This window comes from Tinamus guttatus, unplaced genomic scaffold (assembly GCF_059628265.1).
Source record: "Tinamus guttatus ecotype Peru unplaced genomic scaffold, ASM5962826v1 Tinamus_guttatus_pri_ptg000710l, whole genome shotgun sequence".
Taxonomy (NCBI): domain Eukaryota; kingdom Metazoa; phylum Chordata; class Aves; order Tinamiformes; family Tinamidae; genus Tinamus; species Tinamus guttatus.
In genome coordinates, this window is record NW_028289244.1 from 1,879,971 (window position 1) to 1,951,786 (window position 71,816).

At 44.5% G+C, this 71,816-nt stretch overlaps 2 protein-coding genes across 2 annotated transcripts; both read right to left on the reverse strand.

The window, feature by feature from the left end:
- Positions 1-13,264: 13,264 nt before the first annotated feature.
- CUNH5orf15 (chromosome unknown C5orf15 homolog) lies at positions 13,265-19,068 on the reverse strand. Its single transcript, XM_088536959.1, has 3 exons — positions 18,943-19,068; positions 16,025-16,608; positions 13,265-14,396 (listed from the first exon to the last, which is right to left on the reverse strand). Exons 1-3 carry the CDS (start codon positions 19,037-19,039, stop codon positions 14,265-14,267), a joined length of 813 nt encoding a protein of 270 aa, XP_088393085.1. The 5' UTR covers positions 19,040-19,068; the 3' UTR covers positions 13,265-14,264.
- Positions 19,069-20,337: 1,269 nt separating this feature from the next.
- Positions 20,338-29,127, reverse strand: VDAC1 (voltage dependent anion channel 1). The gene is made up of 8 exons (XM_088536934.1): positions 29,016-29,127; positions 28,442-28,491; positions 27,269-27,421; positions 27,120-27,172; positions 24,884-25,111; positions 21,816-21,966; positions 21,322-21,379; positions 20,338-20,583 (listed from the first exon to the last, which is right to left on the reverse strand). Exons 1-8 carry the CDS (start codon positions 29,080-29,082, stop codon positions 20,492-20,494), a joined length of 852 nt encoding a protein of 283 aa, XP_088393060.1. The 5' UTR covers positions 29,083-29,127; the 3' UTR covers positions 20,338-20,491.
- Between the last annotated feature and the right edge of the window lie 42,689 nt (positions 29,128-71,816).

Sequence of the window (71,816 nt, forward strand, 5' to 3'; positions counted from 1 at the left end):
CCAGAAAGAAGGCTGAGTTTTCTGCCGCATCCTGATGCCCCTGATGCCCCTTTTGGGGTGGCTTCCCCAAAGTGTGGCCTTCCTTCTGACCTCTCCATCCCAAGGATGCTCCACCATCTCCTAACACCTGACTAAGAGCAAGCAAAGCTTTCCTCAGTAAAGAAAAGCACAGGCACAACAGAGTGGCCTGTGGAAGTCAGCAGGGGCAAAGCATTTGCCAGCCATTATGGGCTAACACAGAATCATTCACTAAATGCAGCCACTTTCTCCCTGGAGCCTGGGCTGCATCCCTGCATTTGAGGATAGCCTCGAGGGAGCAGGGACGTGGCCATTCCAACTTCTCTTTTCCTTTCCCAAAAGGCCCAGGCCTGGACTGCAAACATGACCAGCTCTGCCCGCTCCTTCCCTAGCTGGGAGCAAGAAAACACAGCGTTTTTACAACCCTTGGGGAGCCCCTTACAGCTGGGATTTGTCCTGGGAGCGTTACTGGAGCAAAGATGTGTGTCACCAAGGGGAAACGAAATCACAATTTATTCTCCCTTTTCCTCAGGTTAAATCCTCCTTTCAGGTGCAAGGAGGGTGAGCGACCTAAACCCTCCCGAGACCACAGAGCAAGTAAAACTAGCTCAGCAGTATTTCCAGCAGACCCCACAGTGTCTGACACTTCTCCTTTCTTGATCACAGAACCAGTGATTTCACTTGGAGAAGAGGTGCCGGTGCTGAAAAAAAAGGGTCATCCCGGTGGACGGGGCATATTCAAACACATCCGTGGTACCTCTTGGCTCCCCAGGTGACTCCTGACACCTGGGAAACAGCTGTCCTCAAAGCAGGTTTCTGCAGGTGACGCACTCACAGTTTTCATTCACCCACCAAGTCCAGTCTAGCTCAGACTTAGACTGGAGAGGCACCTAGGGAGCCCTGCACCAAACCAATAAAACACTGCAGCCCTGAACTGCCATCAGCTGACAATGCAGCAGCCTCTGCTGGGCAAGGTCTTCCTGGGCTTGAAATTTCCAATTTTTGGAAAATTGAGGGGGTTTTTTTTCCTCCCTCTGCCCATGATTTAACTCTTGATCAACCCCCTGGAGTTATGTAGACATTTACATGTCAAATGCATGCAAGACAGATATGAAAACTTAATGCTGCGGCTGCAAAGCTCCATGACAAATTCAACCACTTAGAAGTTCCCTTAAGCACTTGCTAGTGCTTAAAAGTCCATCTAACACCAGGGCTTTGTTGGGTTTTCCTGATAGCGCGGCCTTCAGAACCCTATCGCTCCATGCCTGGCTGTGATTAAAGCGTTGGCCTTTCCGTGGTATCATTACCCATCCATAATCTTGTTCCTTAGCAAGATCTGAAGCCACCATGCTAGTAAGGTCCTTTGGTAATAAGTCTTCAGAAATAATTCTGCCCTTTAAGGCTGAAATCTGAGGCTGCAACCAACTGACAGACATCACACTTTCAGCTGGTTAAATAATCTGAATGCTCGGCCGAGGTTTTTGAAAGAAATAATTATAGATACCAGACCTCAGCGCTCCTCCATAACAACATCACTGACAAAAAAAATGGTTCCTCCTGCTGGAGCTGGGATGCCCCAGCGTGAGCAGCAGTCGACCCCGAGCACTCACTGTGCTCTGCCAGCCAGTGTCACCCAAGGGGGTGACCCCGCGTCGTTACCTCCAGCTCCAGCGTGGAAGCGGCTCCAGAAGGCAGCGCTGCAGCCAACGTGGCCACGTCCACCCGCCAGGAATTCCATCCAGCTGGAATTCCGAGTCTGCAGCAGCGCCGAGGATCCCGAAGGAGGCAGATTGAGACAAGTCCTTCCTCCCTTGAGTCTCCTCAGTCTTTCTCTGCTCTTGCGCTGCATGCCAAAGCAGATGGCCGCTGCTCACATATTTACTTAAATAACCAGAGATTCATTTCCCAGGTTGTTATAATCCTTGCTATACTTCCACTTTGGCAGTAGGACAAGCCAACTGACACACCCCCTTCCCAAAAAAAAAAAAAAAAAAAACAGATTTAACAGTATTGGAATTAAAGCCACTGAACACAACATGAAACCACCCTCTGCCTACACTTAAGAGACTCACCTACATCTCTCTTTCCTCTCTACCCAAATGGAGGTAAGTGGGACTCCACCTCAATTACACAAAGCAATTAGGCCTGCTGTGTTAATTAGTTACAGCTGTGATGATCTTCTAGACAAGGAGCATGCTATTCCGTGTAAGTGATGCTGCCAGGGAAGTGTTAATTTCCTTCTAAGATTAATCCAACTGGGTAAAAATCAACTGCTGCAGCCATCCCAAAAACCCAAACTGCCGTGTAAACATCGTACTCGAAGGCAGCTCCTTCTGTGCCCTGCACGGGCTGGAGAGGCAGCGTAGTGGTCATGAGAAAGGGAGAGAGCAGCACTGTGCTGTGTCAGCTGAGCTCTGCTTTTAATCTCTGCCAACACATCAGAGCTCCAAACTGGGTTCGGCCTGTGGACAGCACTGCAATAAAATTATTTGCAGGAATTTTGCTGCAAAGTAAAAGCACATTGCTGCTTTATTAATGTCATAGAGGAGGTGTCTGCTCTGCAGTTCGTCACAGGCTTCGCCCCACTGCTGTGACTGCTGCCATTCAGGAGACAGGAGTAGGGCATCGAAGGCACTTGGAAGCCTCTCCACAGGGGTGATTTGTTGTGATAAACTCCTAAAGAAATCTAGAGTTTTGCCAAATTAAGAGTTTCTTTCCTCCCTCTGCAACAGAGCCTAAGTCGGGAGTTAGGCACAGTTTTGCTGCCAAGCATCTCACCTGATCCTAGGGCCACGAGGTCAGCTGCAGCCAAGGGCTCTTGCAGGGCTCTGTAAATCCTTGCGCTGAGCTTTGAACAACAGCCTTGCAGGAAAGCAAAGCCCTAACAAAGAAAAATAAGAAATACAAAGAGCCAAAGTAAGTGCTGCGTTCTTGACAAAAGCTTTACAACACTTGCAAAACTCAACCCTTGCGGTTGGAAGCGGAGGAGGCTTCAGCCATCCTGCTTCATTTGCTGTCCCTCAGCCCCAGCAGGCACGCACGGATGTTCTTGAGATTGCAAACAGACCGGTGGCATCCTGCAGCTCTACAGTCCTTGCAAGGTGATCTAGGCACGTGTCAGCCCAGATGGGCACCGTTATGCTCGCTAGTTGGGGATAAACTGTCCCAGCCCACGCTTGGCCCAGCCCGAGCATCATTACTCGCAGGGCGAAGCTCTTAATGCTTAATTAGGATGTGTGATCAGCTACGGAGACAAGGAAAGGCTTGTCTTTCAGCTTGGCATCAAATGAAGTATCTGCCGCGCCGTGCTGTTAATGAACACACACATCACTGGCAGGGCTACTGCATAATTTATCACCACAAATACTGCCTTTCTCCAGAGTTTTCATAGGTCTCTTATCTTTATTTATAAAGTGTTAATCTACTTTAAAAAAGGCAAAGAGAAAAGTTCATGTGTAAGCCCTAAAATGTGGTAGAATAATGAAAATGTCACTGGAGAGGAAGGGATTCAATGGTACATTTTTCTGCTTTCAGATGCCACAGATTCCCAAAGCTTTGACTGCTCTGGCAATCACAAAGCACCAGATGAGCTCCTGGAAATCTCCCATCCACTGTTGGCCAAGAAATCCTCGGGCTCTGGGCACAGAGCAGGATGAGGGCCCTGCTCAAAATGTGTAGTGTGTTTTCAGTCCATGTCAAGGATGCACTAAATTTCAGTCAGAAAGGCTCTCAAATGTCCAATTACCAACCCAAAGAGGAGATGGGGAATGTGGGACAGGCCATTGCTGTGGGGCTGCAACCTCAACCCAGCTCTTATGGTCCCCACTTTTTGGGCCACTTCAGTAAAGTCTCAAAAATCTTCTTTGAATTACAAATTTGGTGTAGCAACTATGTAGACTTAGAAAATTTGCCCTTGCACTTTTGGGGAGTCAAAACTCTGCTGGGATACTGTGTGCCCACGGGGAGGAAAATATCAGAGGGTTTGTTTTGCTTTGTTTTTAAAGAGGTTTGATGTTAATAGGTAATAGCTGCATTGCACGCATCATTTTTGTAGCAAAGAGCTCTACCTGTCCGAAGAGGTTTCCCCCCAGAAACAGTAAATATTTGTGTAGAAGTCTGAAAATGGCCCCGCTCACCAAACCAAGCAACTGCAACACTCAGAGATTCAAAAGGAAGAAGAGAGTCTTCGGCAGGATGGATGTCAAAGAACCAGATGACGTCCCCAAAGATAGAAGTATTTGTCTGGAAGAGCTTTTAGATATCTTAGCGCTAACCAACACATCACTCAGACGTTTTGACAGGAACATACTGGTTCCATCAACACTCCATAGTAAATATTTCCAGACTGTATTTTTCTGATATATATAAGCAAGCTGATTAATTGAGCACCTTCACCACCGTTGGGCTCCTCAAAGCTAATTAAGGCTCAGCAATGCCAGTCAAGCTATATAATTCCAAGCCATAAAATTGCATAATTCCCCTTCCAAGGCTGGGGAATAAACTACGAGGGATTAGTAGGATTATGTGGGATCATTCCAGCGGGCCTGCCTGGATCCCAAATGCTGGAGGAATGGGAGAAGGCGGGAAGGGGTTGCTGGGAGGCTCCCCCAGCCCAAGGCCCCTTCGCTGCTCAGGTCTCCGGGTGTTTATGCACGGGCTGATCCTGAATCCTGATCCTGATCCCGGATGTGGCTGTGGCCACACAGAGACGTCCCCGGCCCTCCCCTTGCTGAGGAGCAGCCCCCTTCACCAGCCAGCCCGTCCTTCTGAGCCAGGCCTTGTGGCAAGCACCACGGAGAAGAAGTGATCGGCGACGGGGGGAAGATGTGACAACCTTCCCCCCTTGCACGATGGCACAACAGCAGCTCCCCGTCCGCACGGCTGATACGCGACTCCCCTCCCTGTTCCCAGACGGGGGAGGTATCATAAAAACCTCCAGACAACAAGTCTTGGAAGAAGGAGAAGAAGCCGCATTCTCACTGCATGCAAACCGGGAGCCAAGCAGCCAGAAACACCTCCCGGGTTCCTGCAACTTCTTTTATTTCCTCGGCCAGGCAGAACCTTTTCCTTCTGCTCCGCATCATCAGCGGATCCCCTGCAGTAACTGCTGACATTAATCCCAGTGGCTTTGCGGAGGGAAGGGTAAAGACACTGCGTGCCCAGAGAGGAATGAGGCCAACCAGCAAAAAGGCAAAAATGTCCATTCCAAGACTCGGAGCCCACTTTGTCCTTCCTGCAATTCCAGCACATACCGTCAAAGGCATTTCGGGAGGAACGTGTTTCATCCACAGTGCTTCAGACTGTGCTCGCTTTAATTTGAACCTTTATTGCCTTCAATACTCCTCAGTTTATTGCACTGAGGTTGGTGGGATTGCTGGTGAAGCAGGGGATCTGTTTTGAATACGAGCAGCGGAGCCTGGACACCATCTCCAAAGCCTCAGCCTCAGATGTCCTTGGACAAAAGGACCTGCATGGAATTCACTCTAGAGAGGGATACAGACACCAGTCAACATGCCAAGAATCCAGACAAAAAGATGTAGACTAATTTAATCTCGCTGTGTTCATTGCAGCAGTGCTGTCCTGCAATATTCACTTGTGTTTCAGTCCTCAGCCTCTCTTCGGTTATTTATTAGCACCCCAGCTAGCACCTTTGGTAGGACCATTAGTCATTGCTGTTATTAATCTCAGGAACTGCAAAGCTTTACAAGAGTTTACTATGAGAAAAAACAATAGATCACTCCTGCATGCACCACTGATATTTAATAGAAATCAGAGACCTAAGGGAGCCACAGAACTTTTAACAAGTGAACATCCAGTTCAGCCACAACTTCTAAAGGTAATTAGTTCACGTGAAGCACATTGAGATATTGAACTCATGCACAGGACTAATCACGAGTCGCCACCCCATGTCACAGCTGTGCCAGTGTCACACCAGCGCTCCCTACACAACATTAGCTCCAAACCGTCCCACAGTTCCTTCCTTCGGCACATCCAAACGGGAAGCCACCTCGCCTGCCCACACTGCCACCTCGCTAGAACCTGCACTCGAGGCCTGGCATGCTTTAAAATAAGAAAGTGGGAAGTCAACAGGAGGTGTGGTGGGTGCCATAACAGGCATTTTCCTTTTATTTTTATAGTTTTGCTTAACCTTTGTTAGGAAATCAATCGCTTCAATCTTGGAAAGATGTTAACAACTGCAGCAGTTTAGTGGGTGTTTTAAGTTCGTGGTTTTTTTTTTTTTTTTTTTCTTTTTTTCTCTCTTTTGCACCCACCCTGAACAGTATCAAGGACCTCAGAGATACAGCATGGTCCTCCATGCATTAACCAAGCTCTCCTTTAATACCCAGTATTTGGAATCACAGTCAGTGTTCAGGGAAGTTAATTGGGGCTGTAAGCATGAACAAGGAGAGCTCAGTATGAGGCTTGCTTTACGATGAGGATCAAAAGAAAACCCTCCAAAGCCAGTAAGATATGAGAGGCCCTTAACTGCCCTCATTTGTCATATATTGAATATATATATATGTATATATATATATATATATATATACACACACACAAAAGGTTCCTATGGCCTTTGAAGGCTCACCTGGCTACACAGCATGTCGAGGCTTGAACAAGAAAGAGTGACACATGAGTATTGCCAAAGATGTAAAGTTGCCACAGTGAGGGTTTCTAGTTTGTGGTCACTGTAGGCAAAGCAGAATTGAGCTGGAGATTACCTGAGAGCAAGGGGAAGTTCATCAAAGAACTCTTATGTCTCTGAAATGGAGGAAGGTTTCTCTCCTCCATCTTCCATGAGCATTTTGCCCATCAGTTCAGCTCCAAGGGCCTTACCAACCTCCATGCAGTGACTGCACATCTGTGTGGACTCGACAGGAGAGACAGCTAGGGAAATAATTAGACTCACAAATTATTTACAAATAGAACCACTCTTCAGACATGAAACCCAACAAAAATGGGTATTGGCTGCACGGATGTAGTTACTCTATTAACCAGTGTTTTGGTGACATCTTTCTAAATCTGTATTTGCTCAAGCACATAGCAATCATTTGTATATTGCTCTGGAAAAGGTTAGATGCTGTCAGGTAAAATTCATCATATGATAATCTCATAATTAGCTGCATTTTTCCTTTTATCTGTTTCTCTGTTACCGTGCAGAAGCACCTAGAAAGATTGGTATATTTGTTTTTCACTGTTTTCCTCTTGCACAATAATAGAAATGTTGGCTGGATTGTGGAAGCAAATTTGTTTTCCCCGGGGTTTTGAAGTTGGAGATTATTTTGTTGAGCTGCACAAGACTGAAGACAATTCTTATTCAAATAAATCTATTACAATAGCTCAGACAGATTAATCTATGGGCGCTCAGGATGATGGAGCCCCAGATTTTTCAGGAGAAAAAGGCAGGTCTGTGTAACTCAGTGCGGGAAGGGCAAACCCACCACGCCGAGGTGTGTGGAGACCACTGCAGCAAGCTGGCTGCTGTGCACACGCAGATCTGAGATACCATAGAATCACAGAATCCTTAAGGTTGGAAGGGACCTCTAGGGATCATCTAGTCCAATCTCCCTGCACACGCAGGGTCACCTAGAGCACGTGGCACAGGACTGCATCCAAACGGGTTTGGAAGATCTCCAGAGAAGGAGACTCCACAACCTCTCTGGGCAGTCTGTTCCAGTGCTCTCTCACCCTCACTGTTAAGAAAATTTTCCTTAAGTTCCTGGGGAACTTTTGGTGCTTCAGTTTCTGGCCATTACCTCTAGTTCTGTCGGTGGCCACCACTGAAGAGAGACCAGCACCATCCTCTTCACTCCCTCTCTTAAGGTACTTATAGACACTGATTAGATCCCCTCTCAGCCTTCTCTTCTCCAGGCTGAACATGGATCCCACAGCAGGAAGGCCTGGAAAACTTCCCCAATTCCCAATTTCATCTAACCAGAGTTTCCAAACTGGAAAAAAAAAAAAAGAGGAAAAAGCTAAAATGAAAGGCCCGAGAAGCCCCGTTGGTGGCAGCGAGCTGCTGGCGGCTCCCCGGCCCGCGTCAGGCCTGCACGCGCCATCAGGGCCCGTGGCTCCCGCTGAGCGGGATGGCAGCTTGGGATGCCGCCAGGGCTCCTCGGTTCCTAAGCAAACACGGGAAAATCAAAGGCAGGCGCTTCCCGGGGTCACAGAGCCCGTCTCCCGCGTCAGGGAACGCGGCGAGGGGATGGCAGGGCTGGCTGCGAGCGCGGCTGGCGCGGCACGGCGGGGCCAGACTACCCCCTGCTGGAGGCACTGCCGGAGAGCGCACGGAGCTGCCACCTCAGCCTCTCCGGCCGTGTTTGTCCGCTGCTTGTTACTCAGAGAAAACTCGTCTGCAGCAGTGACCGTTTCCCAGTGTCCGCAAGGTCGTGCTAGCTCAAATACCCTCTCCTGTGGCACCGCCGAGTGCCTCCCGTCACAGAGCTTTCACGCGGAGTTTTCTCTCTTTGGGGGCACCAGGCTCATCCGCGCCGCCATGCAGAGAGGAAAGGGGGATCTTACCACGTCCCTGTGGCAGGGAGACCGAAACCTCCCGCGTCCCTTGTCCCTAGCTTTCTTCTAAAAACTCCTGCGGGCTCCTTCTCCACATCAGCTACGTACAGTGCAGAAAGACTCCCCTCGTTCCCCAGGCTGAGTTGTGCGTCGGCAATGAGCTGGGGATAAACCAGCTCTGCCAGACTGGATGGAACCACGAACGGCCGATTCCAGAGAGCATCTTCAGCACGGGGACACGGTGCAGGGAGCGTCTGTCTCCCAGGCATCACACAACATAGAGTAAGGGGAGTTTTTTAGATGCTGAAAGCACTTTGCATAAGGAGTTACTTGATGTGGCTTGTCTGAGCTGACTGCAGCTCAGGATCAGCCACCCATGGAACTAACTCATGGGGAAACTTAACTAAACTACTAAGAAAAAACAGGCATTAACCTAACTCGAGCCATCGGGCCTCACTGCAATACAGTAGAAGGGTATTTTCAAAAGAACCTGCAGCGTAATCCACACCTGCGCAGAGTTGAAGACTTTGTGAAAGGAAGAATTATTCCCTTAATTCATGTAATCTGTACTTAAAATAATAGTTCAGCCTCCTTGGTACCTCTGTGAATCTGCACTTAAGTTCTTATCCCCCTGGCCTCCTTAACTGGCTAATCACATATATTTCAATGCTGTTTACATAATCATATAAAGTAGATCTGGTTTCATTTAATCTATAATAAATAAAACCATGCGTGCACCTCGGTAAGTATAACATGACCTTGGTATTTTCATTTTAATAAAGATACAAAATTGCCAAGATATGTGACTTGCGGTGTTAATAATTTAACAAGGCAATAGACCCTGTAATTCAAAATAAATTTAAGGAGGCTGCTAAGTGATTTTGATAATGATTCAAGGACCAATTACAGAAAAGATCTCACCCTTTGCTTTCTAATTAAAGATACTGGGAACAGTGAAGCTGAGAAGTTCTAGTGTTAACCAGTTTTGTTAAAACTAGGATATTTATATACTCCGTATTAGAAAAGTTCAGCAAAAAAAAAGTACCACGGGCTCCTCCTGAACATACATTCAATTTTAAAAGGAAAAGCAAACGAATCATGTTATTGCTGCTGCTGCTCTGTGCTGGCTAGAATATACAGTACCCTTCAGGGTTACTGCTCTATCAACCTGCAGGAGGATTTAGCAGCCCCATAAAGCACCAACCACGGACAGGGACTCGCAGGCTGCGCAGCCCCACGGGTGCTCTGGCACCAGGGACATGGGGCACCATGCGGTGACACCTCTTGGCCTCCCCGGAGAGGCCACCTGGGGTTTCCCTCCCACCCCACACTGCGAAACCAAAGGCAAAGCTGAGGAAACCCCCGGGGCTCAGGCCAGCCCGGCCTTTCTGCAATAAAGCCCAGGCGCGACGGCCCTGCAGGGACCAGTAACTCACCCGGGCTCCGGAGCGCGAAGTGCTCATTCCAGGGATGCTGTTAGGAGAGAGCTTAGGACTGGCTTTACAGTTTTATGAGAGGCCAAATTAGCAGTTTGCTGCTACTGAAAAGGGAGTGCTCCCCTGGCCCTGTCCTAAATGCTCCCACTACCTCGCGCCAGCTCTACGTGCAGGAAAAGCAGCTCGTGCATCAAAACCATCCTAGGAAGAAAAAACATAAAAAGCAATCCCGGGAGGAACTGCTTTAGCAGGTGTCTGCTCACCTTGCAGAGCGGTGCGTGGCGCGTCCAGCAGTGGGACGAGGCCGCCTCCCTCGGAGTCATCGCTCGCTCAGCGACGCAGCCGCCCTGTTATCACAGCAATAACCTGGTTAGAGCTACAGAAAAATCCCTTCTCACTTCTAATATTTTTGTAGCGTTTAAATTAAGAGCTACTACATTTTTCTGCTCCACGCTGCAAATGAATTTCCCATAATTCACACCACCCTGCTCAGATAAACCTTTCTCTTTTCACCCTGTACACAGCTGAGCAGCAGCCAAGGACAGTTCACTTAGCTGAATAATATGCACTGGTGCTAAATGAAAATTAAACCATAAATATTTTAGAATACCTGATTTCCTGGATAGTAAAAGTGAAATGTATCATTTGTTTAAACTATCCCATTCATTATTTCTTTTCTCATTTCATAAAAATCAAATCACTAACAAGAACCTACATAAATAGAGCTTCAACTTTCATCTGGAGAAGTTTAATCAGAAAGCTCTTCAGGAATATTTTATTCCTTTTATCAGAATATTGATGGAAGTCATAATTCACCTTAATGGGTGAAAGTTTCCCTTCTTCAGTTAAGAAATTCATCAAGACAGTTCTTGTTGGTAAGACCTGACATAAATTTGCTTGCTTTTTCCTCTACTATTTGATCTCAGCACTTTATGAATTTTTGATTGCCTGCTCTCAATTTTCCACAAGCAAATTCAATTAAAGAAATTAAAAAACAGTAGTTCAACCCTAATTACCTCATCAGCAAATGGCTCTTTTATGACACAATGGGTGACGTATTCCCCACGCTCCAGGTGAAATCCTTATAAAACTGGATCACATGAAACCTTTCCTCCTTTATTGGTGCGATGAGAAAACAGCCCATGAAGCCACCCATCTCAAGGTGGTAATTGCCCTGTTAAGGCAATTATCCAAGGACTATTACAAAAGCAGCAATTTCCTAGCAAAAAAGGGAGAAGGAGACTTCAAGGACATCAAATCTTTTGTCCATGCAAGAGGGCAATCCCTTTTTTTCACGCTACCAAGAGGAGAGAAGGGCTGCTCTACAGGGTCAAGAGATTGGGGATTTAAAACAGCAATATTCCACAAACACCACCATTTAGAGGTAATTTGCTTAGACAAACAAGAGCTTTCTCCTACTTTTTCAGAAGAGCTCAAGCACTGGCTCAAAAGCCCCTCTCTTGGAGTAAAATGCTACAGTCATTGCCGTCTTTATGGAACAAGATTCCCCTCAAGTATTTAAAATATTTCACTTTCTAAAAGTGAATTACTTCAGAGAATTCCAAATATGAAGCCCACTGGCATATATTGTTTAAAGAATTTCAAGGATATAGAATGCATGTTAATTTACTGTGGATTTAAAAACATTCAGAAGGTTAAGAGCCCTAGAAAAACACACATTCGCAAGCCATGATTCCACAAACTCAAAAAACGGTCACTCACCTCAAAAAAATCATGACTGATACTACTACCAAGAGGAAAAGGTTCAAGATACAAATTTCTACTCTGAGGCTACCTCACACAAGAGGATTTTCAGAGAAGACAGCTAAATAGACATTTCAGAAAAGAATTTATTAACATTCACAGTACAGTCAAGTGAGTTTTACTCCATTAGGCCTAAGTAGTGTTAGGTGCAACTGATGAATACTAAGACTGTGGGAGAAGAATTGTCACAACAGAATAAAAACATAAAAGCATCTTAAAATGTGATAATCACAAAACAAACTCCAAAGTACTTTTAGTATTTGAATTGATATTAGTCTCTATAGACAGATATCCCTGAAAACTCATACACTCATACAAAAAGCAATCCTATTAGTAGCTTAACTATGATTCTTCCTCCCTCAAAAGTTACAGGGTTTTAAAGAATGTGTTTGCTGGAAATAACAGCTCAGGAGGTGGAATGCGAATAAATTTCTCACCCTACAGAAAGTCTTTGCAGGGAGGGAGGACGACGTGAGGGAAATCAGGATTCTCTGCCAATACATTAACATAGGCTTAAATAGGGCATTGTTGGCAGAGCAGAAAGTGTGGGAGAAAAACACTGAGGGTTTGATTCAGCCAACCACACTGTGTTTAAGAGCCTGGGAAAACACGCAGGATGGAACAAGGTAACACATTTATGAACTCCAGAAATCAACAAAATGTGCCTCTCCTACTAACTTCAATCAGAGCAGATTTGCTACTTGTTTGTAAGGTGTTCTATTTATTGCAGGCAAGAGGCTGAAAATGATGGCCTAGTTCCCTCAATAGGATGAGGAGAAAATGGCAGTCAAGAAAGAAGTTTTAAGGTGGATTTTAATGTATTTCTGTGCTTTAGTGTGGGTGTGTTTAGGAAAGTTTCAAGTACCTCCACGGAAAAAAGCTGTACTAAAATTTAAGAAAATTACTACGTGATGCTAATTAATGCAACTTACATTTTTTAAAAAAAAAAATCTTTTCAATTTATTTATTTTTTTACCGCTTGAATGACTTCAGTCAGCTTTGCTATCTACCCTACATATCATTTAACAGAGGCACAAAACAACCTGCACATATCCTCTGCATGGGCTGAATTTCACCAGTGATGGAAAACGTGGTTTGGAATAGTTTGTTCACACCCAGGCATAAACAAACTCTCTATGGTAATGTACTATATAAAATCATTAAAATAGCTGAGATTAAAACAAAAAAAAACCCACAAGCTTATTATTGCCATTTATTTTAAAAACCTTATTAAAATATTAAGTGATACAAGTCCAAATATAATAAAAATTACTGCAAGAAAACAGATTTGGTATATTTTGTTTGTGCTTTACTTTCCTGTGGTTATGAAAAGAAAGTGTTTAGCAGTAGGACTTTGAAGTTTTAGTGTTTCAACAGGTAAAATAGTAACGTGCCTTCAAACTCTTCATGCCAATACCTGGAAAGTTCTGATTTCTTTCAAAGTGTTATATAATTACTTGAATACCAAGTCATTAATTATGGTTCTGATCCACTATTATTTACACATTTATCAGTTTTGAAAACTAAATCACAAACAGAATGTACAGAAAACTAAAGAGATTTTATATTTTACAACTCATGAAAACATAAATAACAAACGTACAAAAGACAAGGTTAAAAATGAAAAATAAAAAAAAAATCCTAATGTACCAGTAATTGCTTTACAGTAATGCTAAATATTTGTCAAAAATGAGAATGTGCTATCCATAGACTGGCAGCCCCACATGCCGTTACCTTCATCTGCCTGTTACCTCGGTCAGAAAAACAAAAAAATGTTGTTCTTATATTCTCAGGCCTCTCCTATTCGTAATGTACCAAAACACAAAACTGTGTCCCAACTGTCTTAAAATTCAAGAGAAAGTTTTGATGTACCAAAAGCCTGTCATGTATATTTTACTAAAATTATATCATAAGGTTTATTTTCCACTCAGTAATTATGAAGATAAAATAGTCATAAATATAATTAAAGAAAAAAATATAGACAGTCAAGAAGCTGCAACATCTTCTCATAAATCTGGAGCATTCTAAAGAAATATACAGCGTATAATTTCTCTAATAAAGTATTTTAAACATAATTATTTTTTGCAGCACCAGGATTTAAGCACAGAAAAAAACTAATTATTTTTTCAAACTGTAAAGCAGTAGGATTTATGAGCCATTTAAGTGATTAGCAAAGAGATCATTAATTTGATTCAGTGATGCCAAACGTTAATTTATTAGACTTAAGATATTTGATGCTTACTTTTTGCATTACCACTATTAAGACTGCTCTAGACAGAAGGGAAGATACTTAACAAACAGAAAGGGCACTAAATATTAAACTCTCTATCTGTATAGCTGATTTAAAACCTGACCAAAGTAGCAAACAGATGCATCATGCCCTTGACCTTGCATGAGATTTAATCCCAAAAATATCTGCGTCTGAGGAAGACCCCCTCACTTCAGCACAAGCGGCATATTTAGAATACCTGAATATCATTACATGACTAGGCAGGCAAAGACTGAGAAGTTCAGCAAACGCAAATCACAGTGCTTTCAAAATACATAATCATTGGTTATCTTCAAGGAAGGCATCGCTTCATTAACATTTTGATCTAAACGATGATATTCCACTGTTCTAGAGCACAGGCCATCCCGCCACCTTCGGCTCTGGACCAACAAGAAGATCTGCAAGGAAACACAGCCGACATGTAAGTAAACGGAGAAATATTTTGGTTTCAGGAGCCAGTTTAACAGCTGCATCCGCAATCACTGTCTCATATCCAGGGCTCTCAGCAACAGCACTACTGTTACTACAAAACATGTCACAAGTCATCAGCCATTTCCATATTGTCCTTGTCATCCTGTCACGTACTGCAACCTCAGCTGCAGTTTTGGCAAAAGCACTGCATCCCCCCCATAATTCCTTTAATATGGGTACACACAGAGCTCCAGATGCACTGAAGTAGTGCAGTATTGCACTGCATGCACAGCATATTAGAATTATGCCCTACATGGTGACATTTGTTTATTCATCTTGCCTATTTCGGCTTCTATTTCTGGTTAAAATTACATTACTGGTGGTGAAACAAAGGCAAGAAGAGCAGTAACAATGTAAATCTTTCTGCATTACACTCAGTGCCCCTTCAGCAATAGCAGTAGGGCACTGAACAGAGACTGCGTGGCAAATGAAACACTAAAGTGCTCAGTTTTAAGAATGTCCAGTTATCTTCACCCTATTCACCACTGTTTCCTACCGACTTCATATTAGGAGTCCAGTTTACAGCACAATACAGCTGTACTGACAAAGGAATGATAAAAGGAGGCACAGGGAGGGAAAAAAAGAGGAGAGTGAGTTAAGCCTCACATAAATACGTGCCACTCTCTAGGTATTTACAGCACTAATGTATCTTCCACTCACAAAATTATTTATTATTGAAAGTTAAACTTTCAAAAGCAATAGAGGCACTCTAGAACACTTTCCCCTATAAACACTTAGAGCTATGCTACAGTACTTTAAAGCACAAGTATTTTTTATCTGTGTTCCTTCCAGACTCCCCAGAATCCTGGACCAAATCAGTGCTCTGTACAAGGATAAAGAGAAACAGTGAAGCTCCCCAAATCTAAGAATTAAGCTATGATGCGATTGATAAACTTGTCTATGCATATTACAGTGGTAGCAATATATTTGGGGAAATGAAATCACACAAACAACAAACAAACAACAACACTAATTAGGCAACTTTTGAGATGCAAAGAATTAGTTCATGCTGAAGAAACATTTACCTGAAACCACTAATAACCTGGGTCCTGCCTGTGTAAAACTGAAAACAAAGAGCTAACCATTTTCTAAAAATTGGAAGCTAAGTCTGAGGAATATTTATGATTTAAAAATGACCTTAAAGTGAGGCTATCTTACAAGTATTATCATACTTATATCAAGAACCTCCTCACATCATCTGAGATTAATCCTTTCCCAATTCGCTGTTTATAATCTTGAGCAGAACCAAAATGAGTTAATCACCTTCAAGTGACTTTAGTCAGACGCTATTTCTAGAAGTCATGTCTATATGACACTGTCAGTGTCATATTACTGCTTGCTGATGTTATCGTTTTTCTATCCAAAATGCTTGATTCAAGTTTGTTTTCATTGTATAGATGAAAATGACATTAATGATCACAATAAAACTTTTCATAAGTAGTCAAAGTAAGTTTCATTCCCCAAAAAGCAGTGTTGTTCTTACTAAAATAGTTACAATGTCTAAGCAATTTTAAATACTAAAGCAATCTCCCATAACTTTTAGCTGTGTACCTACCTTCCTCTTGTTGTGATAGGTGATATAAACAACAGCTACTAAGAAGGCAACTATAACCAGATGAAAAAAGAAGTGGCTGTCTTCTTCCAAATCTGCAACAGCAGCATCTTTAATCTTCTCTTCACGGGATTTAATCTCCTCGTTATAATTAGTAATGGTGTCAGAGTCCTCATCTTCTGGCATATCTAGGAGGTCTGGACTGTATCTCGCATTTGATGTCATTTCATAAGGACCATAGTCATCTCCATCAGACTCCAGAGTTTCTTTTATTATGGGCGGTGAACTATTTAGTGTATCTTTCAAATCTGTTAGAAGATCCTCTTCCTCAATTTTAGTGTCTTCAGAAGCATCAACATCCATCTGAGATACAGGACTAACAGTCACTGCATGAGAGAGGACACTGAGCAGAGAATCTTCTTTGGCTGGAGATGGTTTTACTGCAGTCACAAAAGTGATTTTAGTTGTTGTTGGGAGCACTTCTTTTTGTGTTGGTGTTATACTGTGCAAACCATCTATCCCATTTCGTAGTGTTTCATTCTCACTTCTGGAAACATTTTTCTGAAGCTCCTCCACTTTTTCAGACTCTGAGAAAAGGACAAAAACATTTAACATTAAACCCAAGACACTAACTTCTCTTGCAATACTTCAATTAAAAATGACCACACGACAAGCATTTTACAACCAAGAAATCCCACCATGATGCACTGGAGATATTTCATACTGCAAACTTTTTTAGAAGTCATAAGCAGAACTGTACTTTGTAAACTTCAAAAAGAAGTCTTCAGTAGGACAGCCACTTAAGTCAGGAAGGACACCCTTACCATATCAGTATGCCAAGGTGTTCCTCAAACATTTAGCATGTTTCCTTTCCAGACTGAGGACTTCAGAGACGCATCTCCCACCCTCCATGAATGAATGACGCCTTGTAGGATCATACTTGACCAGTATTTTCTCCATCATCACATGCTTTCTCCCAGGAATTTGGCTGAGATTCCTAGAACATCTCCTGCAGGTAACAGAGCTTTAGAATCTTTCTCCCTAGCATAATATGCCCAAAGAACATGAGAACATATGCAACTTCTCCTTCGGTCAGGACACAGGGTCCCAGCACCTTTTCTTATATTTTTTGGCATGTCATTTTTTTTTTTTTTTAAGTGACAATACTTTCATTGAGTGCTCCTAAGGAGCTGCATGAAACATTCAACCGATTGCTTGTGTCAGATTACTCATAAGGAAAACATTATACAGAGGACATTGAATCATGCTATTCATGAAACATATATTTACAGAGGCTCAGTTAAAACAGACATCGCCTTGTTTACCCGGTACACTTTTCCAGCACAAAACAGACTTTAACCTACTGTAAAACAGAAAAGACCCCACTAATCCCAGCGAGGAAGGCATGACATTCCTCTGCACCTGAGGCTCAAAGAACACATAATTAATCTGTTATATTGATAGCAAAACTGTTCTTTAAAATAAGGAAACTACTAAGAAAACTACCACTTCAGCTAGCACTTTAAATCAACCTTTCTCAACACTGTTGTAATGTTAGAAATTGGGCACAAGAAAGAAAAAAAAAAAACCTTATTCTACAAATAAGAACTAAGCATTTGTGAGCCCACCCAAAATTACAGTTCAGTCATCAAGTCTTCCCATGGCCAACTTGCTAGCAATTCAATACATATTTAAAAGGAACAGCCTCAATGCATCTTCTCTCTCCAACTCACACAAAGAACTGGAATTCTCTACAATTTCTGAACTCCTAAGTAATTCGGAAAAACAAGCAGCTTTTCCAAAAGCTGTTTCTTTCATAGTAAAAAACAGGCAAGTTAAGAAAACAGATTCTTAAATATTTTTTATTCATGAGTTCCCTGAAAAAGAGGAATGCCAAAGACCCTTTCCAACTTTTCCATAAAAATGACATGTTAAAAACTACCTAATTGCCTCTATTTATCTCATGACTGTGATATTTCAGATTCTAGATACAGTCACATTGAGCTGGCTCTATAGAAGGATACACTTCTATCAAAGAAAAACACACTATTAAAAAATACAGTAAATAATGAACATAACCTTACTCTGTATTATACGCTACACATGTGATTGCACATTAACGAGAAACAATAATTTACTCTTAAACCCATCAAAGCAGCTTTGATTTTTTTAAAACACTTACAGCAAGTTTAGTAACTAAAACCATAACTGATTTGTGGTATCTCCTCAAAACTTGTTGACATCATAATTGTAGGCTGCACTGCTCAGAGCTGATGTAAAATAGTAGCTCCTAGACTTGTGAAATGCCTCAAGTTAATAAACAGATTTTAAGGATTAATCACAGGAACAGAAAAACTAACACCACGGTGTTCTCAGTAAACATTATATGGAAAAGTATCATTTAAGAAAACTTATTTTTGAAGAAGAAATGTATTTCACAATCTTTGAAATTAAGAGTTCTTGCTTTGCCATCCAACCTGAATCTCTTCTCCCACTATTCCCTATACTTCTCCCCAGGCAAGGGACAGCACAAACGTAACTCCTAATTTACCTCCTACTTTAACCTGTCGTGAGAAGCAGGGAGATTCTCCTCCCAACAGGTTAAATATCCCCTTCGCTTCCTTCGGAAATTTCCCTCTATCTCTCTCTCTCCACTGCCCAGCCAACAATCTACCTGGAAACAGTAAAGACTCACCGCACTCGACACGTCTCTTACTAATGTTTGGTCGAAACTCCCCAGTATATCCAAGGGAAAGCACAGGGACTAGCAGGCTCAAATTAACTCGTTTTCTAGAAAGTAAAGCGGCGCTAAAAGCAGAGAGGCAGCTCGAAGACCGAGGCTGGAAGGCGGCGAGGCGGCCTACCCCGCCGGCACTCGAACTGCACCCCCGCAGCCCTCCCCCACGTCCCCCCGCGCTCACCGGCGGCCGCCGCGGCCAGGGCCCGGCCGCAGAGCAGTAGCAGCACCAGGCGAAGCGCGCGGCCACCCGCGACTCCCCTCACGCCGGCGGCCGCCATGTCCGCGGGCTGCCCCCAGCGACGTGGCGATGGCACCGCCCCCAGGGCCGCGCATGCGCGCGCGGGAAGCGGCGCCGCCAGGGAGCGCGCGTGCGCGGCCGGCGCCGCGGGGGTGACCGCGCGTGCGCACACGCCCCCGCCGACCGTTGGGAAAGGGGCGGGGCGTGCGCGACCGTTACACCCTGAGGTGGAAGGGAATTAGGGCTGGCCCAGCCCCTAGCTTTCTGAATGCTGCTGGCTCGGAAGATTGAAGAATTAATCATTTAATCAGCTCCTGTACCGTGTTTTTTTTGCGAGTGGGTCCTGAGAAACATTTCCAAAGCAGACTGCCGCAAAAAACACACCAAATTATTTATTAGGTGTTAGAAAAAGTGCAATAAAATGATGCTGCTCTGTTTCTAGAACCAAGATACAGTATCAGAGAGCGGTTGAAGCTGGAAGGGATCTCTAGTCCAACCCCCCAGCTCAAGCAGGGACATCCGGAGCACACTGCACAGGCTGGAATTTCTCCTTCAGTCAGAATACAGTAGTATTAAGTTACTTTTACAGCCAATATAAGACAAAGAAGAAGATGAAGATGACATTCCAATATTTTATTCAAGTTGGGTTTGCCTTTTTTTTTTAAATCCATTTTTAGTAGTGTCAGGTACAGCATTTTGGGGTCTAGTTCCACACAAAATGGAAGACTCTCTAAAAACATACCCATTTAATTGCTAAAAGAAAAAGTGGTAACAAAATAAAAAGTCCATTGCAAATTTGAAGTGATGCAACTGTGTGATTGCAGTCACAAAGACTCTTCCTTCCCTGATTATGGCTCTGTCTTACAAGCTTCCCATTCAGTGCAAGGGAAAGGAACCACAGCACAGGACAAGTAATATTGGCTGAGTCACATTAAACCTCCTCTGCAACAGAGTTACACAAGGTGGACAGCCTAAAGCATTCTGAAGACAGCTGTAGGTGTAAGACAACTAAATAAGACAAAACACTGATGAAACACCTATCTTTAAAAAAATCCCTTTTTTTCAGATAATTTTACACATTCCATCACAAACTGAAACTCTGAACCTGTGGTTCTGGGACATTCAGCATACAGAATTCACAATTCACTATAGTGGCTTGCAAATCTTAAAGTCATTGTTTTTACAGCACATTCAATACTCCCTGTGCAGTCAATACTTCAGTAAAGCTAATTGATACCTTTACATCTCTATGTGGCAGTTGACAGATATGATGGGCAACAACATTCTGAAAATGCCTGGAGTTAGGATTTTTTTTGTTTGTTTTTGGCTCACTTCTGAAACATCTTTAGCTTAGCCGTCTTAAACCAGCACTACCATGACCGATACTCAGCAGTAACTTGCATCCCATACATAAAACATTGAAAGGTACACTAGATTCTGAAGGTAGCTATGCTTTAAAGTATCTTCAAAATAGTGATTCTAGAATCACTTTTTATGCTTCAAATTCCAATCCTAGACCAAGTTTGTGACCACCTGCGTTGACATTCTTGCCATCCAACAAAGCTGACAATGTCAGTTTGATACCTGTAAAACAGAAGTGAGAGAGAAAATAACTGTTAAAACTTGGAATGAGCTGTGGATTCAGTAGCTGTGCTGCTGCTTCCATTTACTGGAGAGCTAGTAAATGTAATTTGGTGGCTATGTAATGGTTGCCTGGGTTTTTTTTTGTTGTTGTTGTTGATTTAAGAAACAACTTGCAGAGTACTTGAGATACGAATGGGAAAATGTTTTCTATTTAGCCTGTGCATTTTGATAAACAAACCTTGAGGCTGGACTCTGCTTCATTTCACCATTCCAAGTAATTAAAAATCAGTCAGGCAGCTCCTGTTAGTCCACTGATCAGAGTGAGATAATCCAACAATAACAACAGAAAAATTGGGACCTGAATTGGGACCAACAATAATAACTGAAAAACTGGACCTGGGACCAGTGGCCCTTGCTGGTGTTACATTTTCAAGCAAAACAAACTCAGTAGGAAGGCTGCAAATACTAAAACTTCCTTTACCTATGTATGAAACATCTAACTGTAGGTACAATTCATATAAACACAAAAGCCTGACTGGTCAGTAGATAATGGTCTCTAATAATTCTGCTTTTGTTAATGTCCAGAATTAACAGAGCTGTCCCTCAAAAAGTTCAGTTATTAGGTTGCTAAGTAGGACAGTTACAAAACTAGTTACATTTTGTCACAAGAAATTCTTCAATATTTCAAGACTAAAATAGAGGTTATCTGATGTCGGAATTTCTTCTGCATAGACTTACCTGGCTTCAAAGTCTGTGTGTATCCTAAACCAATCAGACTAGAGTTGTTCACTTTAGCCTAAAAGATTAAAAGTACAGAATGTAAATAATTTGATGTATTTCTTTCTTATTGAGTGCTTTTTAACTATGGTAAACGAGTTCATGTTTCAAATCACAAGCACAATACAGAATGAATTTTGCCATCACTTACAAAATCTCAATCAATCTACAATGCAGCATTTTTTATTAAACAAAGTTGTAATTTTTTTCAACAAGGCTAACATGAGAAACGCCAAGAACAGTGCCCAGTAATATGACAAAGCCCCCTGTATCACTTGCAAGGTAAATCCAACAGTTACGGTGCCTTACTGATGCACAAAAACATAGCAAACGTGCCAACTACATCCCAAAGAATTGCATCAAAAGGTGCTTTACTCACTGATACAAGGCTGCTTCACATTTCCATTACAAGAGCTTGTTTCAAATGCTCATAAAGGTACATGTATAGCACTCACAGAAAAGGAAGCATCTGGATCAATCTGATACTTGGCTGCTATTCCAAAGCGGGTGTTGCTATTACCAGCTGTCCAAGCAAGATTCACGGCCGTTTCCAATTTATCATTCACCTTCTGGTAAATGGAGCCTCCAAATTCTGTTCCATCGTTCCTAAAATTAATACATTTCTTTAGTTTTAAACTGGACTCCCAAAATAACATCTTTTTCAGCAAGATCTCTATTTGTAAAGCATTCACTTATACTTCATCCAGTGTCTGAAACATCTATGATTGACACATTAGGCCAGATTGATTGTTTTATAAGTGCTTCAATTCATCTATATTTACCATATTTCAATGAGCAACTTATGAAGCTGAAGAAAAGCCCAGGCAAACTCTCAAAAACAGGCAAATAAAGATGAAAGGTTCTCATTTGCCCTTCTATGTCGATGGCCTCACACATGTGCAATAATCCTTTTCCAAGTGCTCATCTACAGACGAGTGCTCCTAACGCTGCCTCATCAGCACATTTTTACCAGGCACAGATGAAGCACATTAGAAGTGAAGATGACAATTTAATACCCAAGTATATCAGCTCTTGTAAATTAATACCATTTGCAATAGTCCTAATGATATACTTGCACCGTGGATATCTCTAGACTAGAAACTGAAATGGAACTAACTTCGGTTCCCATTGGGCACCAGGCAACAGTTAAATTATGAGAACCTCCAATCACTGCTAACGAGTAGCAGAACTTCAGTTACCACTTACACCCGTGTCACAACAGGGATACCACGTGGGAAATAAAATAAAGTGCAGAACCTTACAAGCCATATAGATCAAATAACAAGAGCAGAGATTTCGCTAAGCTTTTCACTCCTAGTAAAACTGCGCGCATTTGAATTTCTATTTTTGGCTCATTCTCTTAAAAGAGGATACAAACACATTGCATGAAACAGGCTTTAAACCACATGAAGACCTCTGCAAATAAAATACATTGGATTCTTTCTCAATTGTGAAATAAGCTAGCTCCACTTATTAGAGTATACAAAACCTTGAATGACAAAAAAGGCAGGTTTAGGGTCTCTCCAGTTTTACCCACCTGGTCCATGCTTATTAGATTATAACAGTTGCACAGACAATAATAATACACCTACTTCAAAATTCAAGCAATAGCAGCAACTTTTTAAATTGTTAGAGCAATTCTTCCAGAAAAAACACTACAATACTTACTTCAGATAAGACTGAAGCTCACATATAACTGCATGTGCTTGGTTCTCAAGAAAAGGAGGGATTAAAAAGGACTGAGTAGAGCTGGTTATACAGGCAGATTTTGTGCAAGCTTCCCATACAGCTCTGTCTTGACCTGCAACATTAGGGGGGGTCTGAGCTATGCTCAAAAAACGAGGAAAGTCATATTTCAAAGTAGAAATTATCCAGCCCTACCTCCCTTTAGTTATCATGTATTATTAAAAATAAAAAGCAAAAGCTCATTTTAATTGTAATAATAATAGCACTTTTCATGTATAGGTCAAAAATACTAACCCCCTACACAAACGATTTAGGCAGCATTAAGTAACTTGTTGAAGCCACCAACTGGTCTGTGGAACAGCCAGAAACAAAACAAGGCATCTCAAGCCCCACCTGGTTAATTATCTACTCTGCCACATTTCTTTGAAACACTGAACTGTGTAGATAAAAGCCAGCACCCTAGGGATGGGCATTCAAAATACAACTGTTTCCTGGATTTTGCGAAAACTCTGTCACGTTTCAGAGCTGAAGCATGTTAAAAGTCCCTAACAAATTCATTAAAGCAATAATTAAAATTTTTGCTCATATCACACATCACTGTTTCTGCCTTTCAGCTCGCAAGTGAGAAATAATAAACGACCCAGGCTTCGTCCTAAGGAATATTTATAATTTCTATGCAGTAATAGCTACCAAAGAAACAGACCTTCAAGGATCAAAGAGATGGCAGGAGAAGCTCAGATCTTACTGATCTGAAGTTATTTTCCGCCGCTGCCTTAATTAAAAGCAAAAATAATTACAGCATTTTATAGCAAGGGCCCATAATACAATGTTTTAACTCCTACAGTATCACAGAGTTGAAAGCGCCCGTGTTTGAGGAAACAGCTCACAGCTGCTGAGCGCAAGGGGATCCCGCCCGCTGCTTGGATGGAGCTTTCCTGCCCACACACTTGTGCTTGGCAGTGCCTCAAACACAGTGTCGGGCCTGTGAGGGTTCAGTTGTTCCGTAAGGGAATTTGGGCTTCCTAAAGCAGATCCCTGCAAACCAGCATGGAACAGAGCAGAAAGCTGTGGAAGGAGCAGCTCCGAGAGCGCAGAGTTGTCCAGCCCTGCGCGGGAACAGCCTGCGATAGCTCTGCTACCTGCAAAACACCCAATTAGCTAATGGGAAAGGGGAAAGAAGAAGGGATTAAGGATCGGCTAATCTTAAATACTGTTGAAAGGCATAAATTGTTTTATTCACGAGAGGCAGGACATGGAAAAAATGAAGGTTTTCATGAAATTTTGTCCTGTTTTCCTACTGCACACGTATGCAGAAAAGACAAATGCTGTGTAAATAGGCTATTAGGGGGTTCAGCAATAAGACAAACTTTCATACCATTGCTCTTCCAATACTAACACAAGTTTGGTCCATAGCTCTTCCATTCATTTCCTTTTTCTCCCATTCTTGTTCATCCTCTGATTAATTCTTTCTCCTGCAGATCAAGCTACCATTTTCAATTTGATCTTGGCATGTGCAAAAGGGAGGTATTGCTTTTATTTTTCCCCCATTAAGAAAATGTAATTTACTTGTATCATTATTGCACTAAAGATCTTTTAGAAGGACAGACTCTGAATGCTTTAGTGCTCACTCACTCCCAGTTCTTTTCATCATCACTCCTTCACCCACGTAATTCAAACAGAAGCTACTGCAAAATTGCATTTTGCATTTCCAGCTTGCAGTGTCTAATCCACCATTCCCTCTTTCACCAGTGCTGAAAGTCTTTTCCTATCATTCTTCTAGTAAACAGCAAAATCCTTTTAAATTCTTATGTTTAAAAGCCTGCATGCCAATACTTACACGTTAGTATGAAGCTGGAATTCATCAGTTTTATAGCCAACAGCAAAGTTGCTCTGGGTTACTCTAGACTTAGCTGTCTCAAAAGTCATTTGGTAGCCTGCCAGCCAGCCCTCGTAGCCAAGCACCAGGGCTCCACGTATCGCAGGACCGGCAATATCAAAATCCATGTCACAGCCAATGTTGATGTGTTCCCGCTTGTAACCTGACTTCACTTTAGCACTCTTTTTCCTAAAGGAAAGCAAAACAAAGCGTTAGTTGGAAAAATACAGGCTCTTAAGTACTTTATGCGCTTTAATCAGGTCAGTTACTTTAATTCACTGTTAACAGTTCCTGCAAACGAACGTATACCTACCTGGAGGTCTAGCTGGCATGTCACCTTCTGCGCTGTAGACCTGCAAAAAGCTAATTCACCTGCAGTAAAGTCTGTGCAATAAAACAGTAAGAGGCTGTGTGCTCCACTACTGAACACTCCCGAGCTATGTTCGGAAAAGGCAGCAGACCCAGGGTGACAAAAGCAATTCATTCATCATGTCACACGGATCTGATTTTCCTGCTGTTGAAGTTTGCTAGGGAGAAGGAGGTAACAGGAACTATAAGAGTTTAGGTGTTGGCCACAGAAAGCAGCACTGGGCTGTCGCACACAAACAATCCTAGTGAATGGGCGAAGTTCAGAAATGTTGTTTTGCCTCCAGCTGCCTGAGGGGAAGTCTTGCTGCTAAGAACTAAGTGACTTGAGTGGCTCCTGCACCCCCTTTTGTCCTTATGATGCTTTATATATACACATTTTAATATTTATAGCTGTAGAAAAGGCTGGAGGTTTGTTATCTTTTGAAGCAAACATACAAATAAACTTCAAGTCATTTGCTTCCTTTTGTAGGATTGGCCAGAACAGCATTTCCTCCTGCGTCTGTGTGTTTAAACAAGGCAGCAGACTCGCATCCTGCATATTCAGCTCGAGCACCTCTTGCATTCTGCACAGCTCTGCTTTCATGCCTCAACTCATCTCTTCTGCAGCAGCAGAGAAGGAAACTGAAGGCAGAGAACGGGAAAGCCAAAAGCCCTCAAACACTGACTGCCCTGTCTGCAATTTCCATGAAAGTCGCTGGAACTTCTTCCTACCAGCATCCATGGGGACGGATGGGAGCTAAAACAGGGCATTGCGGAGGGTGGCTTTCCCAGCTAAAAGACTCAGTAGTAAAGAGGCGGGTGAAGGCGTGTCATACTCACACATGATGCACCCCTATCACCTTAAACCTGGTTGCAACATGACTATTACATCATTTACCCAGATTACAATAATCTCCCCGCAAAGGGGAGAATTTTGTTATAAATCAGATGTTGTTACATCTGTGAAGTTCCTGAGCAGTAGCTACACAGCTCTAACTCATCACTCTCTCGTATTTTTTTTTAAATAATCCCACCAGATAAAACAAAATTATCAACAAAGAAACAGAAATTACTCTGTAGGTGTCCAGTTAATCTAGAATTAGGAATACAGTGAAAGCAGTTTACAATGGGGGATACTAAATGCAGAAAACAGGATGAAACCTTCAATGAGGCTGTTACCCTGGTAGCCTGCAGTGCAGTGTGCTCCTACAGAAAGCAAATTCTCAGAATATTTTGTCTATTTTGACTCACTGACAACACTGCTTGCAAAAAGATAATCAGGGAAAAAAATAAAACAACATCTAGTCCTACAGCTGCTGCTTAATCCCTGTGGCCCACATAAAACGTGGCATCCAATCACTATGGCAGAAATCCTCATCCACCACCAAGTCACACTGTGTCCAGCAAGAATTTAAATGATAAATTCAGCTTGGGAGGTGAACCCAATTACTGCAGCGACCTATTAGAGCTGCAGCCAACTGGCTTATGGAGCTTGTTAAGCCTGAATTACAGTCGATTTGTTCAGAGTTTTTATTCAGACAGTAGCTAAGCACACATCTCCCAACATGGCCGAAAATAAGCAACAAGAGGGGAAAAAAAAAGCCTTTTCTTCCTTTTCTTCTCCAATTCTTAATCTAATTCGCAAATAATTGCATTTAAAATTTTGCTTGCTACAACTCATGTTTAAAAAGTTAATACTAATATTTCAATGACATGTGACATGCATACACTAATTATAACGTGTCTTCATATTTTATGGCAGAAGAAGTAAAAAAAAAATAAGCTGGCACTCCGGACAACTAAAACCAAAATGCTTTTTTTCTGTCATGCAAACTTAGTCACATCTTACCCAGTGTTAGGAGAAAACGAGGAGTCAAACGTCAGCTTCAGGCCTTTCGCAAGCTGGACAGGGAAGAAATTCAAAAGTTTCATTCAGAATTTAAAAACAGAGATTGTCATAAGATAATTTGTAATTTGTATGTTTTGAGCCAAAAATACCTGATCTTCAAGAGTAATCTCGGTGCCTAGTGTGTTGTCGGTGTTCCATTTTTCTGTGAACATCAATCCGTATTCCACCCATCTGTATTTTGTTTCCAAACTACCACTAACTTTGCTTGTTTCCGAGTTTGCTGAACCTGAGCTTGTAAATTCCTAAAAAGGAAATATATATATATATATTTATTATATATATATATGCACATACATATATATATATATATATATATAGAGAGAGAGAGAGAAACACAGGTAAATACTTACATTTATAGAATGAATTACTCAATATAATTTGGGATGATATTTAATACTGCAGTACTCTCAAAAGCTCTGAAAACATTTTGCTGGGCATTAATATCAACACATGCTTGCCTCACAAAAATTTCAGTGTGGCAGAAATCAAAAATATTTCACACTGAAGGAATGGACATGGGGCAGGGATGTGGATAATTCTTACTGGCAGCAACACAAACTAAGGCACTGGCCTGGTAAGTTAGTATGCAGGGAATGTCTGTGAATCAGCGTGCAAGTCTGAAAAGACATCCCTCATAAAGCTATTATAAAGATTATTCTGCAAGCAGTTAGATTGCAACTATACTTGTTTATTAACAGATAAGAAAACTAGCACACAGCATATTTAGAAATCATGCTTGAAGAAATTCTGACTGCAGGAAATGGGAAAAAAAAAAGGCAAAACAGGAGTCACACCTGTGTGTGACTTAAGTTCTCTTTCAAAACTGATCAGCAGCCTTGAGCAAAACACGACTCTGAAATGCTGGAAGTCCTCAGAGAGCTTGTGCCCCATGCCAGCACCCAGCTAAATCAGGTCTTCACAGGAAATAACCCATGTGCTACGAGAGCACAGCCCTTAATAACTGGAAACTGGTGTGCAGGAGGGAGGCACTGACACTTCTCCCAGCACAGGCCACAGAAATGGCCTCAAAAAGGGCTCTAATTTCCGTACCAGCAATTAGCTGGGCAGGAGCCCATCACCATGTCTTCCACTGCCACTTGCGCACAGGCTCCCGATGGGATCCCACTGTAAATACAGTGCATCTTGCAAGCTTATAATATACACAAAAATCAACAAGGGGAGAATAAGGAATATATATTTACACTGTCAAAATGAACATAGAGTAAACACAGGAACTTTCAGATGTTTCAGGTCCAACTCACCAGTCCATTTTCAGATTTAGTTTTCAAATCAAGTTTGATTAACCCAAAACCTAGAAAATTAGTAAAAAAAATATGTTATATAGATGTTAATTAAAATATAACTTAAAAATGATCTTAAAAACTCCCTTCTAGATCTCCTATGAACTACAGCAACTACAACATGTTTTCCTATGAGCAGATTGTAACAGACAGTATTGAGCGCATTAGTCCAGCTGACTTCATCAATATCCCTAGGGGCAAATTAGGTAATAAGGGTTTTATTCCTCCTGAACAGCATTTTGCTCATAAGCAAACTACTGACATTGGTGACTTTGACTCATTATACAAGGGACAAGTGAAAATACAGTGCACTTCAAAATGTACAACAGACCTGCGGGTAAAAGGAAAAATGTTGCCAGAATTAAAATAAGTTCCTTGCCCTTCCGGTGGCAGTGAGGACAACGTGAACCTCTGATATAAAACTATCTGAAATCTAATGAGAAATATGTGATTTTTTGTCAGTGAAAAGCAGTAAAGTCATGACAAATCAATTTCAGGAAGTAGTTAAACAACAAAAGACCAGTTTTATATTTACCGTATCCCTTGGTGAAAACATCTCTAGCAGATTTTCCCAAATCAGCATAGGCTGGTGGAACAGCCATTTTCTGAAAATAAAGAAATAAATAAATATAGAGAGAAACATTACAGTGTTTGGAAACTTGCTTGCTTACGCCAGTTCTGCAACTGGCAACGTAAGCCAAATTGCTGAGTCTCAGGCACTTGGGTTTCTACCCACTACCTAAGAATTTCATATAATGTAAGGAAAGTAAACTAGAGCAAATAGTGTGATTTGATCTCCCTCATTAGCAAACATTAATGATTAACAGTGGCATTTGCCGCTGAGGATGAGAAACAGTTGCAGAACAAATACAAGGAAAAGAAGAAACTTCCTCTGCCTTTCCAAACAGTTCAATTCTTGTTTCCTTAACAAGAGAGCTGCCTGCATGATTTCAGAGGAACAAATCAACCAGATTTACCTTCTTATTCAAATGCAGCAGTTTGTTGCATGAAACCAGCCATATCCAGACCACCTGAAATGGTGTGCACTTCCGTTCTTTTTATATAAGATTTCATAATTTTGAAGAAAGCAACAGAGTAGTCATCCTCATACAGCAGGTTCTCTCCATATCCATTTTTGCACACAAGTTCTGTATTTTCAGTTACTATATTGCAGCTATGCTTGCTTATTAGCACATAAGAAGAAACAGCATAGAGCGCAGCGTGCAGCATTAACAACACGCCTACAACATCCGAGTGAAAACGTTTTGAGAATCGCCTACTAACGCTTATTCCAAACTGTTCTACACTAGCAGAAAACTATTAATTTGGATGACAGGGAGCCAGCTCTGAACGTGGGGGCTGCTCGCAGTGCCTGGCCTGCTGCAGACACGGGCTCAGCTCCTGGCACCAGCACACGGGGAGGTTCAGCAGCCGCCTTCGCGCCCCGGGCGCTCAGTTCAACAGGCTGCTGCCTGTTCCAGCGGGATGCTGCTCTTGCACGAGCCAAGAATCCCTGTCCTAGAGGGTGCAAAACAGATCTCTTGGCTCAGCCGAAGGGAACAGTCTCCTTGGAGCATAAAGCAGGCAGGATGCAAGGGTGACCATTGGGATGTCGCTTCGCGTGCTGGGACCGTACTTGGGTGCACCCTAAAGTCCTGCAGCTTCTTCCCAAACTAGCGCCAAATACCAAGGCAGTTAAGTAACACAACGTATTGCATATTCCAAAGCAGTTTCAGCTGCTTGTGTAAGACCTGCATGTCTCTTCATTTTATGCCAACATGAAAGGCAGAATGCTAATCTATAAACACCGCTCTCTAGAGGAGAGACTATTTTAATGGTCACTTGTAAACCATTTTAATGGTCACTTGTATGTGGTTCTGGAATCCCAGCCTTAACAACCACCACGGGCATTACAGATTCCTTTTTAGGCAAATCCCCTGCTTTTTATTAAGGTCAGACAATGCCACCCTTACGGTCAGAGCTCAGAAGGGGATACGAAGCCTAGGCCATCCTGGGATGATTCCCAAGGGACCATCCGGACTCAGGAACTGCTTCTTCCCGGACAGAGCAGCAGTCTCATCAGAGCCCTCTGATGGCCATTTCCACTTAGAACCATCAATAAATTAAAGGGCTAAAAAGCCCTATATTGAAAGGCCAAACAGAACAATGCGTTGTCTTTCAAAGTGCTGCCTCTCAGCTGCATTTTGGAATCTACAGTCACACCCTGAGCTCACCGGCAGTCACTCTGAGTTACTTCTTAAAATCAATACATGTCCCTGAGGACGGAATGCTGCATGTTTCCCAGCTGGGTTTTGTTGGGCTTGTGTTGAGGCAGGGACTGACCATATTGAAAGCTAAATCCATGTCCACTGTCAGACTATTTGTAAGGCAAATCATGTAATGCACACAGAACAGGGCGTTCAAAATTGCTGAGGGTGGAAAACACTCTGTGAAATATGCATGCAGTAGCTAACCTTGCTGTTGTTGCCACCAAGCAGCAAAAATAATTATTTCTGTTTGCATTAGCTAATCTGTATGGAGACGCCTTTGTTTAACAGTGGGAAAACAAAACTGATTACACCGTGTGCGAGCGCAGGTTGGGAGACAAGCATGCTTAACGGGGATTCATATTCTTAAAGGATCAGGGAATAGCCACATGGCCAAGTGCCCCTGCTTTTCCCTCATGGAAACCAGGCCATAAACTCTTATTAGGTTATGAGTGAACTGAATGAGTGGATTTGATCCTTGCCCAATAGCGCGGGTCACTACACACGTAGGCTCCTGCACGAAGCAGACCCAGGACCATCCATACCTCTTTGTCAAGCAGGAGAATATTTTGTTTTTAAGTACATCATGACTGAAGTCCTGCAAAACACCCTTCCTGAGCTAAGGACTTAGCTCAAAGGGGTTATTATGAGCACCATCCAGGGGAACCCTTCATTTATAGGTGTAAAAGAGAGAAAACACGGAGTTTTCCTTGGAGCTGCGGGACACAAGAGCCGGCTCCAGTGTCAAAAACCGCGTTGTATACAAGGCAGTTCCAGCAGGGCTGAATACGACTCAAATATTTCCAAGCATCAAAGATGGCAAAGTTTTCACTCCAGGCTCCCCCGCACTTGGATTCTCATGGATCACAGTTGGGGACCAGCTCTCCTGGGATGAGAAAGGAACTAGTGATCACACTGACCCACATTTAAACAGATGTGACAACGGATTTCATCCTTCAGATTCATCTTTTTGCTCCATCTCTCTTTCTCATGACCAAGTTTCCCTACACAGACTTATCAATGTTATGATATTTATAAGAGGGGAAGGATCTAAGTAAAAATCTAAGACACGAATGAAATGCATCCAGGATCAAATGCTCCTGGAGACAACGGGGTCTCTGCTGGACCAATTTTTCCACTTTTCCCTCCAACTTTTCAAGCTAATTTGACACGAAGGCCTTCTGCCTCAAGATCCCAAAAGCTTATTACTTCCTATTTATCTCCTTTATTATAAGAGGAATTGTTGTTTGGTATAAAGTAACTTTCTAAATGCCTTCCTGGATTTGTGGCCTATTTCCAAATCAACATATTTTATATCAGTAAATAAAACACACGTGGTTTTTGCACTCATCCAGAGTATGACACACAAAAACCCACACCCTTTTCAGGTTTCCTGACGGGCTGGCCACAGTCACCAACTGCTTTGAATCAGACCCAGGCGCCTAATTCTGCAGAGACTTAAACACATGCTTAACTGTAAATACATGCAGAGCCCCACTGAGGTCAAACACCACATTAATCACGCGTGCAAGTCCTTTCCAAAGCCCGTCTAAGCACACAATTTGTAAATACTTTGTATTATGGGCCAGAATACTTAACAACATCTTTTTTGCCCTGACTTGCTGCTGTGCAGAAGGCAGGTAATCCATGCACGCTTATGACTCAAGATTTAAGGCTCTGGCGTCTGCAGTTTCTTTCTTGCAGATGGATTAGGAGCCCCACGCAATGTCCCACCGATGGTCTGCAACAGGGTCTTCCTACTGCAACGCTGCTTTCAAACCAGTGAAATGACATAGCACATCTAGTGTTTTAAAAAAAATCTGTGATATACTCGGCCTATAAGTTTTATTAGGCTACAAACAATCTTCAAGCAAATATAAGTATTTATAGTCTATATTCATATTTACGGAATTAAAGGAAGAATCTGTTCTTAATTTCCTGAGTATCACTTAAGAACAATGTATATGTGCTGAAAGCCTTTACCAAACGGTCATATATAAACCACAAGCAGAAGTTGGCGGATATAATTTGCCTGCTCTGGCTACTGCAGTTGCTAAAACTGCAAAAATAATTTGCTAAAACTGCAAAGGACGAACCAGGAAGCAGGCGGCAAGGAGCTAGCTCGGAATGCAGCTTAACCGCCCGCTTCTCCCAAACCCACGGCCACTGAGAAGGGATCGGTGCTGCTGCCACTCGCTGGGAGGGCCAGGACGAGGGCAGTTAATCCATTTGGGGCATCTCCCTCGTGTCACGAGCACCACGCAGGGTGGCAGCCCCTTCCCCTCAAGCCAACGGGGAGGGCGAATTAAAATTTTGGGCACTCGCTGCTTTCCCGTGGGACAGAAGCCCCCGCTGCGCCCAGGCTCCCGTTAAGGCTCCGGTTTACGCTCCCGTTGTGCTGCGGTGTCGAAAAACACGTGCGCCGGGGACGCGCCTGCCCGCTGCATCCCGCGGGAAGCCCGGGGCGGGATGCGCTGCCATGGCGACCGCCGGGATGCCCACGCGCATCCGCTCGCTCCCTGCCCGCACGCAGGGAGGGGAGGAGGACCAGAAGATCCCAGGGGCGGTTTGGGGCCCTCACGCAAAGCACTGGCAGGAGAAGGTGTTTTAAGACACCTCTGCAACAGGGCAGAACTGACACAAATTCCCCCGAGGGAATTCCAGCCCCTTCTGTCCAAAAGGGAGGCAGAATCCCTTCGAGCCGGCTCCCTGCAAACATTCCCTGCAGACACGACACGGGCCAGCGGGATGAGTCAGCTCCGCGCTGCGCTCCCAGCTCTGCCGCTCCCGTTTCCAGAGGGCCCAGGACCGCGGGACAAGGTCCCCGTGACGAGGCGCAGGGAGGCAGCCCTGCGGCTGCACAGCGCTCCCGGACTGCGGCGTGGGGGGAAAACCCAGCCCTTGGAGGGGGTTCACTGACATTTTTGCCCCCAAATAAAAAATATATTTATAAATTATGATCATAAGTAAAATAAGGGGTGGAAAAGGGAGGGGAAACCCACGGGTGCAGCCAGGCAGCACCCCGACCTGCGGGGCGCTCCCGCACGAGGCCCCACGTCCCCTCCGGCGCGGGGTCACCTTTAAGTCCCCGTCACGGGCCCGCCCGCGCCCCGCTCCGCGCGGGGACCCCGCGGCCCCGCCGCGCCCGCCTCGTCCCCGCGCAGAGGCCGCGGTGTCGCAAGAGGCCGCCGCGGGTTACATAAGCGGCGGCCGCCCCGCCGGGCCGGGGATGCCGAGGGCAGAAGCCCCGGGACAGGGCGGGGATGGAGCCCGGGACAGGGCGGGGATGGAGCCCGGTACCCCCCGCCCCGGCCGCCTCCTACCTGCGCCCCCCGCCCGTGCGCGGCCTCCGACGGCGGCGGCTGCCCCTGCCCGGCGCCTCCCCGCGCTCTGCGGCGGCTGCGCGGGAAGGGGCGGGAAGGGGCGGGCCCTGCGCGGCCGCCGGCCCCGGCCCTGTCCCCGTCCCCACTTGGGGACACGTCGGGGGCCGCAGCGGCTCTTTAGGTCCCGCTCGTGTAGCGGGGGGGCCGCTGCTTAGACACGACTGCAGCCCCGCGCCACGCAGGGAGGCGGCCCCGCCGCAGCGGCGGGGAGCGGGTGGGATGGAGGATCCGCGTGGGAAGACATAAAAGCGCCGGGGCTCGCCTGGAGGAGGGAGCAGCGGGGGGATTTGGGAGGGTTTTTGCCCGGGCTCAGTGGGGCTGACAGGGACGCAGGGCCGGGACGCGGCCGGTGACCCCGAGCCATGAGTCAGCACGGCCGCCCCCACCGGAGGAGGGACCGGGCTCGGGGAGCACCGGCGGGTTCCGGAGGGCCGCATCTTCCGTAACCCTCCCCCGGGCACACGAGCCTCGTGGCTTAAACAGAAACTGGGGCCGGCTGAATCCCGAAAGGAACTTCTCGTGGTTCCCAAAGCCCAGGAGGGAGCTCTCCGCTATCACGGAGCGGAGGCCAAAGTGGCGCCACTTTCCGGATAAAATAGAGAGCCGGTGCTTTGCCATCAGGGATGCCTGGAGAGCTCAGCAAGGGCATTGCCCTGCGTGATAAGCAGAATCACTCACTTAGGAAGCTGCTGTGCAGTTCTGTAGTTATCCTCCAGGCTGAGGCCGTTACCCGGTACCTGGGGGCGGCTTTTGTTAAAGGAAGAATCTAACAGTAACCAAAAAAAAAAAAATCTACGTCCTACTGAGTCAATCCCTGTTTAGTTTAAATGTTTGCTTTCCTGGTCTTTCTCCCTCTCGTGGCAGGAATGCATAGCAAGAGACATTTCTTCACTCGTGATTTTGCCTTGCACATGCCTGCCTTTATCTTGCAAAAAAAAAGAAGAAAAAGAGGGGAAAAAAAAAAAAGAAAAAAGGCTTTCCCAAAGTTATCCATCCGAAAGGCTTTCTCTTTGGCGTTGCTCTTGTTCCAGGCTGTATCTGCGCTGTGGAACTGCTGCGTGTCCCAACCAGCCCCGGAGCAGAGCCCACAACCCGCGTTGCTCCCTGCCGCAGCCAGGGACACGGCCAGGGCTTGCCCAGCAGCTGAGGAGCTGAATCGCGTGGTCAGACACAGCTGAGTTCATGGAGGATTTCGGTAATCCAGTTTTCAAAGCTCGCCTCCCCGTTTTTCCCATGTGTTTGCCCATTTCCTAAGTTGTTTCTAGCAGTCCTGAGTAGCTACAACTGATGCCTAACGATGGAAAGTTCGTTACGCTCCTTGTTCAAGCATGTGCTTTGCAGAAGGTTAAGGAGGCAGGATTCAGTGTCCTTTGGATAGCCATAGAAGAGCAGGGTGGGAGAACACAGAATGCATCACGCTTCGTGTTTGGCAAGAGGCAAACTGCTTATCTGGACTTTCAAAGGATAAAGAAATATAGAACGTGAGGGAATGCTACAAGTTAACCCTAGAAATACTGTAGTTTTGTGAGATATCATAAATAAATAAATAAACAGAAAAAAAAACAGAAAAACAGAAAAAAAAAAAACAGAAAAAAAATGCTGACATATAAGGTCCGTGAACACTGCTTTTTAAAGAAGTGAGCTGACCCATTTCCAGTGTAAAGAGTGAAATTAGAACCATAGAAATTGGAACAGAACCATATAAATGAAGCAGTAAGTGGGGATACTCTGAGGTCCGGGGAATTTCCTTCCGGTTCTTGAGAGGGTGATGGAGGAGACGGAACCAATCTTCACCCCAAGCAGCAAGTTCTCAAACTGGTCCCATGCCAAAGGTAATCCAAGCTCCTTGCCCCATGCTCTGCACCGGAGGGAAACGACACCCCAAAGGGCCTGGCTGACGGGCTCCCTCCCAGCCTCACCTTCCCCATGCCGCTGCCACCCCCTCTTCACATATATATTCTTTTATTGCCTCCAGGCATCAGCACCACTTAACGGCAAGCAGGGACTGCGGCCCGGATCCTACCTCCGTGCTTGGGTTCCGGATGCAGTTTGCACCGCCCCTGCTGCTTCAGTTTTCCCCAGTGTTCCAAGTCTCCCTTTGGGGCTTTCATCCATGTGGTTTCTGCGCAAGATTTTCCCCTTTGCCAGGAAGGGTGAGAAGAAGCCGTGTGGGCCACGTGCCCTGCATCGTAGTTCTCCAACTCCGGAATCACTCCGGCGCGCTCCGTGTCTCCCTTGGCAATATCGCTGCTTGCTCGTAGTCGGGACGCTCTATTTTCCATGCAGATCTGTGGGGCTCCCACTGAAGGGAAGGAGGGAGCTGAGGATGCAGTAGGTGGGCTAGGAAAGAACAGAGATGATGCGTCATGTTTGTGGAGAGGAAGATTAAGTTTTAATTTCTTTCTGTAGCAAGTATCTGCCAAAAGATGGCAGCAAATGTCCTAGCATGGGCCCATGTGTCATCTGTTCTGCTCTGCTCTTCGTGCCCAGGATGACCTGTTGATGATCCCCATGAGCTGAAGGGCTGCAGTAGATGTTGTCAAAGGAGAAGCTCTGCGCTTGGGACTCCAGTTTGGAAGGAATAGACTCTGCCAGCAGCTTAAGAAACCACCAACACGCTCTGAACTCCAGTCCTCCCTTTTATTCTGCCTGCCCCCCTTGTGGGTAATGTTGTGTGTTAATTTATTTCACAAGGAGAAAGCGGAACACTAGAAATCCGTAACTGCCACAAACAATCTGCACTTCAATCCTATCTAAATGCCCATTGCTGTCACAAGCTTTGGAGCTTGAACTTGGGTAGACTCAGGTGACAGTTTAACACTGGAAAATCTGGAATGGAACCATTTTAGATAACTATTTGTTATATAAATCTGCATGCCAGCCAAAGGATTATTTTTAAGCTCTGCCCTGTATCACTAATGGATGCAGCTATGACCCTGGTTCTGATGCTATTTCATACCATATGAACACAGAGTTCATATGGTATGACAGAGTTATGTCAATGGCACAAGGAGCACTGGATTATAACTCTGGGGGGTGGATTCCCCACTGCACGTTCTTATGCTAAGTCTGGTCTGGCAGAATTTTGCACTTGTTTGGTGCTCATTAATCAGTTTTATGCAGCTAAACTATGCAAAATTTTGCCATTTCTCCCAAATAATTTATCTAACTAAGATGAAGCTATGAGAAAAAATCATTCTATTGCTCATACGCAGCTCATTAACTTTGCATTATTTTAAGAATGAGGTATAATTCAAATACGGCTTCATTCATATTACCTGACATGTTTGAACAGCTGAAAAACTCATTATCCATAGATCCAAGATATATTTGTTTGGTGGAGTTGGATTTGACTCTTTTCAATAACAGAAATGTTTTCAGCATTTGAACTTGCAAGGAATTCATTGATAATCGCTCAGGAGCACCCTGGTGGAAGAAATAAAATGAGCAAGGACACCTTGCTGTTTGTGCCACGCTAGATAAAAACATCTTCACCCCTCTTACACTCAGAAACTTAAATCAAGTTTTGCTCACACATGCAAGCCCCGACCGCCGCCTGATCACGTGCTGGAGGATGGGCTGTTTCCAGCAATCCCACATTGCAGAAAACGCAGCTTCAGGGATGCTCCAGGGCCCCATGGGGCATCTATTTGCCAAGGCAGGAGAAGCCCAGCCCTGACCACTGCTGCTCCCTGGGGTTATATCCTCCCATGCTTGCACATTGTTGCTTCCTACTCCCCATTCTCTCAAGATGCTCCAGCCCCTCTTTAACAGCAGCTGTTGGAGTGATTTTAGCCAAGGTTGTTTTCACAGAACCAAGTAAGTAATCACACAAGGTCTCCTTGGGGATCCCCCAACCCCTGGGACAAGCGCTGGGCGGACAGCAGAGATGGTTCAGGTCGGAACGGTTGTTCCTTGTCCCTCTCGTTGCCTGCCTGGTCCTTCCCTCTTCTGGAGCTCCTGCCCAGCTACCGAGGAGCTCTGGCCGGATCCCCAGCAGTTTCTAGCTTGCCTTATCAAGGTAAAGCAGCCCAGAGCTTGGTTTTCCCCAGTGTGTTTGGCTGTATTTGGAGCAGTTCCTTAGCACGTGAGCGTGCAAGTCGCACCCTTGCAAGGTGCATCTGGAAGATGTTCTCCTGTCCCTGTGGCCCCTGCGCTGTGGGGATTCACGCGCCTCTTGAGCAATGAAGCCCCATTTAGGCTGCATCATTCATGTAGCAGAGCGAGCTTCATGGGCAGAATAAATCCCAGTTTAAAGCATAGATTAAAAAGGTTTATATTAGTTTTTCTTCCCCCGTAGCTCCTGCCAGGCCAAGCAGAGATGATGCTCGTGCCCTACTCGCCATGCAAAGCTGGGTGCAGGGACAGGGCCGGACAGCTGCACCGAGGCCAGGGAGGAGGCTGCAGTGTCAATTTTCAGGAAAGAAAGTGAAAACCAGAAAACAAGAGGGGAATGCAATAACAGCTAAAAACTCCCCGGCTTCTTTTGATCTTGGGATTGACCTAACGGCTTTACGCCTGGCACTCACTCCCTTTGGGTTATGTTTTTATTTCCTGTATATGATCAAATGATCAAAGTCAGGCCTCTCTCTGTCACCGTATATTCTCCTTTCCCAAAAAACAAAGGTTGCAGAGGGTGGCCGAGCAGACACTCGATTTCCCCAACTCGAACGACTGCTGCAGACTCTCTAATTTCATGTGCGGGGCCGGGAGGTGACTGTCTGGAGGCCAGACCGTGTGTAGTATCAGTAACCCCGAGGAGCAGAGCTGACACCGGGAGGGAGCCGCTCTGCCACCATCGCAGGCGGTTGTGGCTCCGGGTGCCAAAAGTATTTTCAGAGAACGCGAGATCAAATAAACCCGAGAGGAAGAAATAAACCTGCAAAGCCGGCTCGTCTTGAAGGACACCACGGTCCTCTTCATCTCTCAGGAAAAGTCAAAGAATCAAAGGCCAATTTTGCACAAGCCACAGTATGTTCTAAATATACATCATTATCTTGTCTCGAAAGCAAGATCATAGAAGCAACAAAGATATGGTCTGTAAGATAAATAGGTGATAGATACATGCCAAGCAAAACGTTACTTGTAGGGTACTCAAAGAGCTAATTGAAAAGGAAGCATAGGTACTAATTCAGCAGACAAGTCTTCCACATTGTGGTTACAGAGCTTCAGATCAATGTGATTAACAGCAGCGCTTCATTTACTCCAACTGCTTGTACAGGACCAGACTCCAGTGGGTAGAAGAAAAACATAAAAGCAAAACCTATTCATGAAATAAGGTGCACTCTGGCAAAATCCAGCCCCTGGGTGAAAGATTTTTCTATCATCTCTAGCTCCTAGACATACTTTGGCAACCAAACTGCAAATAGCCTTGCCCACCCATCCGGGAAACATGCTTGTAGTTCTGAAAAAACAGAGATGTGAAGTAGCTGGAGGCTCCAGCAGCTTTCGGAGGGGGGTAAAATGCCCATTTGTCTCCACCTTGGCAAATAAGAGCAACTGGAGCTAAAGCAGACTTGGTTTGGCCTTTGCACCAGAAAAATTTAAGCACTAGAACCACTGCTGGAAACAAGTACAGGTTTGTCCCCCAAATATTCATGTCAGATCAATTTGTCCCCCCGCCAAAAATAAAGGACAAGTTTAGCTGTATTTAAACAATCACTCAATCAAATCATATTTGGGCTGCCTGAAACCTTAATCAAAGTAACATTATTAAAAAATAAAAAACATCTGTTCATGAGCTGCAGCACTGCTGCTTCTCTTGACGTTAAGCCCTAAGAATCCAAGAGATCCAATTTAAACAAGACTGCACTATGTATCTGCATCCTCAGCCTCAAATGGAGTTGCCCTTTCAAACAGGACAGTCTAGTCCGCAGGCCTTTAATTCTTTTGCACAAAAATGACTACAAAATGTAAGATTTTATGTATCTCTAAGAGCTGCAACAAAATGTTTCTGCTTCTGCGGAGTGAATATGAGTGTGATTGCACTGAAGTAGTTGGAGCAGCTACCACCAGCACAGGATAGCAGAATAACAGGAAGTATTTAGTGTAATAAATTGCATTCATTAAACCATCCGTCGTCCTAAAAGGGATCGATTCACCATGCGGTGGTGTTTATTGGGGCAGGTATTATTTAATATAGAGTTTCCTTTCCAGCTACTTCTTCCTTTGCCAAAAAGAACGTCTATGGCTTAGGGAAGCACAGGCTATGGCTAAAGCGCTGCGATTTTGGGCTTCCTTCTTACAGGGAAGCAAAGTCCCCCCGGGAGGCCAGGCCAGCCCCACGCCTGCCACCGTCCTCACAGATGTTAAGCCCAAATTCTCACTTTAATTCCCCAGCCCCCAGTATTCCTGGGGAAAAAAAAATCAAAATATTATGACTGGCCAGCAAAAGCTTCAGCAGACTGGCAAGGAGGGCACAGCTGTAAGAGCAAGGAGGAGGATACCCCCTCCCAGGAGAAAAATACCTTGCAGGACTGAGAACCAGCCTTGGCACAGGGTTAAAGCTGGGTATCGAGCGCCCCGTAACCACATCCCTTGCAGGAGGGGGAGGACTGTGTTAGCACAGGGCAAACGGCCCTTTGCAATGGAAGCTGCGGCTGCTCCGTGCAAAATTTTTGTTTTTCCCCCCCAAGAAGCTGAGAGGCAGCTCGGCTGTGCGGCCGTGTCCCACGGGGGACCCCAGCCACAGCGTCTCTCGCTGCATCCGCTCCCGGCTCTGCCAAAACCGACTCCTTAGAGCTCCCGTAACCCGCGCTCCAAATTTCCACTCCAAGCTGTACGCTTTCCATCCCCAGCTATATGAATTCATGGAATTGCATAGAAAAGGGATTTATCCCTAAAGGAATTTTAGCTAGCACTGCTGCTGAGCACTGTGGAACCTGCCAGGGCCTTGTGGATAACAACATTAACCCTGTGGATACTCCCCCGGGATCTGATGCTAATGCCCTGATTGCATCCAGAGGGCAAGGATTCAGTACAGTTTAAATGTTTCACATCAACAGCTTTTCTGCTTATAATTATTTTTCTCTATAAAATTAAAGCAATAAAGCCTAAGCAAAGCCTAACTGTAATTTATCCCCCAGAAATCAATAAAGCTGGTGCATCCCCATGAAGCTTTTCAACTCCTCCATCTCAGCCTTTCCCGATGGGAAACCATCTCATCCCAGCACCTCCCAGCTTCTGGAAACAGCTCTTATTCCCCTTTACACAGCCCTGTGTTTGTACGTGGCTGCAACTTTGCCTCATTTTTAATTTTATTTCTTTTTTTTTTTCCCCCTAATTCTCAGCATATGCAGCCATCTGTACCCACATGCAGGGCAGGGTGCCAGCCATACGGGGATGCTCAGGGGCAACACACACCCCGAAGCCCAGAGCCAAGTTCTCTGGTTTGTTGTTCATACAGACATAAAGCAGATGCCAAGCAGGATGTAGGTGATGCACATTTGCTCCATATGTCCATGGGTCTGACCACGAGAGCCCCAACATGCCCCAACTGATGCCCAAGGCAGCTGGAGACCAACTGCATGTCAGACCCCAGACCACTGTGGCGCCGGTCTCAGCAACAAAAACTTCCAGCTACTCACTGAGAAAGAGGTGAGAAAAGGGCTCAGAGGCATCAGTGCACAAAGCTGGGCCCCGGGGCAGCTTTTCCCCTCATCCCCATGGGTCTGGGGGCAGACACGGCTTCCTGAGGCGAAGCCCAAGCATTTCCCGAGGTCTGGCTTTCCTGCCGAGGCCGAGAGCAGCCCTCATCCCTGGGGATGCTGGCAGCTCCAGCTCCACAGGGATGTGCCTGCCTCGCTGCATCCAGCCTGGATTGGATCCAGCACCAAGAACACTGCTAACAGCTTGCAGAGCATCCTGTGAGGATGTGGGTTTCCTCTCTTGGAAGAAATTCTGCCCTTTGAAGTGCTCCACCTCCGAGAAGGAAAAGCCAAGTTTCGTCTCAGCTCTGAGAATGATCAGCATGGAAATACAGTTACATTATTGTAGGAGACTCGGGACGTACATAGCGCCCCGAGAAGAGGTGGAACAACCTGAAAGGGGAGGTAGTTTGAGAGGCTTCAGAAAGTCCCAAATTCCTTCCTCTGACTTGGCATGTGAGAAAGGAACAGAAGCCTAAACAGAGCAAATAATAAATAAAATAAAATAAAAGAAAGAAAGAAAGAACACACATAGCAGTGTGTAAAATGCTTTCCTGTGAAAATACTGGAAGAAAATAAGACAGGAGTCAAAAAAGCCCCACTGACTTTAGACTACACACACACACATTAAGCTCTTCATTTCATTGCTAATACTTAGTGCTATCAGTATCTGCTGTCTTTTAATCAAAGTGTTTTATGTCTCTGTCTCTATGATACTCTGTCAGTGTCTCTATCCAAAGGCATTTTTTGATCCTTGGTCTTAAACTTTGATGGAAAGCTTTACTGAGAGAAGTTGGCCATTACTTCTCACTTGGCACACTAAGCCCTGAAAAATGCACCTAATAAAAAGAATAATGCCTCTTAGTGGAAGTGACAAAGATCCCATTAATCAGAGGACGTTAATGCCGGTCTATGAGCCCCTTAGGAGCCCAGTCCCCATTTGGTTTCGGGCACAGAAGGGCTTTGTCAGCTTTGCAGCAGTGTGCAGCGGCCAACGGATTCTGAGCACTTATGTTGCTATTATACAAAGGCCAAATGAATGAGATATGCTAAAGAGCCCCTTTGAAAGGATCAAGCTTGTGTTTTGTTTACAGGATGGTATTTCTTGAGTTATATTTAGTGCTCGTGAGGGACAGCGGAGTGATGTCCTCCCAGGAACCCCAGTGCAGGAGCAGAATTGCGGCCAGACCACCCTGATGAGGAGGCTGCTGCTTAACAGCAGATTCGGAAAGCTGCATCCCACCCGCTGCCAGAAGCCAGCGCACAAGGATATAAAATAACGTTGAAGGAGGGTGCCTTAATGCTCATCTAGCAGCAGGTCAGCCGTGCCACCCAGTGCGTCCCACATCCCCAAACTGGGGGTGTCCGCACTTCGACTACACCAGAATCTCCCTCATCTTCTGTCTCTACCCCTTTTTTTCAACCATATCTCCAATTCTTCACTCCACCTTTCTTTTTTTGTTCCTCTTCTCCCATTCTTAAGTATTGCAAGTATTCAGAGATGAAGTTATTCCGCCCCTACTGTGAAACATTTTTCTAGAGAAATTAGGCTCAATATATTTTTTTTCCCAATTTTCTAACTCTGTACAACCATAGTCTGATCTTAAGCATGATAAGCCCTTCTCTCACGGTCCTGGTAGGCTCTAGACTAGATCTCAAGCAGTTTGGTTCAGTTCATGTAACCTAGACTTAAAATCATGACAAAGGGAGAGGTTCTGCTGGAGCAGCTACTGTTCTGCTTGGCTGAACTAGCTCTGCCTGTTAAAAAAATATATAACATGAGGCTCGTATTCAAACCCATAGACTTTTTCATGCACATATATGAAAAATGTCTGGGAAACTAGACAGAAGTAGCATGGAGGGCACCATTTCTCAAAATAAATGAAAAACAAATTTAAAAAAAAACAACTAGACATTAATCAAATGTGTTCCAGGACCACTGCCCAGGGATAGCGCAGGTCTAAACCTATGGGACGTACAAGGGCAAAGCAGCCCAAAGACAGGCCCCCCATTTGGTTAGAAAGGCACAGGGCAGAGGCAACCTGCAGGCACCGACCGAGGGAGGATGAGCTAATAATCATTAAAGAGAAATGGAAATGTCTTGTGCCAACATTACTATTAGTGGATTTGTCATTCGGATGTCAGGCGAGCTAAGCAGAATTCCTGATCCAGGCTCCAGAGGGAGCGGGCAGAGCTGTCCTGGGCAGACGCTCTCAGGATGCCTTTCTGCCACTGCAAGCAAGGAGAACCTCCAAATGTGCTGCTCAATGCTGGCAAAGAAGCTCTGCAAGAGATTGTTAAAAATCAGTGGGGCAAATAGCGTTCTCCAGCCCCACCAACACCACAAAAACCCATCCAGAAAGGTCAGGGAGAAGAAAGAGGGAATGACTCAGGAATGTTTCCCACACAAACTCGGGAAGGGGGCTCTTGCTGCCAGGGGTAGAGCCAGGAGCAAGTCCAGGCCGTGTGGGTCGGCCCCAGGGCTCCTCCAATCCCCCAAATCCATTAAAGCTGGGACACGGACGCTGTGTGCGCATCCAGTCTGTCTAAACAAGTTTATATACTTGCTTATAACTGCTCCGTGCTTCACGCTCCCACTCACCCTGCTTTATTGCAGGATATTTTCAACCTTAATAGAGGCAATTAGGAGTCATGTTTAATTGTTGCAGCTGAGCTATTATTCCATGAAATGCCCCCTGCAAGGCAGAAGACAAGGGGAGCATGACGGATCAACATTTACCTTCCAAAATACATTTTCAAGGGCTTGCATTACAAGTGGCACTCAGTTTTTTTGCCTCTTGAGGACAAAAGCACATGCCCTCACACCATCCTGATCCTCTATATGGGCTTGCCCCATCCTCATTCATCACGTAACCCACACACTTAAAATAAATCATTTACCATTTCTTATTGACAGAGTCTCTCTGAAACAAGCAGGAAAACTCTTGATTTGTTTTTTGTTTCTTTTTTTCCCTATCAGGAATGGTTACTCCATGGCACATTCCACAGTTACCATACAGCTTGTTGAAATTTGGTGGTTTAGGGAAGAAATGACGGACTCCAGAGGGGGTAACTGGTCATTCCTGTGCAGCTTGGCCCCAAGGCCACTGCTTGCTCCAAACTACACAGACTTGTGGTATTTTCTAGAGAAATACCTCCACAAGGCAGCCATGACCCAACCAGCAATTGAACAAAAGCAAACGTAAGCTCTGTTTTAGAAAGAGCACTTGCCCTGATGACCTGCACAGCTGAGACGCTTTGGTCATAACTTGAAAAACCTCTTCCCTTATAAAAGGGCTATTTTCCATTGATTAAAATGTTTAATAATTTGGGGCTCATACACAAGGGAAGCAAGTCCCTGTTTTTCCTACATATACACCATCCTTTCCTTCCATCCCCCTTCTTGATCTGGAAGTCGGAGGGATTTGCCTATTCGGGCCGTCTTTCAGACCACCTTAGCACCAGACCAGGGCCTCCCTGAGAAGCACCTTGGGGCCATGGTCTGACTCTGCTCTTGCCTGCTTCAGATGGGGTAGTTTGTTGAGAATTTCCCTGTCGCATAGAAGACACCTCCAGATTCTTCCTACTTCTTCAGTACTAAGATTAATAGTTTGACTCACTTGTAAACACCAAGTTTTTTGCCTTTTTCTCCAAAACAACTGAAGATTTTATCACTTATTTCCCTGTACATCTACTCTCATATTTCTTTAAGTTTACCCATGAAAGGCCTGAATTCTCCTTGGTTACCTTCCATAGCCTGAAGATTTTGTTTTAATATTACAGAACACTGTTTCTGGTAAGACATTAAGGTGCGCAGCAACCTGGAAGCTGAAAATATCCCATTTGTTTTCATATTTTGCTGGGGCATCCCTCTTCTGCAGCAGCATCTCTTCCAATCTAAAGAGCGTGGCTGTCACCATCCTGCTGATCGTGTTGGTCCGTACTTGGTTGCTTCTCTTTCCATCCAACATGATCCTGACTGTGATTCCCAGTCAGGGCAGCAACTGATGAACTTGCAACTTGAATGTGAGACCTCGTTCTGTTCTGCCTCAGGTTTCTCCTCTTGCAGAAATCCTGTCTCTTGGTGGAGAGCTTTGGGTTCCCATAAAGCTGCAAGTTTTGCTCTTCCATCCTCGGGGAGTCATGAACTTGGAGATGGTTTCCCTTTCATTTTGTGCATTCTGAGCAGAAACATCCTGCTTGTTTCTAATGGCAGCTGGTATTCCTCAAATACTCACACTGCAAGCTTATTTCGACATCACTCTCCAAGTTAATTTTTAAATGCATAAAATGCATTTGAACTGGTTGGGGTGTGCCTGGGTTCATTTCCACAGACAGCCATCACTTGTAGAAGGAAAATGTTTAAAACTCTTCCAAACTGCAGTCCATGTTTCTGGACATTTGGCTCCAATGGAGCCGTTATCTGCTTTCCATTTATTCAGACCACTGCCCTCTACAGCTCTAGCAATTCCCTTCCCAATTTTCAGCACCACATACTCTGCAGTCTAAGATTTGGCACAGAAAAGATGAAACCTTAGTCTAATTTGCTACCTTCATTACTGAGTTATAGAAAATGCTTTGAAAAGGGCAAAGCAAGACCTTCACTGGAGTGCAAAGTGATATGAAGCAAGAACTTCCAGAACTTGGTTTCTAGCCAACATTTTTATGTCACCAGATTTTATTAGGTCTTATTCCCTTTTAAATCAATTTCAAGACATGAGCAAGAAGATTTATCTCTTGAACTATGAAATGCAAGAGTGTGATACGATGAACTGTAAAAAGTGAGCCAGGCCTTGAAAAACTGTCCAGAGACGTATACCCTGCCAGTTAACAAGCACTCATTCTCTATGAAGAAAACACTTTGCTCTTCACTTTCCTACCTCCCTTGGAGAGATCAGCTCTCACAGCTCACCTTCAAGCTCTCAGATGGAGTCACAAAGGTAAGAAATGAATCGATTCTCATTTTAAGGCCCGGACTAGGTTTTGCACTGCCAGCTCCCCACACTTGCTCGGCATCTCTGCATCTGCTCCGAGCTGAGATGGAACCCCTCATAATTCAGAGCTGTCAATTTAGAAATTCCCCAAAGAGTAAGACTCACATTCACTGCTTTCAGAGCCATGGATGGCATTTTGCAGGAGGCAAAAGTCCTTATCTCAGTTTGCAGTGGGCATGAGAGAGCAAAAGACAAACAATTCACCCACCCCACTTAGAATTATCGTGCAAAAGGCACCTTCTGACAAATTCTGGAGATGGACACCACATTAAACCTTACGCCTGGGCCTTCTTGGGAGGTATCCTGTTTACAGGCTCTCACGGATCACCTCTGGCAGCTCAGCTGTGAACTTGTGCTCTGCATATAGGTTACTACTTCAGCCCAAAAGTGAAAAATGGTTGTGAACTTTCCCAGCACAGATCGCACACAGAGCTTTAGCGTTTGGCTCTTCTTTGAAGTCAAGTTTGACCTACTTCGGGTTTTCCTTTCTCTTTCTTTCCGTTCCTCCCATCCTGCTGCCCTTCTCCTTCCATCCCAAAGTCTCAAACTCTTGGGCTGACTCTGCAGCATCTTTCTATCCCAGCCTCCCCTCTAGACTAGACTCCCTACACCTCTTCCTCCAACTCACCTGCCTGTATTACCCAACTTGTACAACATTGGATCTTAGCTGTTCCCCCAGCTTCCCTCATCAGTCCATTTCCTTTATTTGATGCTGATCTGTCACCTCAGCAGGCTGGAAATCCAGCCACAAACTATGGTGAGCACAGCCAGTAGTTAAAAGGCTTACAAGAACCACCCAAAAATGCCCCCAAAATGCTGCGAGCCATAGTAATGTCAAAGGGAACCTGCAGAACAGAGCCTCAGAAAACTCAAGTAGGTCGCGGGCAAAAGAACAAGGTTTCTCTGTTCTCAAAAGAAGAATTATTTGCTCTTCATGTGGGCAAGCAACACACAGGGGAAACAGCTATTTCAGCATGGTTCGTCATATAACAGGCTTGCCAGGCAAAACTTACATCTGCAACCATTTTCAGAGGAAGTGCCATATTAAAAGCAAGAGGCTAGAAGTCTTTAGCTTTATGGCAAGAAGGTGTCTTTTTTAAGTTGGGCTATGTTAAAAATCAATTTGTTTTACTGGTAGTTATTCAGTGGGTTTCCTCTAAAAAAAAAAAAAAAGCAGTATCTGTGCAGAGTTTTCTTACAAACAGCAGGTCTCTCCAGATACTAAGCAAAATTATTGCATTTGTGAAACTTTCTATAGGTTCATGGAGGCAAAGCTGAAGTTCTGCTTGCCAGTAGAGCCGAGACAGGTTCTCCTGTGACCTGTTCTCCTCTGACTGACCCACAAGATTTAAAGGCGTTTTGTTCAGCCTCTTAGAAAAATGACTAAGGAGCAGATTTTGTCCAGCATTACAACTTTACCCTGTCACAGAGGCTTACAAACATCCATTAGTACCTCAGATCAGAAAAATCAGTCATACAGCCCTACTCCTTCATAGTACTTACTTATAAGGAGAAGAGAACAGTTTTTGCTGCCAACCTCTGGTTTCGGCTATTGAAACTCCTCTGAGCAGGAACTACAGTCCACCAAGATGGGTTATGACCGAGACGGTCAAGAACACAGATGATTCTTCTTGAACAAGAAGCATCAGCAATGGCAGCTTATATCGGGCGAGGTGTACACGACCTTATGGAGCGGTGAACTTGCCACAGGGGTTGCTGCAAAGAAGAACCATTTGCATTGAGTTTTAAATGTGGGTTTGTCTCAGCTGGAGATGCAAAGCAGCTACACTTGTTTCTAATCATGAGCTTTGTTCCAAGCTAGAGAAAGCCCTGCAGGGCCACAGCAAGTTGTCCTCTCCTCTGGGGTCTCCTGAACTACCTGCAGCAGGAGCTGAATAACCCCGGGTCCACTCGACACTTCTCAGTCTCAGGGCCAGGCTTGCTGGACCTGCCCACAGTGTCCAACGTGTCCCAGAAGAACCAAGTTTATTAATTATTACTATTCATTACTCCCCCAGCCCCTAAGATTTCCTCTAATGGGAGCAAAATTCCATAGAAACAGCTGAAGTGCACAAAGTTACCTCTGCCCTTAGTAGAGACCGATCTTACAGCTGTTTGAACATTCACCTGGCATCTTCCTGAGGCCTTTGACCTACATCTTCCTCCCACTCTTCCTTTTGTTCTGAGTATTCAAATTAAGTAGTTAAAGGAGTGATCTTTTTTTCTGTGCTTAACAGTAGTAGGGACTATCTCTAGTGATATGGAGAAAAACTCAGAGATCAATCTTGTTTTAAATCTGCAAAAATCTACTCCATATCTTACATAGCAAATACAGGTTCCCCCTCTAAACTAGAGAAGAACTGTCCAGACCCTTTGTGTGCACACACTGCGCTTGTGAGTGGGAGAGCTAATTGCAACTGAAGAGGTATACATTCTTTGCAGGCTTTTAGGAGCTAATAAGCAGTTTCCATTTGATTTGATCAAGAAATAGGACATATCTGTATGTCGACAGGGCTAGGCACAACAGCAAGGACCACTCCACCTGACTCAAAACACATGTGCTGGTAGGAAGACAAGAGCTGCTTCTGGCTGCCTTTTGTCCCCTCATCTCTTGGGGGTCTGCATCTGTATTCTTTATATAGGCCAGAATTCCTGGGTGCTGGTACTTGGAATTGAGCAGAAACAGAGTCTCCCAACCAAATAATGGGCTGTTAGAAGGAAAGTTTCCACTGTGGTTTCTGGGCTTTGTGCCGAGGCCAGCACTGCCAGCATGTATTTGAGGTACCAGACATAACTTAGTCCAGGTGTAATCTGGTTTCTTGATCCAAGCGTAGTAGGTCTCATTGCCCTTCTCTGCTGCCTTGCACCACTTAATGATGAACGTCAAGAGCAATTAGTGTGACTTCTGGTAAGCCACTTATCTCTGCACACCTACTTCCTTATTTATAAAGGCAGCAATTACAGGTGGGCACTTAGGAATGACAAGAGGTTCAATTCTACAGCCCCATCCAGGGTGAGATACAGAGCAAAACAGCAGCAGCTGCTATAAATGGACTTGCTTTGTTCTGATCTTTGCAGCATGCTTCTGTTGAAGGCAAATCCTCTTGCATTAGCTACTCTCCCTGGACAACAGCCAGGGCTCCAGACATGTGTCCAAGCAGAATGCAGGAAGCCACCGCCACCATCTCCTGGGGCTGCCACATCAGGAGGGACAGAATTTCACCAGAGGAAGAGTGTTTCCTTTTCGTGTTAGTCAAATAAATTAAGATCAAAACAGTGATGCATTATATTGGCAAAATGAACAAGATCCGGAATCTGGGCAGGAGCATCTGCTCTTTTCTAAAGAAAAATGCAAAGGACTCATGGGTTCAGCTGAACATTGGGTAAAGCATAGGAGTGGAAGTTACTACAGTTTTAGTAATTTTAGGTAATTTTCCTTCTGAAAAAAAAAAAAATCTGTGACAGTCATCCTTAACAGTCTCATTTAAGTAATTCTTCGTAAGACTTCTATGAATTCCCTGATACTTGCTCCTCGCTGGTTTTCTCACTGCTCATAATTGCTGCGGTTTGCCCGTCTCCCAGCAGAACCTTTCTTACTTCCCTAATTAAAATTCCTTTGCAGCCATCATCTCAGAACTTGTAATCCAAAAAACTCAAGCCGTTGCACAAAGCAGATGCAGCTCAGACCTCATGCAAGCCAGTGTGATGGAGTCAACAGCTACACCCAAAACCAGAGAACCAAAGCCTGTCAAGGGCTGTATGTGGCCTACCCTTCCGCTGCTGTGGGACTGCTCTCTACCAAACCTCCCAGGGACTTGCAGCAAGGGAGTTTTCCAGGTCCAGAGGGCAGGACTTTCCACCAGGCTTCCTTGCTGCTGTGCTCGAGATCAACCCTGCCTCAACAGCAGAGGACAGGCCACCCATCTGGGCTGGAGTCCTTCCAACCACTGTGCTTGGGCACCTGCAGCACCAGGATGCTTTCTCCTTCACATTCCCCATGCTGGGAGCTAACCTCCATCTTAAACATTTCGTTTTCAAGGCCACATCCTGCTATTTCATGGGCATTTTGCTTTTCCCAACTCGGTACCTCCACCCTTAGCTGCATTGCCTGAAGGAAGGGCAGCAGTTCTGATTTCTAACCCCTTCAGTGTCAGAGGCCGTGACCACCTTAAGCATCACTCAGCTACATTTACCACCATTTTCCTTGTTTAACCTTTCCTCTCCAACACCCAAATATTTTTTCCTTTCTCGCAACCCTTAATTAACTAGGGAAAAACCCCAAGCCCCAATGATGCCCAAACCTGAATGCAGCCACTGATGAGGAATATGTAGCATCATGTGGTAGTGGGTAATACCATGAAAATGCCCATTTGTCTGGATAACCGAGATTCATTCAAAATCTGCCTAACATGGAAGCTCTAACACACCACCCTAGTACCAATTACGAGCTTCAAAGGCAGCAGCACAGACTAATGCTGTAGACAGATAATATCACACATCCCTATATTAAAGCAAACACAAATGGTTTAATTTCATTTTAGATTCCCTTGCAAATCTGGCTCTGCCATTTATTGTGCTGGTCCCCGGTGTCATGGGAATGGCAAAGGCCCAGTTCACCCATGCTCCCTTCCTCCTGTGTCCTGCTGCCCACTCCTAACCACAGCCCACTCCGGTGGGGACCGACTCAGTCACCACAACACATCCTAATAGAGGTTACTAGCTGCAAAGAGTGAAAATAAGACTCTTAGGGAAGAGTTAATGGTTAATTCCAGGTATTAAGAAAAAAAAAAATCTCTTGCCCAAGTTGCAAAAGTATTCTCATACAGCTGGCATTATTAAAATGAATATCAAAGAACTTTTAAACTATTTGGGCTACACAGTAAAATATCTCCCGTGGTAAAGTGTATTCTCATAGCTTACTCATCAGTCTAGGATAATTACAAGATATCTTCTGATTCAATCCATTTTTAACGAGGCATTTTGTTTTTCAGCATGGTAATGTTTCAGTAGCTCATATGACGTTTTAACTCGCTTGTTTCATGGAATAAGATGTGTTTCAACATGTGCTGACACACATGTACATGACATTCATTATATATTGACTAACTCACATTGGCCCAAGTAGTTCTTCCAACAGGACCAAATGGGCTGGCCGTGCAAGCCCATTTGGTCCTGGTTCATTCCAAGAAGTAACTGATATTTTTTTTCTCTCTAGTGTCTGATGCTGGCTGCTTTCCACAACTACCTCTCCAATGCCTGGTACTTCTAGATCTTTCTGTTCTGCAACAGAAACCTCCTGCGGTCCCTCCCCAACCCCTATCCCTGGTTAATTCCCACTTTGGGCAGCAGCAGCCACGTTGTGGCCTCCAGCATCTGAGATGTGAGAGGACAGTGAAGACCCATGGGTGACCAGAGCAGGAGGCAGACTGAGTGATGCTGCATCAACGAAGGCATCATCCAGTGCATCAGGTGTTCAGTCCTCCTTGCCAGGACACTGCTTAGGAAAAATCCTTATGCCAGGGGGATGAAAACAATGTGGAGCTATAAAATCATTACCATGATTTGCATCAAATACAGTAAAGGAAGGGCAGCAGTTCTGATTTCTAACCCCTTCAGTGTCAGAGGCCGTGACCACCTTAAGCATCACTCAGCTACATTTACCACATTTGGGGCATGGGGAAAAGTGGAGCTACTTATATCCTCTCTTGAAGTGTCCAATAGATTTTTGTAGTAAAACTGCTTAATCTTTATTCATTTTTTCATGCCAGTTAAAAGTCCTGCAGAAACTTCATAGCCTTCTATTAAATTCTACAATCATCTCCAATACTTGGATCTCAGGGGGAAAATCTGGGACTTCGAACTGTACATTAGCAATGGTTGAAGTCTGTGGATGTCTTTCTTCAGACAATATAAATCTTTAACCGTAAGGGCTCTCTAGTAATTCCTCTGCTCACTCAGAGCAAAATCCACTGTTGCACAGAGTCAGTGCAAGGTCCGCATTTCACTTAGTCCTCCTGGTGACTTTGCCAGAAGAAGAGGGGTTTGCTCTGGGCTTTTTTAGAGGGGCACATTTCACTTTGACAAAGTAATACCAGTTGCTGAGGCTGCTTCATCAACCTGTGAAGCAGCTGGTGGCTATTTCCCTCCACCTCCATTCCCCAAATTGTTTGCAAAGGACCCTGAAGGATTCAGCTGGCCATATCCCTTGGGGTCTCGAGTCAAGCCTTTGGAAACAACTGGACTTCACAATTCAAACACACCCCTACATTGTTTGCAGGAGCACAGAAACAAACCATTCACAGGATTTACTGCATTCACAGAACAAGGAGTATCTTGCAGAGCACACCACAGGCCTGTGAGTGCACGCTGCCCCGTGCGTCACTGCAGCAGAGCTCATCCCTTTCCTAAAAAGCAGCAGCAGAGAGAAGAGCTGTGATTAAGCTCCTATCTCCTAGCTTTTGGGGCTGCAGGTGAAGGAGTCTTTTTACTTCCCCTGCTCTTGTGTTGCCAACAAGTCAAAATGATGACCAGACTCAGTCTGCACATGGATGAATGAGAAAGAGCAAAAAGCAATGGAAATTCACCCCATAAATCATTCATGACAAATTATTAATGTTGGTCTAATCAAAACCTTTGGCCAGCTCTGATTTAATCAGGGTTGCCTGAAGTACTAGTGGATACATCTTCGCTTCCGTAGTTTCCCCTGCTTCATAAACAATTCATTGTTTTGGGAAGGGGCTGGGGGAAATTTAGAAGAACTGTTTGGGGAGGGATCCGCAGAGTTTGGTCACGCCAGCAGATGGCTGATGCTCTGGGGCACCTCTGAAAAGGGGGTTAGAGAACCACTGACCAGTTGTTTAGAATTTCAAGTGACCCATTTGCAAATGACTGCCTAGGTGAGCTCTGCTGCGAGAAAGCTCTCTAAAACACAGCCACGTGGAAGTTTTGTTGAATTTTCTTTAGCTTGCAAGCAAAGATTAAGGAGTCTGTGTCTATTGAAGGAGGGTTGTGTTTTGCTCTATCCAGCTGACCTATAGGACATCCTTATATTCATTGCTTTGCATGATCCAAGACTTACTCATTAGATTTCTACCTCTTAGTCACAGGAAGCAGCACCTTGTGCTCCAAACTGCTAGCTGAAAACAGGTCACAGCCAAAACGTATCTCTTGGTGCAACAAGCCTTGCTAGCGGAAGATGCACCAACTCCAAAGCACCCTGAAATACTTTGTCCCACAGATCTTGGCAGCAGTTGCCTTATATTTTTTGTTCTTGCAGTGTTAAAATTCCCCCAATTACCTTCAAATGTGCAAATGAGCACAATTAGGAGAACGAGAAAGGAGGCAACCCAAAGGCTGACAAATACGAGGGGACCTGCGCTGTCAGGACTTGTATTTAATAGGTGCACATCCATTACACACACACGCAAGTTGCAACGGGGTGCTTTGAGTTTTGCTTCCAGGGAAACGCACCACCATCCTGCAGTGATAATGTGTCACCTGAAACCCAGCCAAACCCCCAAACTTCCTTTCAGAAAGGATATAAACCACAGATTCTGCAGAACACCTGTGTTAAACAGCATGTCAACCCCCCCCCCCGCCCCTTCTCATTTTGGTACATTTTAACACTTTTATTTTCTCATGGGGAGAGGAGGGAAGACGCAATTTAATTCATTGTTTCCTTTATAGGTGAATTCAAAATGCACCAGCAAGAAGGATCAGGAACTTGGAAGCAGGTACCTGAGTAGGTGTCCAATTAACCTTTTAGGCAAAGTCAGTAGAAAAGGTAAGTGGATTTTTTTCCCCTCTTCATGCACTAAATAGGGTTTATTACACCAGGCATTAAAAAAAGGCTACAGAAGGAGATCAAAGCCCATGTGCATTGTGCAGGGACATTAAAATGAAGGTTTATGTGCCATGAGATGCAAAACCAAGTTCCTGTGGGCAGTGAGGGCCTCATGACCTCTCACAAGAGCTGGCCACAGCATCCTGGCCAGATACCAGCAGGGTCACTACACGTTGGTGGCCTCTGCTCTGTTAGCAGAAGGCAGCAGCTTCCAGCTCAGAAATGCACGTGCCCTGGCTGTGTCCCCGTCTCCTTTTAGCCTATATGGGGCTACTTTGCATTTGGGGGCAAGCTGTGAGCAGAGCTGGACCTTCAGGAAGGAAGCCCTGACTGCAGACGAGCTTGGGGAGCACAAGGTCCCCTCTCCTACCCCAACAGCCCGGGCAAAGCAGCTTCACCACTGCAGCTCCATCAGGACCAAGTCGGTTGGGCAGCGCTATAACCAACACACTGGATATGTTGGCTGAACACAGGCACTTTGGTTTTTTAAAGCATGTCAAAAAGAATGAAAATGTGTGGGGGAAAAAAAAGATGGCTCCTTCCTCGGAAGCTGTTAAGGCACATGTTCCTCCCAAATGTTAAGGTGATGAAAACCACGCCAAGTCCACAGGTGGACCATGGAGATGACCACATGCAAGGCTCCCCTTGAGGACAACCCTCCGCAAAGTCCCCAGGTTTAGCCATGCATTTCCAGGGAGGCTTAGGAAGCGCCAGGTAAAGATAACTGAGGCCAAAAGTGCTACTTTATGTGCACGCATCCCATCCATGAGGAAACGGACTGTGCACATTCAGGGAAAAAGCTGCCTTCAGTGCTTTGGGCCATTTTTAAGACAAATCTCCAACTCCTTACTCAGTGCTGGTGGCAGGGAAGCCCCAGTAAAGCTCCTTTCTGAAAGATTCCTGGAGAATCACAGAATACTTTATCTTTCTTGTTAATAGATTTTCCCCCCTCTATTAAAGTATGCTAACACCAGAAACATATGGCTATTCTACATAGGCAGGTATGATACCAGTTAAAAATTTAAAAAGCTTCTACATATTCTAGTTCTCTGTAAATCATAAAATATTGCCTAAATCTCCTATAATATCTCAACTTTCATAGCTGAGGTCAAATTTTATACTAAATCTCACTCAATTCTACCTTTCAGTGACTTGTACTGGAGTATCACAGAAAAAGCAGCTCAGTGCCTTTGAAAATACAATGCCCTTTCAAGTCTCTTGTTAGGAGAAGAGTGCTTAAAATAATAATAAAAAAATAAAACTGATCTTGAAGCCTTTTGAAAATAAGCTCTCTGCCCTCAGATCACCTTAATCTTTCAAGCAAAGGGAAACTTTTCACATGCACAGAAGGCTAGCAAATAAAAATTTAAAATATATATATATATATATATATATATATCTGACAGGCCTTAGGGGCCAAGGAAGGAGATGAAAATTCTGAAAAATAATTCAGTTTCTCATCTGAGACTCCTGTAAAGATAACAAAGCAAAATCAAGGTGAGAAAGTAGAATTCCCTCCCCTAAAAGCCAGGGGAATGATTAAGATTCAAAGATATGACTCAAAATAATCCTGCAGGTGTGTGTATAGATGCACACACTTCTACACTTGCACAGACAAGTGCACATGCAAAGACACTCACGAAGGCATAAAGATAACGAGTTCCCCTTTTCCAAAAGGAAAGTTATAGAGCAAGTTTGCCAGATCCATCCCTAATTAATCAGCAGCAGCGCTATCTACAGAAAAGACAAGGCACCTGCTGACTGATTTCTCACTCCCGAAGCCTCCAGCACACGCGCCCGAGATCACAGTGGCTGCAGCATCGCTCGCCCCAGCCCCGGGGCTCTGGCCACCGCGCACCCGATGCAGAGCAAGGGGGTGTCTCAAGGAAGCCGCTTGGCTTCCACTTCCCTATTTCCCCGGCCAGGTTTCATAATGAAAAAATAAAAATAAGCCATAAAAACCAGCTGGCTTGGTTGATACAGAAGCAGCCCTTTTCGATTTCTGTTCTTTGCGAGGGTTGCGCTCTTGCTTTTCAGATGTGGTCGCCTCTGCTCTTTGCAGCGCGCGCCCCGCTCGCTGGCGAGGCTGGCGGAGGGGGCACGACCACGGCGGCCAAGGGTGACACGAGGGAACCGAGAAACCACACGGAGCTTTCTCGGCTGTGGATGAGACACCAGCAGCCTCGTTACTTGAGGTTGCCACCTGGTTTTGGGGAGCGCAGAGGCCCTCGCTGGCTGGATTGCATCCCATGGAGGGGACCACAAGGACAGGGTGGCTGCAGGTGGCCCTGCATGGGGCAGAGCCCTCTTGGAACCGGCGCTGTCAGGAAACACCAGCTGCACACCAGAAAGCGCCGTTTTGCCTTTTTTCTCATGAATTACATGACTCCTTCCTCCCTTCTTGCCAGGGTGCTGGAGCACCTTGCAAGCCGCTCCGCTACCCATGGGAAACACCAAAAGTGCTGAACAGAGCTGGCTCCTGCGCTCGCATCTCCTGTTTCTTATCTATGCATGTGCAGGGGCCACCGGTGACTCACAACCAGAGAAAATTCAAACCAAAGCAACACATGGGGAAGAAATGCCCAAAAGCTGCCTTATTATGCAAAACGAGTGGGACCCGCTGCGCTGAGAACCATTTCGGGGAAAACCACAGTGCCAGGTAGTTGGCCACCAACCTCATCCTGCCCCTTGTCCCTCCACAGCCGTGGAGAGGGGAGGTCATTGCTTTGATACAGGGGTCCATTTTGCTTTCCTGTGTGGAAAACAACCCTTGAAAATCAAGGCAGCAGCACAGGGCAGGTGGAGGAGCTCCAGGTCCCACCAGGAGCTCATACAAACATGCCAGGGAATCACCAAAGCCACGAAGGACTGTCAGGGACATGGCAAGAGGGAAGAAAACCAGGATAAACACTCTGGATTTGCTCATCTCGAGTTTCTGAGCATTAGACAGGAAAACAAGAGCTGGATTTTGACCAGGAGAGGAACACGCTTCACGCCAGCAAGACCTGAGCAGCAAGCAGAGGGTGTCTTCACTACGCGTTTCCTCCATAAACCGAAACAAACCGCTAAATAACATAATTGTGGCCATATGATTAGCACACACACCCTTCCCCACTGTGTTTTTACTAAAGAATTGTTTTGGTCTGTCACAATTCAATGCATTTCCACCTACAGTAGCCCAAGCTCTTGAGAGCATGAAACTCTCCCACAAGCCTTTCCTCCCACACCAAAATACCCAAAGCCAGAGGTTTAAATGCAACCTTCCCCTTTTCCAAAGGAAACCATGGACATCTTACCATGGAAATTGCCCTCCTTTGATCCAGCAGAGCTGCTCCTTATCAGCAAGGACGGCAAACACATTGAGCAAAGCTTCCACCACACTGGCAGGCGTTTTGATTTGCAACTTGGTCAGGGCAGTAGCGTTAAGGGGAATAAATAAGCTTTCGGGGGCAAGCCCCACAGCTGCAAAGGACACCAGCTGCCCCTGCAGACCAACAGCAAAGTGCCACTAGATGGGGACAGTGCCCACAGAAATTCAGCTGCCCAGGAGGCAGCCCCATCTCCAGCTAGGGCACCACTACAAACCTGTGCCGTCCTTTGCAAAGGAAGGTGTCAGCGTTGCTTGTTCCTAATGTGCTTTCCCTTGAGCAAAGTCAAGGTCACGAGCCCCAGGAAGCAGTGGGATTGATCAGTGAAAATGTGAGTGAACCCACCTGCTTGGTGCAGAGCGAGGAGGCTCTGTATGGCCCTCATTAGGGGTGCACGGACCCCTCTTACCTTCCTGTGACAGCTGCCCCACATCACTGATCACCTCTGAGATCTGCTGCAATCCCGGCTATCAGATGCATCAGGAGCCCGTGCATGAAGCTGATGCCCTTTGCAAGGCCTCGCTCCATGGGGCAGGTTGGGGTAAAGAAAAAAGAAAAAAAGGAAGAGGAAAAAAAAAAAAGCGATGGTTACAGATAATGGATATACTCTGGAAGCGCCTGTGCTGATAAGAGGAATGGGATTGTAACTGGCCATGTTGCTGGGCTTCCTGGGCAAACATCTCTAATAAATGGCAACTTATGCCTATCAAAGACTCCCTGCACTTGGGGTTGTGTGAGAAGGAAAGATATATGTCCTGGTTTCATCTATAAATGCCATGAATACAACAGAGTGGATTTGTTCTTCATTTTGTTTTAATCACCTAATGATGCATTAGAGAGAATGCAAGTTTTTTAATAAATTGGGGGTAGAGGAGAAACTCTCTCTTGACATTTAATTATCTTCATTCTCTCTGATCAAATATAACAGATAAAAACAAGGATTTATTTACATCTGGCTGGTTGTCTTGTTACCCCAGTTTCCTCATTGAAAAAAAAAAAAAAACCCAGCTAAAGCATAAGACAGAGCCTAGCTTGAAAGCAAACTACAATATCCAGAGCATCTAAAAATCCCTATGCATGTTGCAACCTGCGGCTTTTACCCTTTTGAAACTGCAGCTCAGACTCATGCTAACCCTCAGCTTGCTGCCACATAACACAGAGCCAAAAAGAAGCACTACTCTAAAAATGCAATATTCCTGCAGTCCCACAAGAGGTTTGAATGCAAAGGAAAAAAAATACACCAAAAAAAATCAATTTAGAGTCTTTGGAACAAAAAGGCTTTCTTCTCTATCTTGGAAAGCAGCTGGCAAGCTTGTTTCTGGAGCATCTTTGTGATTCCTTTTTTAGGTGATTTTGCAAACACCACTGCATAGCTTTGGTTTTCTCCCTTCCCGTGCTCACAACATGAAGTTCTCACATGGGGACGTCCAAAACGCTCACATCGTTGCACAAGCAAAGCCCCTCCACTTAAAGATGGGACAAGTCTTACTCATTTGTAAAAAGAGCCTCAACTCTTTATTTGAAAATAACGCATTTCTGAATGGAAAACAAAAACAATTAATTTAAAAGGAAAAATAAAGGAGAGGGTTCAGTTCCACAGTGAGAGGGAAATCTCCAGTGCTGACACTTGTCCCTCTCGCTAAACATTGCATTTATTTGCACAGCTCTAGCCTTACCCAAGCTAAAAAGGTCTCTGTCTGCACAGTCAGAGTTTCATCTCTCCCAGGTTCACATCTCCCCAGAGGATCAGGGCTGCCAGGACCCTCTTTGACACTTGCTCTCACTGCCGTTTGCCACCTGGCTTAAACCCATGGACATGGAAATCTTCATGGGAATCAGGGAAGCTTTGCTTCTCCTGGCCTAGCTCAGCAGTGGGGTGGGAAGCAATGGGGCACCTGTAAGAGAAATACATAGGCAAAAATAATGTCCAATTTAGACACAAAAATGCCTTTCCATGGCAAAAGACATGTTCTGCCGCTGGAGCCTTCCTAGGCATCACTTTAGAAAGAAAAGGAAAACAGCCTGGGCTGCCTGTGTTTTAGCCAGGAGGGTTCAGGGTGTTTTTGCTGCTGTTACGTTTCTTTTGTTCCCTCTTTGCATCTCCCGGGGACTTTGCACCCCGAGGCCAGAACGGGTCCCCAGCAAGGACAGAGCTTCCAGCACTGGGGTCTTTCAGTGTTTCATCTGGTCGCAGAGGGACACGGCTGTGCAGCCCATTCCTACCACAGAGCGACAACGGCAGCGCTTAAAACCGAACTGCTTGTGGTTACATAGATGGAAAATACACAAGGGCTTGAGCAGCACGGTGCTGCCCGAGCCTGGCGCTGCAAGGAAGTGAGCCAGGGCGCGTTTCACCCGCGCCGAGCTCTCCGCAGGGCCTCCAGTCTCCCAGGAATCTCTATGATCAAAGCCCTCTCGCAACTTTATCACTAGCCAAAACCATCATTTGCACCCTGGTAGATTCCCAAATTCCACCGAGGAGCACCTGGATGCTGGGCAATATGACAAAGTCCCCATGTCTGGGCAAGCTGAGCGCAAAAGGATCGATGTGTTGGAGGAAACAACTTCCATAGTGACCCACGCTGGTGTGCGAGGAGAAGAGGGCTTTGTTACTGCAGCCAGGGTTGCCAAAATGATAATTATCTGTCCAGACATGGAGAAAACCAAAAATCATTTAAATACTGCATCACAGAAACAACCTGATCCTCAAACATTTATTCCTCCCCATTTATTCTGTCCCAAAGCAGATGTCCCAGTGGAAGATGACAAAGCAAAGGAAAGGGACCACCAGACAAGTGTCTCCTGCAAGCTGGCATTTACGTGGGTTTCATTAAAAAGCTCTGCTGCAGCCCAGCAGCGCCTGCCATGCACTGTCACTGCTTCCCATGTTTCCCCAACTTTCTGGCAGGCACATGGAAATTGGTTGTTATAAGACATAAGCAAAAATTTCAGGCTAATTAAAGGGATTTTATCTGGTTAAAATCATATTTCGTTTTTTAAAAAACAGACATCTCCTGGCCTGCCTGTTCTAAATAGCACCTGAGACTATTAAAACAGAAGCCTTAAACAGCTCATTTACATGATAGTGCTGCTTGTCTGCTGTTTGTTTTTGCATGTCTCGCAGCGGAGTCTGGTCGCTGCTCCCTTGCTCTGGCAGCACTTTCTAATCCGTGGTGTTTGCAGACTCTCGTGCCTGCAAGCAAAAGACGGGACGGTTGGGTGGCCGGGGCCGCAGACAGACGCGCGCATCCCGTGGGATCCCGTGGGATCCGCAGCAGGCCGCTTCCCGGCCTCATCTGCCCGTCTCACTGCCCACAGAACCACCGTCGCCTGCTCCGTTTCCACTAGGAATGACCCAGGTAAAAGCCAGGAGCTTCCTGAACACCCGTTTGGCTCCTCAGAGCCTTGCCCGCCGCCGTTCAAAGTCTACAGCCACAGTCAGCAAAGACGCCCGGTCCCTGCACCCAAGGACGCAGCCCCATGCCATGGGGATTCACAGGGGGTTTCCATGGGTCTGTGCAGTTAGTTCAAAACCTGCCCTAAATCCAGACGCCCAAGTTCATCACTGTTACACACACTGTGTTGCAGGAGCATGTGCCCTTCATGCTGACCCCCATCAAGGTGAGCCCATTTATTTTCTGCATATTATGGAGAGATTACTTCTACTTATACTGCTTAGAAGCAAAAATGAAAAAAAAAAAGAAGCAAAAAGGAAGCAAAAATGCATCTGTTGCCCCCTAAAATAAGGGTTAGTAGCAACAAGATATAATCTGACTACTAGCAAGCCTTAATAACTAGAAAAATACACTCCATGTATGCAGTTATTATTTACATACTGGAGACAATAATACCTACAATTACTGGGTAAAGCTCAGTTTGCCCTTAACAGTAGCTGTCTGTAGTTGCTTATACATATCTAATTGCAGCTTAGCACATCCCTGAAGAGGCTCAGTAGCTCTTTCCCGAAGCCTTTTCCTGGAGATATTGAGGAACGTGGTGGCATCCACGGAGCATCGGGTGCCTTTTGCCCTGGGACAAATGCAGGAAGAGACCCACGGAATTAGCCTTGCCCTGACAGTCAGTTCACAGCGCTCCGTCCCCGACTCGGCCGTGTAACATCGCCCTGAAGTGCAGGGAACCAGACACGTCTTCTGAAGCAGTTTTACTGCACCAGAGTCCTCCAGTCTAGCCCCAGCCCTCGGCAAGAGGGTTCACACCCTGGGGGTAACACGGGTTGTCAGCTCAGTGGATGCACACGGATATGTTGCAAAGCAGGATGCAAACAATACAAAGCTTGTAAGTGCTTTAATAGTCATTTCTGATCTTAAATCGAGCTACTTACTCAGCAGAACGTTAAAGCACACACCTGACTTCAGCCATGTACCCTATGTACCCTATACTTTGCTATATCAGGTTTGTAAATAATTGAGTCATATCTGGAATTATTTTTTTCACCGAGACCTCATGGAATACTAAGAGTTAGAAGGAAAATTGGAAAGATTTCTTTTACCGAAGGTAAAGAATTCCTTCCTACAGTCACTGGTCTCCCTTTTCTTGCCCTCTGTCTGTAGGTATTTCAGGCAGAGCCGGACTCAGGGCTGAAGGTCTCTCCAGCTTGGTGACCCAGCAGCAGAGCATGGTGAAAACTGTCACCAAACTCGGCCAGCAGCACGGCTGGTGGCTTTTACATGTCAGGTGTTAAATAAACCACTTGGATAAATAAAAAAAATCTTTAAATAAAACAAATAACAGCCATTCGGCCAGCAAGAAACTCCCTGACCTCTTCCCGAGTCAGTCAAGCTGCTGGTCTTGTTGGCCCCTTGCCATCCTTGCAGCATGCATCACTCATAGCAGGTTTTGTTACTAGACATATTGTTATCCAGTCGTTTGCTATTGTGTAAAAAAAGGCCACAACAGCAGTATTTTATTTTAGAGACCTTTTGCTGTAACGAGGCTTTACCAGATGTTCAGCCCCCTGATTATGCATGCCACAGAAGCTCATTTTATAATGACATAAACACAAAGCAAGATGAAAGTCATGGAAATGCCTGTGTTTGCTTTGCACAATGCAGCTGCATTTGAGATATTTTTGCATCTGCCAAGCATAAATCACACACAAAATATGATCCTCCAGCCTAATGGCTTTCTTCATGGAGTCAATGTTTTTGCTCACAAATGTTAGTTGATATGAGGAATTATTGGCTGTTCTTTGTACCTTCGCTTCCCATGATCGTAGGGAGGTGAAGCTAAATACTGCTAAAGCATTTCAGGTCCTGGAACGCAAAGCGCTGGGAGTTTCAAATTTAACTACTCGCCTTTCACAGTGCTAATTAAAGCAAGTGATGTGTCCTGCTCAGCAGGGTCCTAACTTCTGTCCCCAACAGTGCTAAAAACATCCATGATGTTTTTCATCTTGATAGCTGAGAGATGCTCAGATGAAACTTCTTCACTGCTAAACGAAATATTTGTTTCATTTAAACTTCATCAGCGAGGCAGTGGCAGGACAAACATGCCGGAGGGATGCAAAGTGCTACCAGGCAAGCACAAAATGCAGCCAAACACCCAAAGAGAGAGCACTCGCCCCTCCATGACCTTTCCTAGGCAAAGCAGAGAGTGCAGCGGGTCCCCTGCGCCGCGCTACCTATATCCTGTATGAATGAATCCCTTTCTTGTGTGATGGTTCAAAGCCGGCATGGCCGTTTCTATAGAAGCACCCACAGGATCGCCAAAAACCACATATTCAGCTCTTGTTAATGTCACCAATGACGTACCAGCGCGAGCGCTTGTTTGTCCCGAAGAAACAAGGACTTCCACCGTGCGAGCGCCGGCCTACCGCCGCGCCGCCTCAGAAAAGAAGAAATAAAAAAAAGTTGTTGACATTAGAGGAAAAACCAGGTTTCCTGTTTGAACTCTGACAGGTACTGGAAGATATGAGTAACATCAAATCTTGGTCTGCTCTAAAGGCAGCCTGTGGTCAGGGGGTTCTCACATTTGTTTGTGTGGAACAGCTTTGAATTGTTTGCAGATACCGCGCAGAAGAAGCTCAGAGATCCTTATCGGCGCGCGGGGCCTGTTATGAAATATATGCATTTGTGAACAGGTTACAGGAGATCAAAACGGCTCCAGATGATATGCCTCACATGCTGTAAAATGTGGTAGATGTTCCCGAGATACCTCTGAAAATATCACATGTCGCAGCGTTGTCGAGTACAGGCAGTGGCCACCTTTATTTCCATTTCACGGTGCGCGGTAGCAGAAGGAGTTTGGGGGATTTTTTTCCAGATCATTCTTCTTTTTTTTTTTTTCTTCTTGTTCTTCTTTTCTTTTGTCTGCCTGACTGTTCAAATTAAAAACTTTCCCTTATTATGATTTTCACTTGCGAAAACTACCCAACCGATCAATTGCGAAAGAAACCAGTAGCCACAGGAGAAAATGTCCTGAGCCGGCGTGGTTTTGTTCAAGCTTCACACCGTGGTTTTGCACACCAACAGCCAGCAGGCAGGCTGCAAATCCAGGGAAATGCCATGTTTTGAGGTCACTGGTCCTTTAAAATAAGGATCAGAGGAAGATGATTCTACGACCCAAGAAAGGAGGTGGGACAACTCAAAGCCTTGGTGTCATCTCCCACCCATTGCCAGCCAGGGCAATGCTGGTGTTCTTGCTAGACAGCCCCTGAAAAGCCTGATGAGAAAAAAATCAGCTAGGAAAGCCAGGAGGAACCACAAAAAGTTTGGCTGTGGGAGGAAAATGCTGGATCCTCCATATATTTGTGGTGGTGGCAAGGAGGTCGAGGTCCATGCTATTCATACACACATGAAATCAAGGTGAGGAACAGCTTATAAGGACTACATCCATGTTGGGACAGAAAGGATTCGGCATGAGCATCTGAGGGTGTTCTGCAGTGGCAAGGAAAACGAACGGATTTGGGTGGGAGGCTACAAAAGCCAAGGGTAGATCCTGAGGAGAACAGAGACGAGAGGGGCCCCTGACATTTCACCCAGCTTTAAGATCTGCTTCCAAGAGGTGCACCTGTTGGTCCAACTTTCCAAATTGCTCTGTCAAACTTTTAGCCAAAATATCTATGGAAATCCTGTCTCCCTTGCAATAGAGCCTGCCAGTCAATGGTGATTCACTTCCACCAGACTCAGTGGTTGACCCTTACAAGCTTCTTTTGACTTGACACTCTGGACAAATTCTCTCAGTTGACTGTTCCACCAGTGCAGAGTTCAGTCCTCTGTGGCTCATTCTTTAACCAAGATTTCTAAAAGTGAAAGGAAGAACTCATCAAGAGTCCCTCGTTGGCCCCTTCCCTGTGACAAGCAGACCTCTGCCTTCATCAAGTACATTCGGTCTCACACACTTCCATCTCCTACCCCATTGCACATCATGGTGCCCTGGATGCACAAAACACAAAGCCTCCGTTTTCTGTGCACTCCGATGCAAAGTAACTATAGTAACAGTACCTGATACACGGGTCTGCCCTTTGTGGGTTGCTCATCAAATAATTGTCTCTTTAAAGAACTGGGGATTGTGCTTATCTTCATTTCTGAGCTAGAACTCTAAGATATATTCTTTAAGTATTAATTTTTGTAAAGTCAGTGAAGGTTTTTTTTTCAACAAAACTTGGCGAATTTTGACAGGTGCATTCTAATTATTCTTCTGGTGCTTCTGACAGAAATGAATCAATATTAATGCAGCAATACCTTGCCAATGGTCTGATCTTGAAATTTCTGGGGACTTACGAGGGGTCTGTGTTCATGTCTGTGCCCAAATGTTTTCACGAATTAGGGCTATAAATTACAAAAGAAAGCAGGAATGAACCTGTCTTACCAAAACAACTGCCCAGTCACTTATTCAAAGATATCAGGATTAAACCACTAACTTTTTTTTTTTCTTTTTTTGTAGCAATTTACACCAACATCACCAAGGCCTTTTATAATTAAAATAGGCATAACAAAAACAGGCAGTATCAAGACTAAGAAACTGCAGTTGATTCATAACTAGAAATGATATTGAATTATTGCAATATTACATAACACAACAGCAAAAAAATGGACCGCTAATCACTCACATGAACTTATGGATAGGAAGGTTTTGTTTTAACTAAATACTACTTTGGGGACATATTTTGAGCAACTTTCAAAGTGAAATCTTTTAATATAACTCATTGCAGTTCTTAGTTCCTTTGAAATCTTTGAATCCTTAAATATTGGTAGGAGTTGCCTGTTGCTTCCAAGATGCCACCCCTCGTCACGCAGGCTGCTTGCCAGGGGGTTTAGCAAAACGAACGGCCAGGTGGTGCTTACGCTGCTCGTAGCTTTTCAATATTAATAGTTAGTCTGGAAAAGAAGCAAATTGAATCAGGAGATAACAAAGCCAAATTAATTTCAGGCTTTAACCACTTGAAGCCCATTCCTGGGTAGGACTCTTATTATATATGATTTGTGCTTGTTATGTTCGCTGGGGATGATTTCATAAGGGACGTTTCCCTTTTTTTATTTATTCTTATGTTTAAGTGCAGTGATGCAAGGCTTTGATTCTTCTTTGAATTTAAAAAAATAACAAGGACTAGTCCTCTTTACCCTAATAGTGGTTTTCTTTTCATCTTCTCTCAGTTTGTTTTACGTGTTGGATTTTGAGGCAGTGGGTACAGTGCAGTGGGGCGCCGTGTGCTCTGAGCAAAAGCTTTATTTATTCTTGCCAGACATTTTGGTAACAACCATGTATCCCAGTTATTTGCTCTAAACATGTTGCTCTAAAATTTTAAGTGCCACATATGAAACACAACTCCAACTTAGCCAAAAACGCTGCAAAAACGGACTAAATTCTTCGCAGCAATTTTGCCTGATTTCACAGTATCCAAAAGCACCACAAACAGGGGCCAAGAATCAAAATAACATCTTGGCTTACTAAAACAGCATTTTTTTAATCAAGCAACTCATTTCCAAAGTGCCAAAATCTTCTCTCTTTTTGTCTCTCTCTTTTTTTGTGTGTGTGTGTAATTCTCTACTTTCAGAATATCTAACCTCAAGCGTTTGAGCAAAGCAGAGAAAAGAAACTGTTGGTGATTTTCTGTAAGTTTCAAAAAGCAGCAGGATATACGAGCCGTTTTATGTTGCTATGTATAGAGACCGACTGGCAAACGTACAGTGGAACAAAGATAGACATCTCGCTATGCTCGTACCTGCCGTACAAGTGTCTGTATGGAGATAGATTCTTAATTAGATTAGTAAACAATGGAAAGTTTTAAAATTTGTAGCTTGAGTGTGCTTACCTCTATATTTAGCTCTTTTTTTCTTAAGAAATTTGTGTGCCTCTTCCAGTAGTTGCAGCTGATCACACTGAAGGTGCCTAATCGCTTTAGGAGCGCTCATAGTGTGTGACACAGCAGGCTCTGCATCTTTGGACCTTGCTTTGACCCGCACTGAAATGGAATCGAGTACATTAAAAGAAAAGGGAAATAAGGATCTTAGATTCAAGTATTTTTAGCATTGAACATGAAACGTTTAGCAGAAAAAGCATTTCTGTGTTACTGAGTGGATCAACTGCGACGTGAAAATTCTTGAGCCAAATTAAGAGAGCAAGCTAAATTATTCCAAATATAGATTTGTAGTTGTGATTGCAGCAGGGGTCCTCTCCAAGCTGTGCTGCTGCCCATTGCCCCTCTTCCCTGCCCATTGCAAACCAGCAAATATTTGGTCCCATCAAGATCATCCTAGACAGGACAGAGTCAAGCGTTTTCCAAATGGGGTAAAAGAGATGCCTGCTAGAGCACAAACACATCCAAGTGCTGCTGGGCAAAGCTAGAAGAAGCAACTGCATGGAAGCCAGAGCCCCAGCAGCTGGGACCAACCAAGCCACCAGCAGCCTTGGCCTCCAGCACCGGACACTTCCCACGTGGAGAAGAGGTGGCATTTCTAGTCCTCATTCATAAGAAAAAAAAAAATAAAAAATGAAGCACTCGTTTTGAGGGGAAAAAAAGAAAAAGAGGAATAGCTCATCAGCCCACCTAAATGGTGAAGCCCTGGTGATTTTGGCTAGATGATGACAATTTGCACAAGATTGAATGTTAGACCATAGAGTGCGATTCAGAAACTCGTGAATTCTGAGCACAGGTTTCCCAGCGCTGCTGAAAGGACCATTCAGCTGCCCAGGGAAATCAATCATTTCTTCTAGCGAGCTACAGAGCAATTTGCTTATTTTTATTAAGCTTCCTTTTCCCCTATGCTGGCAAGGCTTTAAGGCAGCGAAGATATAAAACAGAAATATTTAAGAGAACATTCATTAATTTGTAATAACTACAACATTGTGTTTCAAAACCCAGTCTCTATGGGAATCGTGTGTTAAATATTCATTCCAATAGTTACACAGCTCCAAAGAGGATATCTATCTCTTTGCAACCAAACCTTAAAAATTAATGAAGGGAAATAAATAAATCCAATAAAATCCAGATGATGACTGACTAACTTTGCTTTCTTAAAGAAATCTGATAGTTTAAAGGGTCTTCTCCTTCCCTCATGGCCGATGGTTCAGTTTTAACTACAGTTGATGGATTCTTGCTCTTTGTAACAAATTATATATAGCGAAGCTTTGAAAATAAAACTGTCTGTGAAAACAGAATGCAAATCAGACATCAGTTCATAGACTGAAGACTTTTTCTAGACATATGAAACTGGAGCAAGTTCAAAGACAACTGCTTCCCCCAGAAAACCTCTACCAAGCCATATGGAGCATATACCAGGGGCCCAGGTACAAGAAGAGGCTGCACGACCTTGGGTTTGGGAAAGAAGCAAGAGGGAGATTCCTGTTGGACAACCCCAGAACATCATCAGAAAGTGCAGGTGATCCAAAACACTAAAGCTATTTAGTTAAAAAAAAAAAAAAAAAAAAAAAAAAAAAAAAAAAAAAAAAAAAAAAGGACATAGCAATGAGCAAGGTTGATGTACAAAGCCAAAATACTCTGTATAAAGAGATTACTCTGATACAGAGAGGAGAGATGTTATAATCTGTTTGCCAAGTGTTCCTGAAGGTCGGCAACACTGCTCTGAACCTTCAATATTCCTTAGATATCTAAAATAGCTTCTCACTATAGGCTCAAATCAAATATAGCTAGATATACAAGTAAGAGCATCAAATCCTTTAATCAGAAGACATTGCCAAGTTTTGTTTTATGCAAAATATAAAACTTGCATGTTCGTTAGAAACGAAATTCACTCCAGTACGAGACCAGCTCACACCGAGACCAGACACATTGTCTGCATCCTTCTTCAAACCCAGGATGAGCTGCAAGCGCTGCAGAGATTTTGTGATGTTCCCTTGCTTCATTTTATCACACACTGGAGCAGTAATATAAAGCAAGAAGCAGTGAAATAAAGCTAGAAGAGTTAAGGAAAAAAAAAAAAAAAGAAAAAAAAGAAAAAAGAAAAAAGCTTTCTCTGATACTCTGATAAACAGGAGAAAGTTTTTCTCCTAGGTTGCAAATGTTGTTTTTCAGTTCATGAATTTCTTACTCCTATCAAATATTTCTCTGATTCTTACTTTCAAAGTCTGTGTTGGGTAAATATTTTATTTTTGGCCACTGTAGAGATTCTTCATAACCTCTTGATGCGTTTCTGGAGCATCTATTGATGCAGCTTCAGATTTCTTTATAAATTATTGCTAATTGTAACACTTTATCCATTTTATCCAGCCCTTTGTACGGCTGATAAACTGCAAAGCATCTAATGAAATCCCACGCTATAGCAAATCACCATGGAATTTCCCATTCAGATTTGAACACTAACTCTTCAGGAGCTGGAAATCCAGACTAAAGGCAATAATTCTGTTCCTGCGAAATGATGAAAAATATTTCAGTGGTTGTAACTACAGTTATTTTTAGTCAATACAATCTGCCACTTCCCCAAACTAAAAAAAGCAGAAATGTATGAGAATCATCCACAAAAAGTGAATATCTAAAGTCCTGTGTGCTTGTTCCAGTGTTTTCTGAAAGTCAGGATGTTTCCAGTTCCCAGGTTAAAATCCAGAACAGCTTCATGCGTTGGGGAGGTCCAACATCACTTTGACTTTTTGGCCATGACTTGACTCTCATGGGTCATCTGGTTCCCAATTTACCTGGACTTTCTGGTTCCAGGCGCCACCAGCCATGACCACGGACCAAGATGCCCAAACCCAAATCATGCCTTACCCATAGGAAAGCTGCTATCTACAGTGCAGCATTTCCCAGGCAGTGTTGTGCAAATGTGTATGTGCCTTGTAAAAATTGCGCTGAACGCAAACTTTCCTAAACCCTTTGATGACGGCAATAGAAAGTGGCACTGCAAGGGTGATGTGGTACCTGCTTACTTGCATTTTGCATCATTGCAACAAGCAGTCAGTCTCCAAGAGTTATTCTGTTGCTGGTAAAATGTGACAGCCTGGACAGATTCTGCCTTCACACACACACTCTCTCATGTGCATGCACTTAGTCCCACTAAAGTAGCTCCACAGCAGCATTTTGAATAGCAAGGAAGATAACATCAGGACAAGACAGGAGGAATGATACTTGTCTCAGGAAAACAGAGGAAACTGCACCAAAACCAGCAACGTGACGGCCCCTTTGTCATCACGAGAGTAAATGCACAAGTAAAAGGCAGGACTGGAAAGGATTTGCATGGACAAGTGCAAGTCCCTGTCCTGCAGCTCACTGAAGTGACAAGACAGAAGGGGCTTCCCAAGGAAGCCTGGAGTTCCAGAAGGCAGCTTGTTGGGTTTAACCTTTCTAAATTCGTTAAAATTTTCGTTTGTTTTTGTTGATCTTCTGTTCTGGTCCCTCCCTCACTCTTTGCGCCCTGTGCTGTTATTTCCTAGCTGGAAAAGGGTTGCTCTCAATAGTTCCTAGCAGCCTTTGGAAGGATATTTTTCCACAGCCCTTGAAGTTTTTGCAGAAATATATTTTCCCCTCCTATCTTACCAATCTTTTTTTTTTTTTCTTCTTTCTCTGCTCTGCTTTTTTAATGGGCCTCCACATGGCCACGAGCCACCAGGCAGAGAGTTTCCATTGACTTCAAGGAGCTTTGCTTCACGCTTCAGGTTCAAAAGTTTTCTGCCCCTTCTCATCTTCAGATCCCTTCACCGCAGGGCTTCCTACCCACACAGCAGCTCGTTTGTATGAGCTGGAAATCTCATGAGACTGTGGCTCTCAGGTTTCCAATTCCCAACGAAGGCAGCGTTTTTTGCCCTTGGGGGATTTCAGCAACTCCCATTCTGAACTGGTAGTAAACATCATTTTTGTGCATAAATGAGCCTCAGATTTGGTCAGATTGAGGTGGAACAGTTGGGGTGCTCGGTCACTTTTTGTCTATGCATTAGACAGACTTTGACTAATTCTTCATGATCTGTGCCAAACAAAGTGGATACCGTGTCCCAGCTATCTGAGTGTCCATCCAGCCATACCCAGAGGGCAAACATCAACAACTCATTATCAAGGGCATGCGTGAGGGAAAGATCTGCAGGAACACGTTTAGATTTGCAGTTGATATGAACACTGAGCCAATGCAAATATAGCAAAGAACAGGTCCTAAATTCAACACCATCCTTACAGTGGAAATAAGAATGGAAGGAGCTTAATGTGTAGAGATGGTTTGTATTATTACACAAGGAGGAAAAAACACCAATACAGGTCTGAAGATGCACCCCATGAATTCATTAGCGTGATACGGGTCAATAATCCCAGATTTTTCAAAAATCATACTGGAGTGTATACACAGTATTTCCTGTGGGATATAAGATGATCATGGTCCTTAAAATACTTTCTTGTTTGAATGTATTTTACTGGCCATGTCCACAGCTGGGTCAAT

Coding starts and splice junctions, on each gene's coding strand:
- CUNH5orf15 (XM_088536959.1), bottom strand. CDS start 19,039: ATGGCGGCCGCCGGCGTGAGGGGAGTCGCGGGTGGCCGCGCGCTTCGC. Junction 16,609..18,942: donor CCTGGCCGCGGCGGCCGCCG/GTGAGCGCGGGG, acceptor TCCTTTTCTCAG/AGTCTGAAAAAGTGGAGGAG. Junction 14,397..16,024: donor CCTATCACAACAAGAGGAAG/GTAGGTACACAG, acceptor GTTTCCTTGCAG/ATCTTCTTGTTGGTCCAGAG.
- VDAC1 (XM_088536934.1), bottom strand. CDS start 29,082: ATGGCTGTTCCACCAGCCTATGCTGATTTGGGAAAATCTGCTAGAGAT. Junction 27,422..28,441: donor CTAAATCTGAAAATGGACTG/GTGAGTTGGACC, acceptor TTTCCTTTTTAG/GAATTTACAAGCTCAGGTTC. Junction 20,584..21,321: donor CACACAGACTTTGAAGCCAG/GTAAGTCTATGC, acceptor TCTGTTTTACAG/GTATCAAACTGACATTGTCA.